The following is a 68,892-nucleotide window of genomic DNA, read 5'->3' as shown; positions in this document are numbered from 1 at the left end:
ACACCCCAGGGTGGGGCTGACACAGCCTGTGGATAGGCCTTGTCTCCGCCGCCCCTCCCAACCTGCAGTGGATCTGACCCTGAGGCCCAAGCAGGGCACAGCACCCACTGCACTGCCCAGGCCAACATCTAGGTCCTCTGTCACCCATGTCTAGGGAGTCCCATGCCTGATGCAGCCCCTGACAGAGGCCCACCAGTACCTAACAGCAGTGGGCATCACTGCCCCAGCCCACCACACAGTGAGCCCCAACAGCCGCAAAACACCTGTCACACATAGCAGCAGTTCCAAGACAAGAAGCAGAAACCAAGCCTCCCGCACGGAGCGCTCACTAGGAAGCAGGGGGCAGCAGTCCTCACCCAGCCCACAACAGACGGGCCAGCTGGATGGGTCCACGCCGAAGGCGGGGCCAGGCCCTGACCACAAGGGCAGGTCAGCTGCCTCTTTCCCTGAAGGAGGCAGCACACCCAACCCCTGTGCGTTGAAAGATCCCTGCGACACAGACAAGATGGATTAGATCAGGGGCAGATCCTTCCCTGGGCCTCGGCCTCGGCCCAGCCCACGCGCCTCACACCTCAGAGCCACCTCCAGCTCTGGACCAGCCACAGAAAGCACGGGGGCTGTCCTCAAGGGACCAAGTGCAAAGATCCAGCACCCACCTTCATCTCTACGCCCTGGCCTCTGCGTGCCAGCCCTCCCCCCACCACAAGCCTCTCCTTGAGAACAGTCAATACAAATTATTTCCCTGCTCTCTGGCTACAATCTACGGTCCTGCTCTCCCTCCATAAACACAGCTAAATTACCACAAAATACACCCAAAGAGATGACAGGCAAATTTCTCCCCGGCTCTATTTGCGTTGGCAGGGAATGGCATATAGACATTCTATCTTCCCCTTTCTCAAAGAAAAAAAAAAGAAGAAAATTACACACGTGAGTTAAGAAAAAAAGAGGCTGCCGGTGTGCGACTTACGGGAAGCAGTGTTTAGACAGACACAAACCCTGGCGTCCCAGGGGCCTGCGATGTGCCAGAGCCACAGCAGTCCCGAGCCTCCCTGCCCTGAACGCTGAGGCTCTGAGCCTCCACTGTAACCGCTACTGTAACCGCTACTTCAAGGTGCATCAACAAGGCAGAGAAAGCTGGGTGGGCAGGAGCTCCTGCAGGACCCCTTGGTTTTTATTAGGGTCTTCCCACAGACGGGCAGCCCTGGCGCAGCCCAGGACACACAGTGTGGCAAGGGACTGGGCCGAGGGCTGAGCACACCATGTGGCAAGGGAGGGGGGCTCCCCCAGGGCTCTGGGGCTGGGAGGGGTTGAGAGCTCTGAGCCACGCCCTTCCCTAGTATGATACACTGTCCTAGCTGGACAAGCTGCCTGTCACCCATGAGGAAGCAGCCTGTACTTTCCCAGTGCCAGGTGGCAACGTTGAAGAAAGACTGAGAGCCAGTCTCCCTCCACTGGGGAGGCGACACTGGGCAGGGGCACTCTCCTCCTGCCTGGGCCCATCATTTCCCCCAGGACCCGGGACAAGGCTCACCCACAGCATGCAGAGGGGCAGAGCCCTGAGGCTGGGCTGGAAGCTGGCTGAGCTACAGTTCCTGCCCCAGCTGTCCACGGAGCCTCTCGGTGGCTGCTCAGTGGCTGCTCAGTGGGTCCCCGTACCACCATCAGCAGAAAGTCAGGCCCATCTAGGTGAATGGCCAACTCCTCAAGCGAGTGTCCACAGTGCAGGTGGAACTCAGCAGGCAACACCAGGTGTGTCGCTCCAAGCCCAGGACCAGCCAATGCCCCACGTGGTGGATTCACAGCAGAAGGCCGGGATGTGAACCACGCCCACCCGACTCCCCAAGACAGCCCTGCCCACCACCTGGCCTCACCCAGTCACCTCTCAGCCAGGCTGCCCCGTCATGTTTACACAAACACACCACCACCAGCAAAGGGGAGACTTACAGCCAGGTGGATTATGCATTTACACCTGGACACCCCATTTTCCGCATCATATACTCCCTGCACCCACAATCTAAATCAGGAATCACACCAGCCTTGTTGGTCTGCACTACAAATTGACATCCCTCTGAAATGCTCGGTGGGGCAGGTGGGCTCCAGAGACAGTATGTTTCCAGAAAATTCTCCCCAAGAAGCACTACATCGTTACATTTTTGTGTGTGTGCTGGTCCTGGGGCTTGAAGTCAGGGCCTGGACACTACACTGCTCCTGAACTGTTTTGCTTAAGGCAGGTACTCTACCACTTGAACCATACCTCCACTTCAGGTTTTTGGGTGGTTAACTGGAGATAAGAGCCTCAAGGACTAGGGCTGGGAAGGTGGCTCAGTGGTAGAGCGCTTGCCTTGCATGCATGAGGCCCTGGGTTCAATTCCTCAGCACCACATAAGAAAAAAAGAAAAAAAGCCGGAAGTGGTGCTGTGGCTAGACTGGTAGAGCACTAGCCTTGAGCTGAAGAGCTGAGGGACAACACCCAGACCCAGAGTTCAGGCCCCATGACACGACCCAAAAAAAAAAAAAAAGAGCCTCAAAGACTTTTCCTGCCTGGGCTAGCTCTGAACAACAATCCTCTGATGTCAGCCTCCTGAGTAGCCAGGATTACCAGTACCAGCATAAGCCACCAGCACCCAGCTGAGCCCCCCATTATTCAAAATCTCCCAGGGGATGATGGATGGGGCGGAGGTGCTGCCTGCAGACAGGAGGCCCCGAGACCCAGACCTGAAGCGAGTGGCTACAAGGCCAAGTGGCCACCTGGGCCCCAGGGGCAGGGGCAAGCCCTCATGTCTCACCTGCACTCAGCCTCACCCCTAGAGAAAGAAGAGGCCCTGCAGACTCCAGGCAGCCCTGCCGGTCAGCCAGCAGCTGCAGCCAGGCCCCGCCCCCCACATCAGCTTCCTCCAGCACCAGCAACACACGCAGTAGAAAGGAGCAAGGCGCAAGGCGGGCAATGAATGGCTCCTTCACAGAACATCTCGGGGGGAGGGCAGTGGGGGGGGCACCACCTTGCTGCTGCAGAAGGCTAAACTGAGGCTCAGAGCGGTCACTGTCTTATGCATTTAAAGATGGAGTGCTTTACATATGACCAGGGTCATCTCTAGTCCCTACCCAGAAGAAGACAACACAACGCCAGGCTCAGATCTCCAGCCCTGGAAGCAGGAAGGCCGGGTCACATCCTCTAAGTGCTGTGTGGCTCCAGGAGGCGGGGCTTAGCCCTCAGCCTCCTCTCCTAGGCCAATGAATGGGGACAACACCTGCCTGCACCTCCCTGACAATCACTGGGTGAAGTGGTGCTCACCTGTAATCGCAGCACTGGGAAGGCTGAGGCAGGAGGACTGAGTCTGAGGCTAGCTTGGGATAGATAGTGAGGCCCTATCTCCAAATGAAAGAGGGAAAAAACAAATATAGCCAGGTGCTGGTGAACCATGCCTGTAATCTCAGCTACTCAGGAGATTAAAATCCAAACATCTCAGTTTGAAGCCAGTCCAGGCAGACCAAACCCACAGACTCTTATCTCTATCTGATTAACCAGCAAAAAGCCAGAAGTAGAGGTGGGACTTAAACAAGAACATGGGGCTCTGGGATCAAACACTCTCTCTCTCTCTCTCTCTCTCTCTCTCTCTCTCTCTCTCTCTCTCTCTCTCTCTCTCTCTCTCTCTCTCTGCTGGAAATGCTATGTATTTCCAGGGCAATCAAGGCACATAATGCTTGGGAGGGAGGCTGGTAGAGAGGAGGCTAGTGGAAGAAGGCGGGTGAAGGGAAGCTGGGGAGACGGGAAAGGCCCATGGAACATGCAATAGCTGGAATGCAAGCAGCCCACACCCAGTCACCTGCAGTGCCTCTGGTCTGGGGTCCCCCCTACTCACGCTGTCACTTTTCTACCTCAAGGCACTCCCTCTTGTGCAGTGAGCCCTGAGGGTGGAACAGAAAGCCATGGGGTACTACGGCACTGCCGTGGCAGAAAACAGGGCAGGCACCCCCACAGCCCTGCAGAGATCCCAAAGGACTTGGGGCTGACAGGCTTAGGATGGGGCTTCCCGCCCTGGAAAGGCCAGGGCAGAGGGGAGGGCTGGTGGAGGGAAAGGGGTCCCCCTCAATCTTTGAAAACCAAGGCTGCAAAAGAAAACAAGCAGCGGGAGGCCGGCTTCAAGTCTGCAGGGGCCAGGAGCTGCTCAGCTAAAACTTCCTTAATCCTTACGTAAACTCTATAAAGACTGAAAAGAACCCCAAAAGAAACACTTTCTAGCTTCTAACGGTGTCTGCTCTTGTGAACCCGGAAGCTGGTAGGCTCTGGAAACCTCACCCCAGGCGGCCACCACGCAAACCTGCCCTCTCCTCAGCCCCTGGGGTTTATGATTCTTGTTTATCGTTTGGACTCAGAGCCAAAGAGGGCGGCAGCGACAGGATGCCAGGCCATCAGAGGCTCCGGGAACACAGGGAGGGGGAGGGGTCCTGGGCTGGACTAAAGAGCCTGCCCGGGCACAGAGTGGGCAGTCCAGAAGGGAAGGGGACTCACTGGGGCCAAGCAAGGGGGGGGTTCCTCAGGCCAGTGCCCCCACAGGGTAGATGGTGCTTTGTCCCTCAGCCCCCAGCAGCCTCTGCTGCACCCTAAGTTCCTCTGCTGGGGAACACGGGATCCAGGGCCCCTTCTCGCAGGCCCGATGCTGGCTCAGCGGGGGTCCCCTCGGTCAGTCCTCAACCAGACCCTACCACCAGTTCTCATCAAGCCCCTTGTGAGGTTGAGGATACCCAGCCCCAGAGATACACCCAGTGCTGGTCCAACAAGCAGCCAAAAGGCATGCTTCAGGCCAGCCAAGGAACAGCAGAGCAGGACTCTAACCCAGGCGCGACAGAGCCCAGTGCAGCGCTGGCCTCCACCCAGGGACAGGGCTCCCCAGGGGTCTTCACAGGACAGCTCAGCCTGAGTGGGCAGCACCCAGGAAAGGCGCGGAAGTGACACAGGCATGGGAACACACACAGGATGTTGACAGGCGGGAAAGGGGCACAGGAGAGTTCCTTGTACAGACACAAAGGCAGGAGCCAAGAGCTGGGCTCCGAGACCAACGGTGAGGATCCCTCTCCCCAGCCAACCCCACAGCCAGCATCAGCTGAACCCCGCGGAAGCCACCTGTAGGCTGGCACCAAGTTTTATGGCCGAGCACCAAAGACACTTAGGTTGAGCACCTGTGGGTCATGCTTTATAATCCTAGCTACTACTGAGATATGAGGATCACAGTTCAAAGCCAGCCCAGGCAGGAAAGTCTGTGAGATGCTTTTCTCCAACTAACCAGCAAAAAAAGCTTCAAGTGGCGCTGTGGCTCAGATGGTAGAGCACCAGCCCTGAGAGTAAGATAAAGAGACAGCATCCAGGCCCGGAGTTCAAGCCCCAGCACACACAGACACTTTCCAGACACACGCAGCCCTCAAGAGAAAGCAAGAGGGGCCCCGTCACCTGGCCGGAGCCCCATCTTGATGGTGCTTCAGATCATGGCAATGGCTCCAGCCTCCTGTGGGCATGCTGGCTTTCTCCAGCCTCCCTTTCCCTGCCTCCCCCTCCGGTGGTCAGCAACATAGATCACTGTCTCCCTGGCGACTGTCCAGCTGCGGGTACGGCGCACAAAGGGGACAAGGAAGTGAAAGCCCTCCCGTGGGAGAGGGTGAGGTCACAGAGGTTCAGAGAGCCTAAGAGCCAGAGGCAGCCAGAGGTCTCGGGCCACGTCTGTTTGGGCTCCGGGCCGCCTCCCAGCCTCCCGCCAGCCCAGAGGCAGTGCCAAGGGCCTGGTCTGTGCTAGCAGAGCCAGAAAAATAAATAAATAAATGGAAGCCCTGAGGAGAGAGACCTGCCGGGCTGGCAACAGCCCCAGCCCCCACACAGCTGCGGGGCCTTAGCCGACCCCTCACCTCTCTTCCCTCATCCATTAATGGGGGCAGAGCTGCCCACCCCAGTGCCTGGCGGGGCCTCCAGACGCCAGGTGCCAGTGCTGGGTAGTGAGGAAAACACCCTCTACCCAGCAAAGGACCGAACAGCCCAGGCTCCAACCTCCAGGAGTCCCCGGCCACCACCCCTGGAGCTGTCTACCAACACGTCTCTGCAGCCAGGGCCATGGCACCCCTGCAAGACACTGAGGAAGCCCCCCCGACCCGGCGGGCCCAGAGCCACCTGGGATGACCCAGGCCAGGCCCCACTCAGCTGCGTTCACCATGAGGGCTGCCCGGTGTCTGCACATACCCGCCTCTCTGCTGTGGGACACAGGTCTCATGAACTATGCCCACAACCTGGGACAGGAGCCACAGCGGGGACCTCTGGGCCGCGGCACACACAAAGCCCTCTCCATCTCCTCGGCTACCGCAGGCTTCCAGTTCTCAAGGCCAGCTCAAGAACCACCGCGCCACAGGAACACCAGCCCCTCCGTGCTCGGGGCAGGCACACCCCTGGTCCATGCCAACAGCAGAGCGGGCATTCACCCACCTCCTGGCTACCCAGCCCCTGGGAGCCCCTGGCCAGGAGGTAGTGAAAACAAGGGCACGGATCTTCTCCCATGGGAGTGCTAACAGCCCGCGGGCTTGGCCCCCTGTCCTGGTTACTTCTCCTCTGCCACCTCAGACTCAGTGCTGCTGGATACCCAGGGCATGAGCCCGGGGTGTCCTCAGACCTGTGGGTGTGGCTTTACAGCACCCCATCTGAGCCGAACCCCACAGGGCACCAGGCATCCTGTCCCACACGCTGCAGCCAGCTGGCCGGTGGGAAGGGGAGGGGAGGGGAGAGGAAGGTGGCTGCCTGGTGGTCCTGCTCTGGATGCCACGGGAGAAAGCGACAAGCCAGGGCCATGTCCACCAGCCAGCAATGATGGCGGTGCCCTGGGCACAACATCCCCAGACAACTCGTCAAGGGCCCCGGGTGGCACACCACACCCCAGGGAGCCTGTCACCATCGGGCTCTGACGGCAGCTGAGTGGTTCCGTGGTTCCATGTGGCCTACCTCACACTCGGTGGGGCGGGCACTCACCGTTTCCAGGAGCCCGTCCCCTCACAGGGCTGCTCTGGACCACGGGGTGCAGGCTCCCCAAGCCAGGCTTTGTCGTCTAGGGGACCCAGCCAGGGACAAAGCCCAGCCGTCAGCCAGCTCAAGGCCATCCAGGCAGCACGCGGCGCTGCTGGCACAGGCCAGGCGCTTCCTGTCCAGCACTTCCTGTTGGACAGGCTTTCAGTACAAATGGAGACAACTGCTCTGGACGGTGGGCGAAGAACAGGACAGAGGATCAGGACTTATTCTCAGGGACTGGAGCTGGCAAGGAAAGGATCCCCAGGACAGGCCTCCAAACAGAAAGAGGAAGAGCACTGAGGGAGGAGGGGGCTGACTGTGGCATCAAAGGCCCAGGGCGAGCCAGCCAGCGAGCCAGCATGGCTGAAGCCCGAGCCCTGGATGCCTGGAGACACAGCAGGCAAGCCCTACACCAGGCAGGGGGAGCTTCGTGGTAGGGAGTGGCAAATGGAGGGCTGGAGGCTCAGCACAGAGGCCGGGCAGGAGGCTGGAGGCTGCAGGTGAGAGAAGGCCCACATGCTACCAGGGTGGAGTTGAAGAGTTTCGGTAGAAAACGTCTGGCCCCAAAGCCTAAGAATGTCATACCTAACTGTTTACAGAAAGCACCGGCTGCTCAGCTCTAGGAGAGAGACTGGGCGGACTGGGGGAGGGAAAGACAGGTGGACTGGAAGTGGTAGGGCCACAGCTAGAGGGCTGAGTCCAACATCTGCCTAAATCAGGCCCACCAAACTTGTCTAGCAGCTTCAGCACTGCCCCTGGGATGGACACACACACACACACACACACACACACACACACACACACACACACACACACACACACACACACACACACACACACACACACACACACACACACACACACACGGCTAGAAGGAACAAGCCAAGTGACAAATGCTTCCTTCCCACAAGTGTCCTCAAAGACGGGCATCACTGCCAGGCGCTGGTGGCTCCTGTCTAAATCCAAGCTACTCAGAGGCTGAGAGCTGAGGATCTTGGTTTGAAGCTAGCCAGGACAGAAAAGTTCATGAGACTTTTAACTCCAATTAACCACCAGAAAGTCAGAAGTGGAGCTGTAGACCAAGTGGAAGAATGCCAGCCTTGAGCAAAACTCAAAGGGACAATGACTAGACCCAAAGTTCAAGCCCCAGTATCAGCATAAAAAGAAGAGGAGGAGGAAGAGGAGGAAGAAGAGGAGGGAGGGAAGGAAGGAGGGAGGGAGGGAGGAAGGAAGGAAGAAAGGGAGGGAGGGAGGGAAAAATCAATCACACACAGTCCAGCAGGGGATAGCGGCTTCTGGAAGAAGGGGGGGGGATTCCTCTGGGGAATCCATGCCCCCAGCCCAGGGCTGAGGCTCAGCTTAAGGGCCCCCATTCCCTATTCTTTGAGCCCAACATCCCCGAGGCCCAGAGCAGGGGCAGGCCATGGCTTCACGAGCATTCTTCCCAGTTTCACCGTGAGCCACGCCAAAGCCAGATTTCCTCAATCAGGATATGGTACACAAACAATTCACGCTAGAGCCAGGCTGTGCCTGCCCTCCCTCCCTCAGCGGTCTCTGGTCTGTGGACCTTGAGCCTCGGCTCCACACAGCCCCGCACCGTCCCTCCCAGACAGGCCCCACTGCTGCTGCCTGCCCGAGCGTGGAAATGCCCACCACACAGAGCCACCGCCACTGCAATCAGCCCGCCACGCCCCCAAACAGGCCTTCTCAGCCATGCCATCACTGTCCACAGAGGAGAACGTTTTCCTTAGAGGGGGAGGAATTAAGAGTTTGAACGCAGGGCCTGGTGCTTGCCAAGCAGGTGCTCTACCATGGGAGCCATACCCTAGCCCATTTTGTTTTCACTTGTAAGTTTTCCATTTTCTCCCAGGCTTCCCTGAACCTCAATCTATTTATGCTTCTGGAGTAGCTAGGGTGGCAGGCATGCACACCACACCCAATTTTTTGGCATGGTTGTTTTAGTTTGGTTTTTTTGTGGGAGGGTTGTATATATGTGCTGGTCCTGGGGCTTGAACTCAGGGCCTGGGCACAGTCCCTGAGCTTTTGTGCTTAAGGCTAATGGCTCTACCACTTGAACTACTACTGGGTTTGGATGGTTAAGTAGAAGTTAAGAGTCTCAAACTTCCCAGACTGGTTTGAACTGTGATCGTCCGATCTCAGCCTCCAGAGTAGCTAGGATTACAGGTAGGAGCCACTGGCATCCAGCACACTGTGGTTTTCATTGGTTGAGATGGGGTCTCTTTCAAACACTTTGTGCAGACTGGCCTTGAATCCAATCTTCCCCCAGACACCATGGGCTGAGTTTCTAGAATTACAGATGCCAGCAGCCATGCCTGGCTTCCCACGTGGAATGTTAATCCCACAGGTGCACTCTTGACACATTTGTTCTGAGTGTGCACAGCTGTGTTTTACTGATAGAAAAATAACATTCTGGGCACCCCCCCCCAGGATGTTATTTTCACACACCCCTCAGGGCAGCCTGCTAAGGACACGCAGGTTAAATCAATCATTAAAACCAGCGCTGTCCTGGTGGGGAGGTGGTGCCTGCCTGTGGTCCCTGTGCTTGGGAGGCTCCTGCAGAAGTTCGTGCACACCTGTGCTCTCACACACACCTGTGAGCCCCAGGTCAGTACAGGAAGCCCCGGGAAGGAGAAGCAGGAGCCTTCCAACCTTCGCTTCTGAACACCCTTCTCTCTGTACGAAGGAAGCAGAGCTCACTGGAGAAACAGGTGATTCCCCAACTAGGACAAAGAAAACACAGAGAAGCCGAGCTGCCTGGTGTCAAAAATCAGCAATGCTCCCAGAGTGACTCAGAATATGCCAGAACGAAGGCCACCCACCTGGAACACTTCCCACTGTCCACCCTGAGACAATGCAGTGCCAATGTAAATAATGAAGGAAAGCGATCATAATGCAGCAATGAAGAGGAAACGGGACCCCAACTGAGGGAGGGGAGAAGGGAGGGAGAGGGAGGAGAGGAAGAAAAGGGAGAGGAATAGAGGGGGAAAGGGAGGGGGGAGAGAAGTGAGAGAGGGGGGGGAGAGAGAGAGGGGGGCGGGGGGAAACAGGAGAGAGGGGGAGAATGGGAGAAAATCTCCTTTTAAATCTGTACCTGCAAAGGGAAACTATGTGAGAGAAACCCACCAACCCCATCTCAACTCCATCTCAACCCCGCATTCAACTCCAGGTCCTGTCCCCTGCCCCAGCAGCCCGAATGGGAGGAGGAGGAGGGCGGGGAGCACACCTCCCCTCACAGATGGGTGCAATCACGGCCAGACAGCAGATGAACCCCAGTGGGAGGGGGTGCTGTGTACCACCTTCCAAAGCATGGTGGCCGGGAAAATCAGAGCAAAACTGTACACCCACACTGCATGAGGCCCTGGGAAGCGAGCGGGGCAGCTGAGGCTCCCAGGTTGCTGGAAGGTCCTGCCTGGCCTGGGGCTGTGGACACCGGGGGCAGACCACCGGCCCTGCTGCCAGCGGCTCCGGTGGCTGGGCTTAAAGCGGAGAGCGCCTTTGTTTGTAGGAAACAGCACAAAGCCAAAGTCTCCAAAAACACATTGCCCTAAGCCTTACCAGAAAAGAGCTTCCCCTTTTCTCTGAGAAGCAGCTTGCCTTTCTATGTTGCTGGGGCTCGCTCTTCCCGCATTACCTTCCTGGTTTTGTTGTTGTTCTGTTTCTTTTGTGTGTGCGCCGGTACCAGGGCTTGAACTCAGGGCCTGGGGCCTATCCCTTAGCATTTTTTGCTCAAAGCTAGTGCCCTACCACTTGAGCCACAGCTCAACTTTGGGCTATTTTTGCTGACTTTGCTGCCGGGGCTGGCTTCTAACTGCAATCCTCAGATCTCAGCCTCCTAAGTGTCTAGAATTACAGGCATGAGCCGCTGGTGCCCGAGACCCTCCTGCATGCACTTGGGAACTCTTTGGGTATCAAATGACTTTCTCAGTGAACATGTCACTCGCTCAAGGCTTCCAGCTGGCCCCTACCTGCCCCTCCTCAGGGAGCCAGGGCTCCGGTTAGTCCCTGAAGAAATAAAACAAACTTCCCGGCATCCCATGCAGAGGGTGGGGGAGGCACACTTGAAGAGCCCAGAGATAATGCAGCCCTGGCAGAAACAAGGGACTCACATCCCGAAGGACCCCAAAACACAATAGGGTAGGGAGCATCCTTCCTGCTCTCAATCTACCCAGGGCCTGGGATCCGAATGTCTGAAGACAGAAGGCAATCAGAAACCGGATGCCGGTGGCTCACGCCTGTAATCCTTGCTACTCAGGAGGCTGAGATCTGAGGATCACGGTTCAAAGTCAGCCTGGGCAAGTAAAGTAGGTGAGATTCTTATCTCCAATAAACCACTAGAAAACCAGAAGTGGCGCTGTGGCTCAAGCGGTAGAGCGCTCGCCTTGAGCTGAAGAGCTGAGGGACAGCGCCCAGGCCCAGAATTCAAGCCCCATGACCGAACAAAAAAAAAAAGGTGGCAATCAGAGGAGGCTTCTTGGAGGAGGCACCCCTACCCTAGCTCTGCTAGGGCCATCAAGGCTGGAAGGAGGTGGTGCTTCCCACAAGGGCACAGCACAGGATGGGCGTGAGGGAAAAGACACAGAGAAAGGGCCGAGAAAGGCAGCGAGCAGAGGGAATGATGCTGGGGCAGGGGCAAACCCTGGTGGCCTGTGTCCCCAGTCTTGTGCATACTGGGACCTCCCTGCAGACAGGCCACTGCTGTCCCAGCAAGGAGGTGGGGCCCTGGCAATGTGAGTGTGACAGAGCTGGGTGTCTTTTAGAGGGGCTGCAGCAGAGCAAACACACGGACTGTGTGCTGGCACGGCCCCCTTGGGGCTTCTCAACCACAGCTGCTTCCACTGCTCTGGGTCCCCGTCTTAGATCAGCCGACTGTGGCCATACTTAATTAGTTTAATTAAACCCAAGGTGGCTTCCGGGCATTTTTGGATAAAATAAAACAAAGTATATCCTGTCCGCTTCAGGAGAGTACAACCAAATGGGCAACTAGGACCTCCTGTGACCCACCATCTTTGGGTACCTGGCTCCCGAAAGAGCAGGTGCTTGATAAATGCACACCTACAGGATGTTACCATGACACCATGTGGTCTTCCGGAAGAGGACATCACAAAGGCCTGTGAGCGGATGCAAGACAACACACAACAGCTAGAGGGGGAGAGGATGGAGGGGGAGAAGGGGGAGCCTTCATCATTCTGGAGTCCCATGGAAGACAGGCACACCCCAAGAAAACAGATGCACCCATGCAAAGTTAAGAGAATGTGGCTCAAGCGTCCTTCAGCAAGTCAGCATGATAGTAAGGTGGAGCAGGGAGGTTTTTTGGTGTTGTTTTTTTTAATGCCAGTACTGGGGCTTGAACTCAGGTCCTCACACTCTTGCTTGCTTCTTCACTCAGGGCCAGTGCTCTACCACTTGAACCATAGCTCCATTTCTGGCTTTTTACTAGTTAACTGGAAATAAGAGTCTCAGAGACTTTTCTGCCAGGGGCTGGCTCAAATCAAACCTCCTTCCTCAGATCTCAGCCTCCTGAGTAGCCAGGATTACAGGTGTGACCCACAGTGCCCAGGACAGGGAGGTCTTTTGAAGCCATGTCCAGAGTTCCTATGCTGGTCTTGCCACTGGGTACTAGCTGGGTGACCCATGCCAGGTCACAGGAATGAACTCTGAACTCAACTGTCTCGTCTAGGAATCGGGAGTGACGAACTACTCGGGCTTGTGCCTAGCCCAAGACAGCATGAAAGAAAAGGGCCGTAGCCATTTTCCCTGTGATCTGGGACATCTCCCTCCCCTGTAAGAAATGTGGGGTGCCAACAGCAAAGAGCAGCACCCACAGAGGCGCTGACTGCCCTCCCTCAATCCTGTACAGCCAGCCCGGTCAGCAGCCGTGAGGACAGTGGCTTCTTTACTTGTGAATATAGATGTGGCCATTGGGCACACCACACCCTAACCTGAGGCAGGCAGGTTTGATGAGGGGGCAGGGAGGAGACCCTGTGACCAGCCTGCCCTCTAGGAAAGGACACCGACCCTTAGTCCCAGAGTAACACCAGACAGTGTGGAGATGATGCTCCCAAAATCCTTCACATTGAGCCAGATGCTGGTGGCCCACGCCTGTAATCCCAGCTACTCAGGAGGCTGAGATCCAAAGATCACACACAGAGCAGGACAGTCCATAAGATTCTTGCCTCCAAGAATTCTTTTTGCCAAGAGCAGACCATCAAAAAGCCAGAAGTGGAGCTGTAGCTCAAGTGGTAGAGCACCAACTTTGAGTGGAAAAAGCTAAGGGACAGTGGCCAGGTCCTGAGTTCAAGAGCCAGAATCAGTACAAATGAACAAAACCCACTAACGTTGGCTGAACACAGCAGTGTTCCTCAGCAACCTATTCTGCTCAACTCCATCCTCGGCCTCCATTCTGCTTAACCCTCTCACCCCATAGTATTCCCCAACACGGGGACCCTGAAAGCTACAGCCTGCCTGGGAGATAATGGTGTAATGGAGCTAGCATGTGGCCACAGGGGTTCACCCCCCCCAATTCTCCCTGACATCCAGCCCCTCCCCAAGCCCTCCAGGGGCCCAGGTGACTGCTCCCAGAGTCCAGACCAACTTCCAACACAGGGGCCAGGCCCAGCCTGCGGCAGGCCTCGGCCCCTCCCCCTCCCATCCTGCCCAAATCACGACTGCGCGCCCCAGGGAGGACCCGGCCACGCCCCAGCCCAGGCGGTGCCCCGCCCAGCCTCCCTGTCACTCAACCTGACCCACCCACCTCTGGGCCCCGGCCGGCCCCAGCCTGCCAGGCGGCCGAACCTGCCAGAATCCTGCCAGCCTCCACCCCACCCCCTGCGGTTCACAAAGCCCAGCTGCGCGGACAGCAGCCCTGCCTCCCCTCAGTTTCTCCAGCTGTAAAATGGGGTGAGCACTCCCCAGCCCCGTGGGGGGGGGTGCGTGAGGAGGACGGCAGGACCTGCCCAGGCCCTGTCCGCCGGCCGCCCCGCCCCGAGGGTCCCCCCCATGGGACCGCCGACCCGGAGGAAGCCACCCCCTCCTTTGTCGTCCACCCCGCGGTGGCCCCGCCGCAGCCGGGCGCTGGGACGTCAGGGCCCAAGCCCGCTCCCGGGGCCGGTTCCCCGGGGTCCAGTGGGGAGGGCGGGCGGGCGGGCCGGGCTGCCGCTGCTCCCGGAGGAGCGGGGACTCCGCGACCCCGGGGAGCTGGCCGCGAGCCCCCACGCCGCCCAACTCCGGCCAAGTTCCGACCGAGCGACCAAGAACAGCAGCCCGGCCGGCGGCGCGGACATTTTCCAGCCCGGCCCTGCGGCCACACGCGTGCCTCCGCCGCGACAAAGGCCACCCCGGAGCGCCCGACCGGGCTGGGGGGCAGCGCCGGGGGGCCCGGCCCGGGGGACCCCGCACCCCGCCCCGCCCCGCCCGGGGCCGGCCGCGGCGCTCGCCGGCTCCCCGCGGGCTCCGGCCGCCGGGCGCGAACCCCAAGACGCGGTGGCCGGGGCGGCGCGGCCGGCTGCCGGGGCGGCGGGAACCCTCGTGGGGCGGCGGGGCTGGAGGCGCGGCCCGGGACCTCTGGGCAACTTCGCGCCTTCGGGGGCCACTGCCGGCGGGAGAAGGTCGGCGGGCGCGCCCGGTCCTCTCCGCCGCCCCGCGTCCGCCCCGCCAGCCTCCGCCCGCACGCGGGCCCCGCGGGGCGAACCTCACCTGGGACATCTGCGGCCGGAAGTTGATGTCCTTGAGGTCCACGGAGCCCGGGGCCAGGTTGTGCAGCAGCTGGCACAGCAGCACGCCGTCGCGCAGCGCCTGCGCCAGGTCGAAGACCACGGCCGAGGGCCACACGACGCGGTGGTTGGGCGGCAGGACCTTGCAGTCGATGAGCCAGCGGCCGCACTGCCGCCACTGCTCCATGGCGCCCGCGCGCCCGCGCGCCCGGCCCGGCCCGGCTCGGTCAGGGCTGCGCCGGGGCCAAAGTGCGGCGGCCGCCGGGCATCCCGCCCGCCCGCCCGCGCGGGGCTCGGCGGCCGGGGCGGGGCTTCTGGCGGGCGGCCCCGGGTCCGCGCTGCGCCGCCGCGCGTCCGTCCTCCTCCTCCTCCTCTTCCTCCTCCTCCTCCTCGCGGGCCGCCGCTCCCGCCCACGTGCGGCGCCGGGGTCCCCCCTTCACACACACAAGTCCGCACGGGCCCCAGGCCGGGCTCCACGACGCCCGCCGCCGCAGCGCTCCCCGATCCGCCCCGCCGGGCGCCGCATTCTGCGCTCGGGGCGCCCCGCGGCGGCCGCCGCTCCGGCCCCGCCCGAGACAAAGACCCGGCGGGTCGCTCGCTCCGCGTGCCCCGCGCCTGGGCCACCCGCGCCGCCGCCGCTTTGTTCGCCCCGCCCGCGGGCTCGACGACGGTCGCCCGGCGTTCGGACTCCGCGGCTGGACTGCTCCGGAGCGCTGAGGGGGGGGGGCCGCAGGGGGCGCGGCCACGGGCGGGCGGGGGCGGTGGTGGGCGGAGGGCGTGGCCTGTCGCGGCGGGGGCGGTGCGTGGTGGGCGTGGTCTGCCTGTGATTGGTGGGCGTGGCCGGTCCGCCCCCGCCCGGCGCCGCCCAGACCCTAGCGCCGCCTACGCTTTCCCCACTTCCTGCCCCGCGAAAGTTGCGGAGGGCGGGGTTTGCGGCTCGGAGACACCTGGGTTTGGGGGCGCCCTCGCCCGCGAAGCGCCGGGGGCCCCCGTCCCGCGCAGCGCCCTCGCGTGGTCTTTCGGGAAAGCCAGGCGCAGGCGGGGCCCGTCCACGGTTTTCCGGCCCCCAAGCTGCCGGGTGGGGTAACGTGAGGCCGGGGCTCCCCGCTGTCGGTGCTCGCGGAGGGCAGAGCCGACGTGGGAGAAAGCGCGGGGGCCCAGGTCCCAGCCGGGGCCCAGGTCCCAGCCCGGCCTCCACATGACTTCGGGGAGGGGCCGGACGGCCGCGCGGTGCGGCGGGGGGGACTCAGGCGCTCCGCTGCGCGCGGCCCTGCAGCGTCCACTCCAGGACCGGGCGCTGTCACTCCGTCGCTTCGGCCGCAGCTGCACTTCCGGCTGCGGACCCGCGGCTCCGAGGCGCCGGGGTGACAGCGGGCTAACGGCGGCGGGAGTTAACGTCGGGCGCGCCTTTCCGGAGCCCCGCGTTCCGTCCCACGTGACGAGGACCCCTGGGCGCCCCCAGCCCCGCCGTGAGCCCCGCGCGGCCCGCGCCCTTGCAGCTCGCCGGTCAGGACGGCCCCCACCGTCCGGTCTCGCTGGGCCGGGCAGAGGTCAGAGTGCCAGCCCGACGGGGGCCCTGCGCCCCGGGGCTCGTGCCCTTGACCTTCCCCGCGGGGTCCTCTCCCGACAACAGTCCCTGCGCACGGCCCGCGTGCCCTTCCCCAGGCGTGGCGGGGGGAGAGGTCCAGAGGCACCCGCGCGCCGCCCGGCCCAGGACCCGTGAGCCCAGGACCGGTGAGCGCAGGACAGGAGAGCCCAGGACCAGTGAGCGCATGATCCGTGAGCGCATGTCTGGTGAGCCCAGGACCCGTGAGCCCAGGACCCGTGAGCCAGCAGCTCCTGCATAGCATAGGCTTCTGTCTGAGGAAATGGCCAGGGAGCTTTTGTGAGCAGGCAGAGGAAGGGAGCCGGCCTCCAGGAGAGGGCTGCGCTGTCCCAGAGAGGTGCAGTGGGGCGAGCGGACTCCGGTGGACCCCGCCAGCCTCTCCTCGGGCCTCTGCAGAGCCCCGCTCTCACCCTCTCTCCACACCAAGGGACTACCTTGAAGCGTGGGCTAGCATCACAGGGCAGCCCTTCACCTGAGATGCCCGCAGAGACTGCCGCATTCACTTGTGCATGTGTCTGTCTGTCTCTGTTCCCAGCAGGAAAGGGGCCTCTGTTCTCCCTGCCCTTGGCCTTCCTGCCTGGGCCGGGAACCAACCAAGACCAGAGCTGCAGCTGCGGGACGGAGGCTCCTGCTGCCAACGATGTAGACGCTCGTCTGCTGCCCCCTGGCGGCATGTAACCATCTGGCCACCCAACGACGGACACACACACACCCGAGGGACACACACACACCCTGGCCTTGCTGCTGGGTTGCATATGAGCCTGGGCCTCAAGCTCTGATGTGGACAGGAGGACATCATTGGCCACGTGTTTCTCTATCTATGGGAATCTCTACAGGCAAGACACAGGGAAATAAAGAAATGAAAACCTGGCAGAAACTCAGTTCCAAATGTCTGCTGTGGTGTGCACAAGGCCCAGGCTGCAGGGACTTAGAGCAGACATGGGGTGCCGCCAGGGGGCACATGAGGCCGAGTGCCATCCCCAGAACCACAGATAGAAAGGCAGGATGATGAGCCTTTTCCTCAGCTAAGGCCCCTTTGTGACCCCATCTCCAGAGCCCCCACCTCTAGGCAAGTAGCATAGGTTTTGGGGTGGCAGTACAAGGAACTATGAGCACACACCCCACCCCATTCTACGTGGTCAGAGTCCTCACTGCGGCAGAGCCCCAGGTTAGTTTCTAGACAGGAACACGTGTCCCTCTGCAGTGACGTGTCTCATACATGAACCACATGTGGAAGAACTCTGGATCTTGATTGTGTGTGTGCACACATGCACATCCCAGTACTGGGGTTTGAACTCAGGGCCTGAGCTCTGCCCCTTCACTTTGTCACTCAGGATTGGCACTTTACCACTTGAACCACAGCTCCATTTCCTGCTTTTTCCTGGTTCCTTGGAGATTCCAGGCATGATCCATGAGTACCCACTTAGGCTCTGGGAGCTTTCTAAACACATCAAACAACCAAAACTCCTTTCCCCCTAGACCCCCTCAGAACCACACAGCCGGAGAAGGCACACTCTGCCCACACCCCCCAGACAAACTGAGACTCTCGACTTCTCATCAAAACATACTTGAAGCCAGGAGCTGGTGACTCACACTTGTAATCCCAGCTACTCAGGAGGCTGAGACGTAAGGTTCAGATCTCAGTCTAAAGCCAGCCTAGGGAAGGAAAATCTATAAGACTCTTATTGCCAATTAAGCAGCAAAAACATCCAAGGGACAAAGAGTGAGCAAATGCAGCAGTGTACTCACTAGACACTATGTTGAAAATGAAGTATACAACATACGGATGGGGATGGAAGAGAAAAACGGGGAGGGGGGGAAATGAGTGAAGGGGTGACATTGTCCAAATAGAAACTTATTCTTTACCTGACTTATATAACTAAACTCTGTACATCGCCATTATAATAACATTTTTTAATGCTAGATACAGGTGCCAGTGGCTCACGCCTATAATCCTAGCTACTCAAGAGGCTGAGATATGAGGATCGTGGTTCAAAGCAAGACTAGGCAGAAAAGCCCCTGTGAGACTTATCTCCAATTAATCACTTAAAAACTGGAACTGGAACTGTGGCTCAAAGTGGTAGAGCGCTAACTTTAAGCAAAAGAACTCAGGGACAGCACCCAGGCTCTGAGTTCAAGCCCCACACTAACAGAAACACACACACACAGCGTCAGAAGTGGCTCAAGTAGTATACTGCCAGGCTTTTTTTTTTTTTGCAAATAATTGTGTTTAAGTGATTACATAGTTACACAAATTTCACAGTATTGTGGGATAGTGATGCTTAGTTAAAGTCACAAACACATTCTAACCTTTGTGGAGCAAATTGTCTATCGTGGTCTATAAAGTTTATGAGTTCTATGAGCTTTGACAATACAGTTCCTTCTTCCACATCGGATGATATGTACATTCCTTTCCTTTTTCATAGAGTCAGCTGTTCCCTCTTTCCATTGCTGCCATTGAGTTGCTTAGTTCATTTTGATCAATGTCCAGTGCAGCTGATGGGTCCCACTGTTGTATGGTTTTCCCTGATTCCCTCTAGTTCTATGTCCTAGTTTCCCTCTGGTGTGCAAATATATACCATTAGAATACCAGTCTTAAGGGGAAAAAAAACTAAGGAGAGTATCCTGGTTGTGAGTTCAAGCCCAGTACCAGCACACAAAACAGGGGAAGGATACCCTTGAGAGCCCCCACTCCTCACCCAACCCTCTACCACATCTTCCTACATCCCTCAACTGCTCCCTCCCTCTACCCATCCACTCCTTCCTCCACCGGTCCCTTCCACTTCCTTCTGTCCATCCTCAACCCATCATCCCTCTGTCCACCCAGCCATCTGACCCTCCTCTCCTCCCACATCTCCACCCATCCTTCAAACCATCCTACTGTCCATTTTGACACCCACGAGTCCTCCTTCCAGTCCTCCCCCAGCCCTGCCCTGCCCTGCCATCCACTCCACACTCACAGGAGGAAGTGAGTGGTCGACCCCTCCCAATATGACTGGGCGCAGGAAATCTGCTCACATCTAAACCACACCATTGCAGTCCACCATTAGAGCCATGGGCATGCCTCAGCTGGCACAATTCTCAGCAAGTTACAGGTGTGGAAAAAGACCATCTGGCCCAGTGTGGAGTCAGAAGATGAACAACTGGATAATTGCGTGTGGGGTTTGTGTGTGTGTATGTGTGTGAGTGTTCACACCGGTGTTGGGGCTTGAACTCAGGGTCTATCCCTTAGCTTTTTTGCCACAAGCTGGTACTACCACTTGAGTTTTACTTGCACTTCCAGCTTCTTGATGGTTAATTGAAGATGTTTTGATGCATTTCATATGGCTCTGAACTTCGATCCTGAGATCTCAGCCTCCTGAGTAGCTATGATTATAGGCATGAGCCACAGCAGGCTTTCTACACTGCATTTGGAAAGGTAAAATATACTTTTTTATTGCTAGTTTTTTTTTTGGGGGGGGGAGGAGTCCTGGGGCTTGAACTCAGCCTGAACATTATCTCTACTACTTAAGCCATACCTCTAACTTCCAGTTTTTGGCTGTTCCGTGGAGGTTTGCTGCCTGGGCTGGCTTCAACCCTTGATCCTCAGATCTCAGCCTCCTGAGTGGCTGGGATTACAGGCATAAGTGACAATGCCAGGCTACTCTACTTCCTTTTCATCACTAGTAATTAATTATGAGTGGATAGTAACATACTTGATTCATCCACTATTGGAAATACTACCATTCTAATGTGAAATCAACCAGAAGCCTTATTAAAGAGACATTCTGCACGCTCTTCTCATGTCTCAGGGTGTGGTGTGCATTTTACACTGACAACATTTTTCCTTCTGAACCATAAATTCCCATCAGAAGCATCTGAGCTATATTTAGCTTTCATAGAATTCAGTTGAAAAAGTAGATTCTCGTACCCAAGCTGTTTCAAATATACTTAAAAGTTTGCCAAAACTGGAATGCCGTGTTGACTTTTAAATGAATCAGACTGAGGGGAAGATCCCCAAGTCTGGTTCACCAAGGAGATACCTCCTCAGTTCAGACATCACCTCCTGAAGGAGCCATTTCCCAGCCTCCTTGGTCCCGATCCTGTGACATCTGCCAGGCCGTCTTCCCTGCACAAGTACACAGTACGCAGCATGAACTCCTGCCTCTGCCCTCCCACCTTCGCTCCCTGCAACCAACCTGTCCACACACCAATCCTCCACCCATGTACCTAGCCACCTACCCATCCACTCACCCATCCATCCACTACCCGTCTATCCCCTCACCCATTGTCCCTCCATCCACTCATCCACCCACCCATCCCTCTCTCCACTCACCCATCCATCCATCTACTCACCCATCCATCTACCCACACATCCATTCCCCCATCCATCACTCACGCATCTGCTACTCCATGCATCTACTCACCAACCACCTATCTGCCCCGCCCACCCACGGGTGAGCCATCACCACCCCCACTCACCCAGCTAGAAAATGCCTCCCAAGCACACATCCAGTATGAGGCGTAGGGAGATACGGGATGACGGGGAGGTGGGCCAGGATTGTCAGAGTCAGGAAGGAGCTATCAGGACAACATGGGCTACCAGCGCTGGCCTTGCATCTGAGTGGCCTGGGGAAATGAAAAAAGTAACTGCAGCTCCTACTCATTAGGGGTCCCAGCCCAAACCCCTCTGGAGGAGTGACTGAGTCAGGAAAAGCCCAAAGGCGTGGCCTTCTGAGAATTGGAACCCCTCTGGAGGACCCCTCCCCCAGAGGGGTGCCCCATGCACAGGCCTAGAGAGGCTCTAGGAGGAACAATGATGAGAAGAGCAGCCACCTCCCTCCCATCCAAGATGCAGGTGGGAGGTCCCACCCACACCTGTGCTGCGCAGTCCTCGTCACACCCACAGTGCACCCCCCACTGCCTGCCACGGAATCCAGGGGGAGAGGAGCACCCCCTGCCCCCCAACTCTCCTCCAGGCTAAGCCCAGGCTGCTGGCCCCAACGCCCAGGGACCCCATCTCCACCATCTGTCTAAGGAAGCAAACTTGCCCAGGCTACTGAGGGATGAGAACACATGGCTGACGGCAGGGGGCCCTGCAGGGGCATCCATGGCTACAGGCTTCTTTCAAGGCCAAGAGACATGATACCTGAGTGACCAGAGGTGCTGGGGGCTGCGGTGGCTCAGCCTCTGAGTGGCTGGAGGAAAGGGGACACCAGAACTGTGGAAATGGAAATGTGTGACCATGCGCCTGTGGGGGGGGGGAGAGGGGGGAGGCGGGGGAGGGAGGAGGGGGCAAGGTGCCTGCAGACTGGGAGGGAGCAAGACCGTCCATTTCTGCATCTGAGACAAATGCTTGCCATTTTAGATTTTAACCTTCCACATCTCCTTTTTCTTCTTTTTTTGTACCAATACTGGGGCTTGAACTCAGGGCTTCATGCTTTCACCACACTACCACTTTGGCCTTTTTGGTATTTAACTAGAGATAAGAGTCTCATGGACGCCGGGCGCTGGTGGCTCACGCCTGTAATCCTAGCTACTCAGGAGGCTGAGATCTGAGGATCGAGGTTCAAAGCCAGCCCGGGCAGGAAAGACCATGAGACTCCTATCTCCAATAAACCACCAGAAAACCGGAAGTGGCGCTGTAGCTCAAGTGGTAGAGTGCTCGCCTTGAGCTGAAGATCTGAGGGACAGCACCCAAGCCCAGAGTTCAAGCCCCACGACCGACAAAAAAAAAAAAAAAAAAAAAAAAAAAGAGTCTCATGGACTTCTCTGCCTGGGCTGGCTTCAAACTGTGATCCTTAGATCTCAGCCTCCTGAGGAGTTAGGTCTATGGACATGAGCCACCAATTCTTGACTCAATTGCTTTCTTTTTCCTTCCTTCCTTCCTTCCTTCCTTCCTTCCTTCCTTCCTTCCTTCCTTCCTTCCTTCCTTCCTTCCTTCTTTTTTGGTCGGTCATGGAGCCTGAATTGGCCTGGACACTGTCCCTCAGCTCTTGAGCTCAAGGTGAGAGCTCTACCACTTGAGCCACAGCAGCACTTCCTGTTTTCTGAGTAGTTTATTGGAGATAAGAGTCTCATGGCCAGGTGCCAGTGGCTCATGCCTGTCATCCTAGCTACTCAGGAGGCTAAGATCTGAGGATCATGGTTCAAAGCCAGCTGGGGCAGGAAAGTCCATGAGACTCTTATCTCCAATAAACCACTAGAAAACTGGAAGTGGCGCTGTGGCTCAAGTGGTAGAGCGCTCACCTTGAGCTGAAGAGCTGAGGGACAGTGCTCAGGCCCAGAGTTCAAGACCCACGACCGACAAAAAAAAAAAAAAAAAGCCTCACGGACTTTTCTTGCCGGGGCTGGCTTTGAACCGTGATCCTCAGATCTCAGCCTCCTGAGTAGCTAGGATAACAGGCGTGAGCCACCGGCACCTGGCTAATTTCTTTTTAAGACAGAATAATCTGTGTGTGTGTGTGTGTGTGTGTGTGTGTGTGTGCGCGCGCACTTACTCCATTCCGCACCCACTCACCCACTGACAGATGATTCCATTGCGTTTGCTTCTGAGCATTCTGACTAGCAGCGTGATGGACACGAGTGAGTGCTGGCTTTGAGGTAGTGCCAGTCTACACCTGCCGCCGCTGACCAGCGGGCGCCGCAACTGCAAGCAGCTCGGCCTGAGAAAAGGCGCCGGCAGCCCGGTGACCGCGGGCCCAGGGCCCAGGGCAGGTCCCGGGGCCTCGGGCCCCGGCCCCGCCCCTCCCGGCCCCGCCTCCTCTAGGCTCCGCCCCTCCTCCCGCCTCCGCCTCCTCTAGGCTCCGCCCATCCGGCTGCACCGCCTCCTCCGGCCCCGCCTCCTCTAGGCTCCGCCCCTCCTCCCGGCTCCGCCTCCTCTAGGCTCCGCCCCTCTTCCCGGCTCCGCCTCCTCTAGGCTCCGCCCCCGCCTCCGCTAGGCTCCGCCCCTCCTCCCGGCTCCGCCTCCTCTAGGCTCCGCCCCTCCTCCCGGCTCCTCCTCCATGGTTCCTTCTGTCTCCGCTTCTCCTCCTCCCTTGGCTCCTCCTCCTCCTCTCCGGCTCCTCCTCCTCCTCTCCGGCTCCTCCTCTCCCGCTCCTCCTCCTCCTCTCCGGCTCCTCCTCTCCCGCCCCTCCTCCTCCTCTCCGGCTCCTCCTCCTCCTCCCGACTCCTCTCCAGATCCTTCTCCCCGTTCCAACCCCGCCCCTCGTCCTCCCGGCCTCCTCCACCCGCTCCTCCTCTGAGTCAGTCCGGCCCCGCCCCTCAGGAGATCGACGATTCGAGTTACTCGGGCTCCGCTTGCCACGCCTGCGGCGCTGCCATGGAGACGAGGCCCTGCGGCCTCTGCGCCCCGCCGGCCCTGGCGCAACGCGCAGCCCAGGGCGGCCTCGAGGTCGTCGCGCGGTGAGCGGGGCGCGGGGCGGCGAGGGGGCCGCGCGGGAGGCGGGGCGCGGGGCGGCGAGGGGGCCGCGCGGGAGGCGGGGCGCGGGGCGGCGAGGGGGCCGCGCGGGAGGCGGGGCGCGGGGCGGCGAGGGGGCCGCGCGGGAGGCGGGGCGCGGGGCGGCGAAGGGGCCGCGCGGGAGGCGGGGCGCGGGGCGGCGAAGGGGCCGCGCGGGGCGCGGGGCGCGGGGCGGCGAGGGCGCCGCGCACCGGCCACTGCACGCGGGTGGAGGCGCCCGGGCCGCGCCCGCTTTCAACTGACGTCATTTTCGTCGCTCTTGGGCCCAGCGGTGTCTGATGCTGGAGCCGGGAGGCGCTGCGGGGTGAGTACCGGGCGTGGGGAGTGCCGGGCGCCGAGGGTGAGGACCCGGCACTGCGGCCCAGGCCCGCGGCGCGCCTGCGCCCCCCGGGGTGAGCCTTACCCTCCCAGCCGCCCTGACTCTTGCTTTACGTTCGGAGATTTGGGTCCCCCAAGTCCCCAGCACCCTCAGTCGATGGCTGGAAACCAGGGATCGTGTGCACACCTAACTGAGCCAGGCCGGGGCCGCGGTACCCCGGAGAACCTCTGACCCAAAGCGAGGTGCCCCTGCTGCCAGCCACCTGACTGCGGCTCTCTCCCCGCAGCCCAGTCCAGAAGCCTGGCCAGGAGGAAACTGCCCAGGGCTGGCCCAGATCCTCCATGTGTGGGGGGGCTGCTGTCCCGAGTGGACAGGTCAGCGCCAGGCTGCACACGGCTTCCTTCTGCTTCTGTCTGGACGCTGGGGACTCTCTTCAAGCTCGGAGAACCTGGCTGTCAATCACTGGACGCCTGACAGGCCTCCCAGCAGCAGCACGAGGGAGGCCCTGTCACCACCTCAGAGCCATGTCTTCCCAGGCCGCGGTCACAGCCCCACAGTGACTGGCTGGTGGGCTGAATAGCTCTGCAGGGGCTTCGGGAAGCTCCTAAGCATGTTTCTGTGCGGTCTGCCCCCCAGCCCTCCCGAGGACGCTGTCTGCATATGGTCTGTGGTCCCTTGCCCTCACTTCTGTCATTAAGTTCCGCAGGACGCCTTGCTGGAAAAATTGTCAATCATCAGTTAACATAGTCCAAGACAGCTGGCGACAGTAAGGGGGTGTGCAGGAAACCGGGTGGGGGGATGAGTGGCCGAGTCCCGCTGGCAGAGAAGGCCCTGTCGGAAGGCTTCGCCCGCCTGCGGTACAGGGACGCCTCACTGCTCATCTGGCAACAGCAGCAGCGGATGCTGGAATCGGTGCCTCCCGGGACGTACCTGAGCAGGAGCCGCAGCATGTGGTACTCCCAGTATGGAAACGAGGCCATCTTAGTCCGAGACAGAAACAAGCTTGAAGTTTCCAGGGACACGGGCCAGTCCAAGTTTTGCACAGTTATGTAATTCCAGCGTGGAAACCTGTGCCCGCATCAAGCCCGAGTTCCCTCCTTCAGCTTTCTGGCTTCTGCTCCCTGCTGGAGATCCAGAGCGAGGACTGAAGATGGAGGCGCCCCAGAGGGCTCTCGGGTCCTTCAACACCACACCAGCACAGTTGGCTCGCAGATTCCAGCTGGGGGTCCCTCTCTAGCTGTCACCCACACACTGCCCTCCTCCAGGTGTTGCCTGGCAGTGCCCGGGCCTAGCACAGCCCCCCAGCTCCTCTCATGCTTCCCAGCAAGAGCACCCTGCCCTACAGGAATCACCTTCCCAAGATGTTGCAAGGCGCTTCTGGTGAAGTCCTGCCTGGTTAAGAATACGTTGGATGTCCTTCACGTGTGACCTCAGATCCAGACGTGCAGGGCTGTGGGGGGTGAGAGAAGGGCATCTCAGCAGGTGCTCTGCCCAACCTGTGTTCCTCCCGTTACCTGTGCAGCCTGTACATATGCACTGCGTTCCACACCAGCCTCAAACACGGGGCTCACAAGCAAATGCTCTGTAAATGCCTTAGGGAAGCCCCTAGCTTTTAAGCTCCACGTGAGTTGCCCACAGTGATTGCAAAGTTCATCATCAGGTGTCTGAGAAGGGTCTCCAGTGGAAGGGAGAGCACACTAGCACCTCACTGAGGCTGTAGCTACTCCCACCCCCACCCCAGCCGCCCTGTGTTGTGGCCTATTTTCCTCAGCCTCTGCTGTACTTAGGACCGTGTGGACACACAGACGTCAACACAAACCTTCCTTTTCTAAATAAACATCCTTTAGGAGTCTTCCTTTTGTTTGCTGTCTTTATACACATCTTACCTGGCTTTCCTTTTTTTTTTTTCTTCCTTTTTGTCGGTGTAGGGCTTGAACACAGGGCCTGGGTGCTGTCCCTCAGCTCTTCAGCTCAAGGTGAGTGCTCTACCACTTGAGCCACAGCACCACTTCCTGTTCTCTGGTGGTTTAATGGAGATTAGAGTCTCACAGACTTTCCTGCCTGGGTTGGCTTTGAACCATGATCCTCAGGTCTCAGCCTCCTGAGTGGCTAAGAATACAGACATGAGCTACCAGCACCTGATTTTTTTTTTTAAATAACTGTAATTCTAATGATTACTAAAGAGTCCCAACACAGAACTAAGCAAAAGTAGAAGGAAAAAAAAAAAGAAAAAACTACTAAGCAAAAGCAAAGTGCTCTCTCCCTTAAGCCAGTCTGTCAGGTGTTGCTAGTATGCATAAAAACCATGTGGCTATGTGTGGCTGGTGGCTCACCCCATGATCCTAGCTACTCAGGAGGCTGAGATCTGAGGATCAAGGTTTCAAGCTAGTCTTACTTCCAAGTAACTATCAAAAGGCTGGAATGTATGGGTCAAATTTTAGAGTACCAGCTTTGTCTTGTGAGCATAAGGCCCTGAGTTCAAGGCCAGCACTGGCACAAAACAAAAACTCCACGTGTGATTGCAAGGATGTGACCTGTGCATCATTCTCAGCAACACAAAGTATGACCCTTTGTATTAGACCTCTGGGCAGCAGCCCCACCCACCTAACAGAAGCACAGTCCAGCTTTCAGCCACACACACAGCCATCTTGACCACATCTACTCACTGCATGTGTAAATTCTCCAGCAGACATGCTAGCAGTGGATCTACTGGATCATGCTGCATTGCCCAAATGCTGGGTCCAGTCCTTGTGACCTGTGGTCCCTGGCCTGCTGGCTGCCCCAGGCCATTCTGAAAGTCCGTATGTCACGGTTGGGCGGACACACAAGACTGGGGGACCTAAGCTAGCTGCCGAGTGCAATGCCTGCCTGCAGTGACTGGCCTTGCCTGGGGCCTGGCATCACTGGGGGATTGCCCCAAAGCCACTAAGTAGTTTGTATCAGCATCTTTTCAGTGTGTCCTGCTTAGCATGCAGTGAGCTGCGGCCATCCGCAGTGCCTGTGGGCCACTGCTCAGACCCCCGAGACTGTGAGTACAGCACTGCCACAGGCGTGGGACCCGGGGTGACAAGTCACTGGTGAGTGCTCACTTAGCTGGTCTCGTGGATATGGCTGGCAAACTGGCCAGTCCGTCACTTAGAGGACACTAAGCTGCTTAGGGGGCAGGAAGAGGCCATCTGGCAGAGGTGGACGGGTATGCTGTGGGGGATGGTCAGGGTGGACAGGGTCAGAGTTGGCAGGAGTGACAAGCTTTCACCTGACCTAGCCTGGGTGATGGACATGCCTTTAGGCTTGGACGAGGCCCGGCGGGAACCTGCTCCACAGCCCGGGACCGCAGCCATGGCCTCAGGTCCTTCTTCACTGAGCACTGGTTGCTTCTGGGGCCTGCTCATGACGCCGCCATGCTGTGGTTTCCATGTGGGCCGAATGGACGCCTGTCACAGAAATCACCTGTACAGATTGCAGTATGGCAGAGAGGAGAGAGGGGACAATGTTGGGGGCACAGCAGACCATGGGGTTGGGCCCCTGCAGAGGCCTCGGGCCACGGCCCAGCTCTGGGTACCACAGGCGGCCAGGACACACGCAGACAAAGCTGAGGGGCCCCGGCGTCACGGGATGCTAGGATAGCACACATGACCTTTTTTTTTTCCTTTTTATTATGAAAACAAAACAAATACCCCAGGAGAAGGGTCCATGATTACCAGAAACATCAAAGAGTACTTTCTACCGTTTTTACTCTGTGGTGTTGAGGCTGGCATTGCAAAAAACAAGCTAAAACTACTTACATTGGACTCATTTTCAGTAACTGACATTTACAGGAATCTACTAGAAACGGCACTAAAAAGCTTAAGAAAAGGTACGGTCAACTTGCATGCACATCATACAGAAAAGTAACATTTTAAATATAAAAACAAAAATCTTCCTGGAAGTGTTAGGCCGGCCGGCATTCGGAACAGCGATGTGGATATTTTTTTCCCAGATGACTGCAAACGGGATGACGGCTGCAGAAGGCAAACCAAGATGGACAAACGGAACACGCTGAGGCGAGGTCTCGGGACCCACCGACTCTGAAGCCGCCCTGGGCCCCCAGGGCACCGAGGTGGTCACACCTGACCCTGCCCTCCCCCTGGCTTAGGGAAGCCTGTGCAGAGCCACCCCGTGCGCGCCCGACAGCCTTTCCCATCAGGTGACGCACATAGCGGTTCCCCGCAGCCACGTGGGACCCCAGAGGCTGAGGGGCCACTGGCCCTCAACACAGAGGGGAAACAGCCTAAAGTCTGGACAGAAAGCCTTAAAAGGTTACAGCACCAATGAATGACAGCAGGAACCCCAGACCCTTCCCCGCCCCCGCCTGGCAGCCCCGGCATGAGGGAGGGGCCGGCACCTGTGACAGACACGGCGCCACGGGCCTGCTGGCGTGGTGAAGACCACTCAGGCTCCACCGGCAGTTCCTAAGGTCACAGTTCAAACGTTCTATTCAAGATCTGCTTAGAAAATACCTTTGAAAAACAAGGGTAATTTTAAAAAAATGGAACTTTAAAAAATCCATGTCTTTTTATTATAAACAAAACTGACTTAAAAGTTTACCCAACTGGCTGAACACGACCGGTGTCAGGCCGCCAGCGGTGGGCGCGCGGCAGCCTGCCGTCTCCTCTCGTCTGCATCCGCTCGGCTGCGTCTGAAGTGCTGCTGGTGTGGCTGTCGCAACACTGTCCCGGGCCGGGAGCTGTCCATGGGCCCGTCTCCCGCTGGCGGGAACTGTAGCGGGCCAGATACCTGGACACGCGTCCCACGTACACACCCAGCGGCCCTCACGGAAGCACACCCGCCCTGCCGCCTCTGGCTCACTGAAGATTCCTGAGCCACCCAGCCGCCTCCGCCCCTGGCAAGCACAGGCGCACAGAGAGCCCGCCCAGCTCGAGGCCGGCCTTGTGCTCCCGGCAGAAAGCTACCGTGCCCCGAGCGTGACCAGACAGACCCTGCACTCCAAAGCCTCAGCTTCTCAACAAAACCAAAACCCAACAGAAGCTTCGGTTAAACTCTGTATATTATTACTTTTTACAATAGAAAGTTAAAAATCAAGACTTCGGTTTACTATACATCGTTTCCTCTCCGATTACAAAGCTTACGTGATAGAACTGGGATTCCCTAAAGCCATTTCCAACAGTCCAAAGAGACCGCAAGTGGATACAGAAGAACTGAACAGACGACGTAAGACAACAGAATGTGCTGCAGCTGGAAGGAGTCTGCACTCCTAAATCTCCCAGTTTTATACACCCCCAAAAAAACACAAAAACCAAAGAAACCAAAATAGGCCAACCAACCCAGAGAGCCGCGGCCGCAGCCCAGGCTCCCTTCCAGCCCCACACGCCGCCCCCCCTTCTCTTAATGCACTTCTTCATGGTTTTGTCTTTTTTTTAAAAAATGACCAATGGTGTTAATAAATAAAGTATTTATATATACATGACTGGGAAGCGGCGCAGCGCGCGGCCGCACAGCGCGCAGGGGTGAGGACACCGGGCTTGCGTAGAAAATGGTTGAACTTACAAAAAAAGTCTCCTTTTTTTTTTAAATCGTTTTTTTTTCTTTTTCTTAAGTTGAGGTAAAAGTTTCAGTGTTTGGAAATCTGCACGCTGTGCACGCAGCTGCTCGTCTCTTCTCAGGAGGACCGCCGGAAACCGGCGCCCTGCCTCCCTCCCCGCGGTGCCCACCCCCACAGCGCAGCACGGCGGTCTGGAGCCCCTCAGCCCTCTGCTGAGAGGGCCGTGGGCGGCTCGGGTGCCCGGCGTCCGTCCTCAGCCTCCCCGGAGAGAGGTGGCCACATCAGGCAAAGGGCCAGATGCGCAGCGCCTCCTGGTGAGCGCTCACACACCGCCCCGCTGCAGAGAGCCTTGAAAAATTTCCAAGTAACAGACCCAGCGGGGCAGAGAAGAGGGGTTCTGCAAGGTCCCAGGTGGTGGGGCTCCCGTCTCCGAGCGACTCCCCGCAGGGCGCCCCTTCTCAGGTCTGACCTACGCACGCCACGCGCAGGAGGCTCTCTGCCCACTGAAGCACAGCTGGAAGAGATCTAACACTGACACTGAGCAAAAGGAAACCTGCACACCATGGAACAAGAGTAGTATATTAACCACAGAAGAGGACGCTGCGAGCTTGTCCGAGTCCAAGTTCACTCAGAGTCACTGCTGTCAGAGCTGGACCCGCTGGAGCTGCTGCTGGCTGACTCCGAGGAGCTGCTGCTGCTGAGCCTCGACGGCCCCCCCGATGGCGCCGAGCCCGATTTCTCTGCAGGGGACACGGGGAGGAAGGAAGGGGTCCTCACTGCCCGCTCTCCAGGGCACCGTGTCACATTAGCTGCATGCCACCCTCCTGTGCCAGGGTCCACCCGCTTCTCCACCCGGGGGGTTAGAAACACGCAGGGATGAGCCAACGTGGCTGGGGAGGCCACACTAACAACAATGCCTGCCAATCTCAACGGAGGCGGGCCCCGGGAGGTGGCCTGCAAAATGGTGCTCACAGCGGCCGCAGACTCCACGCTGGCCCTCCCGGAGCCCACACTGCCCCGAGACCCTCGGCACACCGGCCTGTGGTGCTAGCAGGCACCCGGTTCTGTGGGACCCTCATGCTAACCATCCTCTACACCCTGCTGCCCGCGGGGTCTCCACAGCCTGCTCCTAAGATAGCCAGGGAAAGAGCAAGCTGCCCTCCTTACAGCGAGGCCCCGTGCAACTCAGACCTCTGGCTTTCGCCCACAACCACCAGGGCACAGCCGGGGCACCGTCCATCACCGGTAAGGAAATGGAGGCTTGATGGGTGGCAGACTGGCCCGAGTGGGCCGGTGGGTGCCCAGAGCCTCCCAACCGCTGCCCTCTATGGCGGCCAGCACGGAGGTGGTGTGGGTGGCGGCCGCAGGCGGGCTCGCGACGAACCTTTCTTGGCCGGCTTCTTGCTGTTCAGCTGCCCGCTGACGTCCTGCAGCCGCTTCTCCAGCTCCTTCTTCTTCTCCTGAGCTAGCTCCTCCTTCGATTTGGCTGCCTGCTTCTTCCCGCTGGTGGCTAAGGAGGGACAGATGAGCGCTGAGACGCTCCTGGAGCCAGGGCCACCAGGCGGCCATGGGCAGCCCTAGGCACCGGTGCATACCCCAGCTCCTGCCCTCCAGCTGGTGCAGCCGCAGATGGCCTGGAACCACCACTGCCACATCTACTGAGCCCCGGCCACGTGCAGCCTCATCTTTAGCTTTGGCAAGAATTGGGGGGGGGGTGGACACACTGGAGGAAGCCCACCCACCAGTGGGTGCACAGAGACCACAGACACGGAATCCACGGTCCGGCCGTCCACCCACGGAAAAGAGGCCACCTGTTCCAGAGAGAACCCGGCACACATGAGCATCACACTGGCCCAGCCCTAATAGCGGGGGCTGGAAGGGGCTGCTCTGGCTCTGTCCTTCCCTCCTAGACTCTAGCACCTGAGGGATGACAAACAGGGCACCTGACTTGCTGAGTCAGGGTTCCGTCCTAGAAAGTTCTGGACACTGGACCCTGGCCAAAGGGGGCTCTCCTCTTTCCTGTGCTCTGGACAAAGGACCGAGAACCCTAACTGAGCCTCAGGAAGCCGTGCAGGTGGATGTGGTCCCAGGCCCACTCAGGGCCTGCCTTCTCCAGACAGGATTCACCCAAGAGCGCTCTACAGCCCCCCCCCCCGCCCCCCCGTGGGTGAGGTGAGGCGGGGCATGCTCAGTCACACATCCCACCCGAGCTGAGCACGGGTGTCTGCGGGCTGCAGGGGTGCAGGGGGGGGAGGCCACAGTGGCACTGTCCCGTCCCAGACAACTTACAGAAAGGCTTCCTTTGCTTTTTCTGTAAACAAGACTTGACGTATCTCTCCAGCTCTCGCAGCGTGGTGGGCTTCAGCGTCTCGAAGTCGATCTCGATCTCATCAGGGTTGGAGTCCCTGAGTGAGGGCTCCCGGGACTGGATGATGTGCACCACACGGCCCAGCTTCTCCCCCGGCAGCCGGTTGATGTCCAAGCTCAGCTGGCGCTTCTCGTCATAGCTCATGGGCAGGCCTTCCTCCTCCTCCTCCGAATCGTAGGACGCAGACGCCTGCTTGCCGCCTTTCTTCAGCTGTCTGAGGCCCGAGAGAGTAACGGCGTCAAGCCCCTGCGTCCCCACCCTGTAATACCCGCCTGGCTGCCTGGCTGCCCTTCTTCGGGCCCAGGCTCTCCTCCAGGTGGCCCGAGGTGGCAGGGCAAGCTTCCAAGTATGCCTGCGAGGGACAGGAAGACCCCGCTTCATAGCCAGACCTCTGCCTGGACAGGAAGATCCCCTATACAATCACAACCTCTGCTTGGACAGGAAGACCCTGCCCCACTCTCAGAACCTCTGCCTCCCCAGGAAGACCCCGCCTCACAATCAGAACCTCTGCCTCCCCAGGAAGACCCCGCCTCACAATCAGAACCTCTGCCTCCACAGGAAGACCCCGCCTCACAATCAGAACCTCTCCCGGTGAGGACCCCCTTCCTCCATTTCCCTCCACCCTGGCCAGACCGACCACTTCCCTCACTGAGGAAGGGGCGCAGTGACTCCCCGAGGCCCACCAGCCTCTGCGGGCTCCACTTGCCTCTTTTTCAGGGGTGCCAATCTGTCCTGATTTTAAAAAGTAAGGACATCTGCGGGCCCCAAGACTTCACACCCAGCCCCAGCCCCAGCCTCTGCCCACGGCAGTCGCGTCCTCCGAGAGGCAGAGAGAGGACCCATCTCTCCCGGCTGGCCCTGCTCTGCCACTCCTGGCTCCTCGGAGCAGGACACAGCCACCGCAGGAGCTAAGTTAGGTAGGCCCGATATGGAGGCTTGGGGGCCTGGGTTGGGAAAGGTCTCAGGCATGGAGGCAGAACAGTGCAAACCCCTCGATGCCCAGTATGGAGGGCAGCCTGCGGGCAGGAGAGGAGCGGATGACTCCCCAGCCTGGCCGGCTGCCCTAGTCTCCCCGGACCTCCCGCCCGGTGACCTGCCGCACTCGGGGCCCGGAGGGCGGGCGCCCACCTGCTGGCTGTGGTGGTGCTGTTGGCCTTCTTGACAGGAGCCTTCTTCTGCTGCGCCTGCTTGGCAGGGGGAGCTGCCTTGGCCTTCTTCTCCTCTTCAGACTTGGCCCTGTGCTTCTCCTTGTCCTTGTCCTTGTCCTTCTTCTTCTTCTCCTTCTCCTTCTTCTCTTTCTTCTTCTTTGGTTTGTTCACTGGGGCCTGAGACAGGGCAGCCAGCTGCTCATGCACGGCCTTCAGCTGGAAAAGAGCAAGGAGCTGAGCGGATCAGCAAGGTAGACCTCGCTGCGGGCACGGCAATGCCGGGGAGGCTCTGCCCGGCTACACCGCAGCCCACAAAGAAGACTGGGCTCTTATTTCATCTTGGATGGTACTGGGGTTTGAACTCAGGGCCGTGAACTTGTCAGACAGGTGCTCTACCACTTAAGCCATACGTCCAGCTCTGGGCTGGTCTCATTTGTGCCCGAGCTGGCTGGGCCAGATCCTTCTACGTGTGCTTCTGTGGCACTGGGGTGACAGATGCATGCCACAGTATCCAGCCGTTGGTTGAGATGAAGTCTTGTGAACGTGTTTAATTTTTTGGGGGGTCCAGACTGGCCTCAAACTATAATCCTCCTAATCTCTGCCTCCCAAATAGCTGGGGTGCCAGGCTTTTTGAAACAGGAGCTTACTTTATTCCCAAACTGGCCTGGACAGAAGTCTTCCTATCTGTGCATCCCTTTGTCACCAAGGGAGAAGCGCAGACCACTACATCTAGCCACTGGTTGAGTCTTGAAAACAACTGTTTTGCCAGTTCAGGATGGCTGTTAATCGTGACCACCTGATCCCCACCTCTCAACTATCTAGGATTACAGGTCTGAGCTGCCATGCCTGGCTGCCAAAAGATAATGTATTATACAGCAGGACTAAGATGTAGAGGGCTGGATGTAACTTGGTGGCACAGTGCTTGCCTAGCAAATACAACATCCTGAGTTTGATCCTTGGTACTCAACCTCTCCCCGACGCCCATCCCCCTCCCCCACCCCCAAAGGCAGTTAAAGACTACAGAGTAGAGTGGCTCAGTGCTGATTGTCATTCTCCCAGAGCCTGGCCACAGCTGGCAGGGTGCTAGGTATTTTATAGATGGCTCTGGGAAAGCTGGCTCACCAAGACAAGTGGTGGTGCTGAGCAGCTACGTCCAACCCCTGGCGGGCAGGGGAAGGACCACACCTGCTGTCTTCCCTGCCAGCCAGTGTGCAGCCCACCATCCCTCACCAGCGCTCCTCCCCAAGTCACCTTCCCCGCGCCGGCTCCCAGTAGAGCCACCCACCACCCACACGGTTCTCCGGCCTCCGCAGCTTGGCTCCCACGCTTGTCTGCTCTGCCACAACTCTCAAGACAGTGTGCACCGAGGCCTGGCTGCCAGACACTGGGGAAGCAATGTGCACACTCGGGCTGGGCACCAAGGGTGGCCCATGGAGCCTGCATGTGCCTTCCTGTCCTTTCTAGAGCAGGGCACACAGGCAGCCATGTCTCTGGGCATACGGGAGGGCCCCACCCAGAGGCAGCACCACGAAGGATGTCTGAGAAAGCAGAGAAAGCCACAGCAGGGGCAGCCTCGGGGGGGGGGGGGGGGGCAGCCTCGGGGGGCGCCGGGCCTGGCAGGAGCAAGACAGAGCCTCACCTGCTCTTGCAGCTCTGCCAACCGTGTGGCCCGCTCCTCCTCGGAATCCGAGCTGCCTGAGTCGGAAGAGCTCTCCTCGCTGCTGCGGCTGCTCTCCGTGCCCTTGCTCACCATGGGAGCCGTGGGCAGGGGCAGGGCAGGCGTCTCCACTGGTTCATCAGGCATCTTGGCAAACCTCATCTCAAACACATCCTGGGGAGGAACAGGGGCTGCCTGAGCACCTGGACACCCACAGGGCAGCCGCGTGCACCCGGCTCACGAGGTCGAGCTCTGCAGGAGCCCCGCTCTGACGGCCCCTGTGAGGGACGAGCCCCGCTCTCCCCAGGCAGCTCCCGAGTGCCATCTGGGAAGGGGGCCGGCCAGCCACCGTACCGCAATCCCACGCAGCCCTTGCGGCCTCCAGGACCAGGCTGCCCCCTGTGGACAAGTCCTGTACTCTAGTGGAGACAGCAAGAAGCCAGCCACCTGACCCCTTCCCCGCTTCGGTGCAGAGCAGGTTAACTCCAACACCTTGTCCTGCAGAGACAGCCTTGGAAAGCCCCTCACTGCCTCCTGTAGGACCTAGGCCCTCGAAATCCTCTCGGTGGAGGTTTCCCCTCCGCAAAGCAGACGGGGAAACGAGGGGTGCTGCCTTGGCCTGGCTCATCCACTCTTCTTGGGGCAGAGATGTGTGCAGAGGTACGCTGTGCCCTGAGCTAAGAAGTCAGCGCGCAGCCCAGAAGGCCTTTCTGAGCAGGGTGCTATGGTGTTGGGCCTTCCCCCCTCACCCCCCTCGCCAAGGCGTCCGGAGCAAAGACCCATCCGCATCTCACACAGGGCAGAACCAGGGCCTCTTGCTATCTGTGACCTGACTTGGCTACACTACTGGTTACACTGTTAGGTTCCAAGCACTGTGAGCCAGGTCTCAGCCTGATACCACCGGGGTCCTGGGGCTCCACAACTACTTGGGTACATCACACCAGGATTCATCTGAGCAAGAAACTAAGAACAACTCCCAGACTGTTTCGGGTCCTGGAAAGGCTACCCATAATTTTCTTTTCTTTTTTTTTTTTTGTCCAGTTGTGGGGCCTGAACTCCCGGCCTGGATGCTGTCCCTCAGCTCTTCAGCTCAAGACTAGCGTTCTACCACTTGAGCCACAGCACCACTTTCCAGCTTTTTTCTTTTTGCTTATGTGGTGCTGAGGAATCGAACCCAGGGCCTCATGCATGCAAGGCAAGTGCTCTACCACTGAGCCACCTTTCCAGTCCCCCGTAATTTTCATTTTGGCTCCAAAATGAAAGCCTTTTGATGACATAACCTTTTGATATGGTTGGGTGCCACAGAGGTTCAAAGCCAGCCCAGACAGAGAAGTCCACGGATGCTTATCTCCAATTATCCACCAAAAAAACACAAGTGGAGCTGTGGCTTACATGGTAGAGCACTAGCCTTGAACGAAAAAGCTGAGGGCCAGGGCCTAGGCCCTGAGTTCAGGCCCTAGCACTGGTGTGTGTGTATACCCTTGCACCCACAGAAAACATTGATCTTTACCAAAGCATACAACTTGCACAATCAATACAAAAGATCAGAATAGTTTCTGGTGTGGGACCCACAGGGAAACAGGTGTGCAGTTCCCAGATACTGGTAAGACCCACATGCATGTACAATACACACCTCCGTGCCAGGTCTGTGTGGCTGGCCACGAGGTGCCTGAGCTAATGAGGAAACCCCCGCACAATGTGTGTGCACGCTCTCGCCAGCCTGCCTTGCCTTGTCAGCAGAGAAGCTGGACCCTAAGCGGATCTAGTGTGGCCTCACCAGCCCCTGCCATCCCGCCCAGGGCACTCCAGCCCTGGGACAGGCCCACCTGTGGGGCCCAGGCAGGCGAGTACCATGGACTCCTGCCACCACTAAGGCCCTTGCCTGCTAGCCAGCCATCTTCCCACACCAGTCTGCAGCTCCCGGAGGCAGAGGCCAGCCTGTTCACCATCACTTCTTGGAACCAGGCTCTGGGCCTGCCATGCTTTCGCCACGACGCAGAGAAGATGGGTTGTGTGAGTGGTGTGCCCATCTTGTACCAGGGGCCTGGACACCCACGGAGCCAATCCCAGCTGCTAATCACATCACGTCCAGCCTCAGGTTACCTGGAGCTTCCTGGCCATGGCTACCACTTCATGGTCTGGAGGGTTGTACTTATAACAATTGGAGAACATTAACCGGATGTCAGCAGCAAAGCCCTGTGCATCTGGGTACTCGCGGCTGTCCATCTTTCTCTGTAACACACAAGCAAGAGGGCGTGAGCAGGCAGTACTCCCTGACACACCCACTGGAATGAACTCGGCACCCTCAGGATGCCCACCAGCCCACAGGTAGCAGACAGCCAGGATACCCTACTTTCCAACACCGAAGAAGTGCAAGCCAAGGGCAGAAGGGGCCGGCTCAACAGGAACCGTGGGGCTGGAGACGGCTCTTGGCTAGGATGAGATGTGCTAGTCCCTGCAGCCACCAGAGCCACTTTCTCGTGCGGAGTTTCCGGTTCCTCTTAGTGGGCCATCAGCAGGGACTCCAGAAGGAACATGGCATGCTGGGTAACTGCTTCTACAGCTCCACTATCACCTCTTCCCTGGGAAGAGTCCAATAGCTGTCAACCAGCTTGCTTCTCACAGAAAGCCCTCACTGCGTTGTCTTGGCCCCCTTCAGTGGTAGAGGGCAGCAGGGGGCCCAGGCCCTGATCCACAGGCCCTGCAGTAAGGCCTCAGGCCGCCGAGACTAATGCTGGGCAGGCTGAGTCCATGGTGGGGTCACATAGGCACACAGAGTAGGGCTGGGTAGCTTGGGGTGAGGGTGGACTGGGTCCTGGGGGCCAGCAGGAGTAGGGCTTCCGGGGGCGCCTGGAGGTGGCAGTAATCAGGACAAATGATAAGCTGCTTCTAATGGGGCAGAACCCTCTCAGCAGAGCCCAGTTGTCAAGGACATCAAGAGGAATACATGCAAGAGAGGTCTGCTGTAACTCTGTGGAACCCAGGGCTGGTGCCAGCGAAAGTGCCAATCCATAGGAGTCTAACCACAGTAGAAGGACCCAAACACCCAGGCTGCCTGTCTAGCTCCCTGTTCCTAACAGTAATGGCTGGCTGGCACATTACAGTCTGGAGGTTTCTTCATACTGGGGCTTTTGTTTTTGGTCTCATTTGGCTTGATCTCTGGGCCTGGGTGCTGTCCCTGAGCTCTCTTGCTCAAGGCTGGTGTTCTACCGCTTTGAGCCACAGTGCTACTTCTCATTTTCTGGAGGCTAATTGGAGTTGAGTCTCACAGACTATCCTTCCCTGGCTGGCTTCAAATGGTGATCCTCAGATCTCGGCCTCCTGAATAGCTAGGATTACAGGCATGAGCCACCAGTGCCCAGCTTGGGGCCTTTTTATTTTGGTCCGTCATGGGGCTTGAACTCTGGGCCTGGGCACTGTCCCTGAACTCTTCAGCTCAAAGCAAGTGCTCTACCACTCAAGCCACAGTGCTATTTCCAGCTTTCTGGTGGTTAATTTGGAACTGAGTGTCTCTTGGACTTTTCCTGGGCTGGCTTTGAACCGTGATCCTCAGATCTCAGCCTCCTGAGTAGCTATGATTACAGGCGTGAGCCACCGGCGCCTGGCTCTCCTGCTTTATATTTAAAAATCTCCAGGGGCTGGGAAGGTGGCTCAGTGGTAGAGCGCCCGGCTAGGGGCTAATTCTTATAGCCAATATCTACACGTGTCAGGGCAGAGACCTACCACCTGTTTTTTATTTAGTTAATTGGTTGTGATGCTTGATCTCAGGGCCTGGGCACTGTCCCTGAACTCTCTCACTCAAGCCTAGTGCTCCACAACTTTGAGCCACTTCCAGTTTTCTGGTGGTTCATTGGAGACCAGAATCTCACGGACGTTCCTGCCTGGGCTGGCTCTAAACTGTAATCATCTGCTCTCAGCCGCCTGAGTAGCTAGGGTTACAGGCGTGAGCCACTGGCACCTGGCTCTCCCGCTTTATATTTAAAAATCTCCAAGGGCTGGTAAGGTGGTTCAGTGGTAGAGCGCTTGCCTTGCATGCCTGAGGCCCTGGGTTCAATTCCTCAGCACCACATAAGCAAAAAGAAAAAAGCTAGAAGTGGCGCTGTGGCTCAAGTGGTAGAGCGCTAGCCTTGAGCTGAAGAGCTGAGGGACAGCGTCCAGGCCGGGAGTTCAGGCCCCACGACCGGACCAAAAAAAAAAGAAAAAAAAAATCTCCAGCACACCACCCACATCTGCCTTTACCTCACTGTCATGTTTCAGAAACTCAGGGCCCCTCGTGCCCCTCCCTGCTGAGCCCTGTGCATAATCGGATGTGGTGGGGCTGGTCCAGCTTGACCATGAGCAAGTCCTGGAGCACCCTGCTTCTCCCCACACCCTGAGGACACAAAAAGGCTGAAGAGAGCACGCCAAGGCTCGCAAGTGGGCTGCTCTCATGGAAACCAGATTCTGACCGGATGGACCTGACCTGAGCCCAAGGCCGGAGTTCCCGGCCACGCTTTGGAGCTCCAGGCCCGCACTGCAGTGGAGACGCACACACTAGGCCAGGCCAGCTACAGAAAGGCTTCTAGAAGTTTCTGGGCTCTCTCTTCCCAGGGTAGCCTTGCTGGATGCCCAGCTCCTCACTGTACCCAACTGAGCACTAGGCATGCCACCTGGGTGACCAGGCTGCTGGAGCCCAATAGGCTTCCCATTCTGCCTCAGCGCTGCTGGCAGACACCTGCACTGCGCAGGCCCATGCGGTTCCCATGCAGGGCCGTCTTTGCAGGCCCAGAGGTGGCATGCCTGGACAAGTGCTGGCCACTCCTGCAGGCCAACACAAGCCCCCTCCGGGAAAGCGGGGTGACCCAGCCCGGGATGGCCACTGCTTCCAGATGCTTCCTGCAGCAAAGCTGGACCCAGCCCGCTCTGTTTAAGACTTGCCTGACACTGACCTGGACGAATACAAACCTCTGAAGACCTGGTGTGGACACGGGGAGGTGTGGGTTCATGGTTCCACTGCTGTGCCTGCGTCTGCCCCTCTCCTTTCCGTCTGGCGGGATGTGGGCTCAGAGGCAGCCAGAAGCAGAGTCAGGCCCGCCCGTCCCTGCCTCCCACCTGCTCTTTGCTATGGGGCACCTTCTCCTGGGACTTGAGGAAGCAGTGTGCAGCTCTGCACCTTGTGTCAGCCACAACAGTGGTCATGGCTAAGAACCCCCGGGCTGGTGATTCAAAAGGGGGGCAAAACCACTGAATGAGGCCCAGCTGGGGTAAGCCAGGCCTAAGCTGCAGCCCCAGGGAGCCGAGGCAGGCCTTCCTGCCTGACCAGGCAGGGCAGCTGCTGGGCTCTGGGCAGCAGGAGCAGAGTTCCGAGTTGGGCAGGCCCAGCTCTCAAGGTGGCCGCTCACGCAGCACAGATCCAGCAGCAAGGCCACTCGGGGCCGTGACGTCTACGGCTCAGAAGGGCTGCTGCCTGCCACGTACTTTGACGGTGCTGAGGTCCATGGGGTGTTTGATGATGTCATGGTAGTCGTGCAGCTCCAGCGCCTCGGCGTCCACTGGCTTGTAGAAGGGCCAGGCGTAGGCCGCGTGCTTCTTGGACAGCATCTCCCTGAGGATGCTGTCACAGTGCCGCAGGTGCTCCGACAGCTTGCCCTTCTTGCCTGCGTGCTGGGGCACCTCTCCATCCTCCAGGTCCTTCTTTGGAGGCTTGATGGGGCGGCCCCCGCTCTCCCGTCGGACCACCACCTTGGCCTGCTTGGGCTCCGTCAGTGTCGGGGGGGACTCACTCCGGCTGGCGGTGATGGCCGACGTGGTGGGTGTGGTCGTGTCAGCTTTCCGCTTCACGCCCTTTTTCTGTGACAGCAAAGGAACCAGTGAATGCCAGAAATGAGGAGCGCATCCCACAGGAGCATCTGGCCACAGCTGAGCTTCTGGAGGACACAGTGCCTGCCAGGGTCCAGCGAGGGAGCGAGCGACCACATGCACGGTCCTGCTTCAGGGAAGAGAACACCAGGCTCAGAGGAGCCGGGCCACCAGCCTAAGGTGGGGACTGAGGACAACCTCTCTCTCCGTCTACCCTGAGGGCCTGGATGTCCAAGTGGGCACCCTGGGCACTGTGAGGCACTGTGCGCACCCCCCCCCGACACCTCGCAGGCACACCAGGCCAGGCAGGCCCTAGGGATGGACGAGATGGAGGACTCCCTGCATAAGAAGACCAGCAGCAAAGTGCCAGGGAAGGCCCTGAGCTGGCGCTTCGATGATGGACACAAGTCGAGCAGGACGAGGATGGAAGGAAGGAGGAAGGAAGGAAGGAAGGAAGGAAGGAAGGAAGGAAGGAAGGAAGGAGGGAAGGAAGAGCATTCCGGGCTAGACGGGAGGGGGCAGCCTGACCGAGCCGTGAAGCAGCCGCCGTGGGTTTGAGCTGAGGACTGCGGGGGCTGCTGGAGTGGGCGCAGCTGGGCTGTGCGGAAGGCACCAGGCGCTCCAGGGCCCTCCATGGAGTCCCTGGGCAGAGCAGCCCCAGCGGCACTCACATGGCCTCTGCCAACTGGGTGTGCGCTAATGTCAAGTCTATGGGGGTGTGGGTCTCTCCCCAAGCCTGCAAGGGCCTAGAGCACGCGGATGTCACCAGTGAGTCAGGAGCTGAGCTCAGTGAGCACCCTGAGACGCGCTCAGCTGGGGTGGACAGAGACGCTAACAGGAACCACGAGCTCCCAGGCTGGGGGACAGACAGCTGCCCCCACAGTCACTGCCCCAGCCAAGCTGCTGCCCTCAGGTTGGCAGGGGCACGAGCTGGCTACCACAGACACTTAACAGGCACCCACAGGATGCCAAGCACCAAGCACGAGCTGCAGAGGGCCTGAGGCGGGGAGGGGCGGGGCAGACTCATCGGGCCGTGGCAGACGGGACATGCTGTGCACTGTGGGAGGCCGGCTGGACAGGCACCGCCCAGAGTGCAGGCAGTGGAGGCCTGGGGAAGGGAGAGCAACGAGGTGGCATTTTACCTTGGGAGAGCCATTTAACCCCTGAGCGCCCGCTTCCTCATCTGTAAGAGGGGGAACTACTGCCTGCCCCAGAGGGTTGCTGTGAGGATCAAATTGAAGAAGATAACACGCGTGAGTGCCTGGCATGGGCTTTGCCCGACGCCAGGGACTCGCTAGCCCCGGAACTTACAGGAAGCCCTCACTCTGCGCTGGGCCTGAGTCAGGCCTGGCCAGGACGGGACAGTGCCCTGAGTGCAAAGCTCCCACAAGCAGGAACAGACGTGCAGGCCCTGAACCCACGGGCAGGTGGACGCCGGCCTCCGCTCTCCCCACTGCTCACCCATGCCTTCCCCACCCTGGCCAGTGGCCTGCAAAGGCCAAGGCTGCTAGGCCTGCGGATCTAGGAAGAGTTTGGCCTGGTCAGCACCAGCGGTGTGACCCCCAGCCTGAGCCTCGGTCTCCTGTCAGAAAGAATCTTTCTACACAGCCAGCATTCAGAAGAGGACAAGCTTCCTCACTCCCCCGCCCAATCCTGCCCTGGCCGCAGGAGTCCACGGGGCTTGGACCCCTGAGCCAACCTCGCCACATGGCCTCCGTGGCCTCAGGAACGCTCACCTTGACCACAGGCGGCGTGGGAGGGACCACGGGCACGATGGGTGTTGCGGGAGGAGGTGGTGCAGCGGCCGGGGGGACAGGGACGGACGTGACATTTGCAGTGATGGTCGGTACAGGGGTGGCAGCAATGGCGGGCGTCTGGGAGACGGTGGGGGGCATGTTCTGGAAGGGGGCTGCTGGAGAGACTGCGGACACGGCCGCCACTTGCTGCGTACCTTCAAGACAAAGACAGGGAGCTGAGCCCTGCTCAGTCAGTTCATACCGGATCCAGCTGTGAGGACCGTGACCCCCAGACTGAAGACACCCTGGGCCCTGCTCCTGGAATGTGGGAAATGTCCTCTAGCCAGAGACCCCTCCCTGAGAGAGAAGCCAAGCCAGTGCTGAGGCCAGCTCTGGCATTAAGAAACCTGGGACAACCAAGTGCTGATGTGTCACACCTGTAATCCCAGCTGCTGGGGTTGAGATGGGAGGATCACAGTTCAAAGTCAGCATAGGCAGAAAAGTCCATGAGAGTCTTATCTCCAATTACTCATCAATAAAGTCAGAAGTGTGAGAGAGCAAAGGAAGGGGTGACATTGTTCAAAAAGAAATGTACTCTTGGGCTGGTAATATGGCTTAGTAGTAGAGTGCTTGCTTAGCATGCATGAAGTATTCATCTGACTTATGGAAGTGTAACCTCTCTGTATATCACCTTTATAACACCAACAACAAAACAAAACAACAACAAAAAAAAAAAAAACAGAAGTCAGGCTGTGAATGTGGCTTACTGGTAGAGTGCTTGCCTAGCATGCATGAAGCCCTGGGTTCGATTCCTCATTACCTAAGCAGAAAAAACCAGAAGTGGCACTGTGGCTCAAGTGGTAGAACGGAGCCTTGAGCACAGAGAGGCTCAGGGACAGAGCTCAGGCCCTAAGTTCAAGGCCCAGGACCAGCCAAAAATAAAAATAAATAAATAAAATAAACCCTAAAACCAGAAGTGGAGCTGGGCGCCGGTAGCTCACACCTGTAATCCTAGCTACTCAGGAGGCTGAGATCTGAGGATCACGGTTCAAAGCCAGCTTGCAGCTGGAAAGTCCGAGAGACTCTTTATCTCCAATAAACCACTCAGAAAACTGGAAGTGGCACTGTAGCTCAAGTGGTAGAGTGCTAGCCTTGAGCTGAAGAGCTGAGGGACAGCGCCCGGGCCCAGAGTTCAAGCCCCACGACCGACAAACAAAACAAAAACAAAAACACAGAAGCAGAGCTTTGGCTCAAGTGGTAAAATTGCTTAGCCTTGAGCACAAAAGCTCAAGGAGAGGCCCTGAGCTTTAAGTCCTAGGACTGATGATCAGATCTCAGACTTCACTAGGAACTGGCTAGACAGCGGGGGCAAGGCCTTCCTTACACCCCACGTGCCACATGACGACCAGTTAACCACTTGGCCACACGTACCTCTAGTCTGTGTTCCCAGACCAGGTGGGGATTTCAGGCTCCCAGTACCAGTCTGGTCCTCTCATCAGTCACCATGAATATTTCAGGAGGGAAACACAGGACAGGGAACAGATACAACAGGGGCCACATCAACACCCACCCGGCCTCAGGTCAACCAAGACCTGGCACCCTCAAGCCCGTCATACCTACCCCAAACACAGCCTAGAGAGGCCAAGGGACTTGCTCCCACCACTGTGTGCCACAGTGGAAAATGCCCCATGCTGCTCACCTGTACTCTGGGCTCCTGCAGCCGGCTTCCGGCCTTTGCCTTTTGGAGCAGGGGGTAACAATTCCACTTCTTCTTGGGGCATCTGGGCCACTTTCTGCAGAAAGATTTTCTCTAAGGCCTGGGCCATTAGCACTATGTCATCTGTGGGCTGAAGACAGAGAGCCCCAGTCACTTGCTGGGAAGAAAGCTACATACTTGCAAAGGACATGGCGGGGTGTAGCTCAAGAAAATATTTACTGGGCTGGGAAGGTGGCTCAGTGGTAGAGCGCTTGCCTCCTATGCATGAGGCCCTGCATTAGATTCCTCAGCACCACATAAGCAGTAAAAGCCAGAAGTGGTGCTGTGGCTGAAATGATAGCGCGCTCGTCTTGAGCTGAAGAGCTGAGGGACATCGCCCCAGCCCAGAGTTCAAGCCCCACCACCAAAAAAAATTTTTTTTACTTAAAATTTGTTAAGAGAGGGGCTGGGAAGGTTACTCAGTGGTAGAGCGCTTGCCTTGCATGCATGAGGCCCTGGGTTCGATTCCTTAGCACCACATAAGCAAAAAGAAAAAAGCCGGAAGTGGCACTGTGGCTCAAGTGGTAGAGCACTAGCCTTGAGCTGAAATGCTGAGGGACAGCGCCCAGGCCCAGACTTCAGGCCCCATGATCGGACCCCCCCCCCAAAAAAAAAAAAAAATTTGTTAAGAGACTTGGCATGGAAGGATGAGTCCATTTCATTGTGGAAAATCTTGGAACATACAAAATTAAAAAGCAGCCTTTGGCTGGGCAGTGGTGGCTCACGCCTATAATCCTGGCTAATCAGGAGGCTGAGATCTGAGGATCATGGTTCAAAGCCAGCCTAGGCAGGAAAGTCAGAAAAAAGTCCATGAGATGCTTTTTTTTTGGTCGGTTGTGAGGCCTGAACTCTGGGCCTGGGCGCTGTCCCTCAGCATTTCAGCTAGCACTGTACCACTTGAGCCACAGCGCCACTTCTGGCTTTTTCGGCTTATGTGGTGCTAAGGAATCGAACCCAGGGCCTCATGCATGCAAGGCAAGCACTTTACCACTGAGCCACCTTCCCAGCCCCCTCCATGAGACTTTTATCTCCAATGAACTACCAGAAAAGTGAAAGTAACGCTATGGCTCAAGTGGTAGAGGGCTCCCGTTGAGCTGAAGAGCTGAGGGACAGCGCCCGCCTGAGTTCAAGACCCACAACCGAGCAAAAAACAAAACACAAAGCAGCCTTCATTCTGTCACTTTCGTTCACTCAAGTCACCACTTTTCAGACAAAATCCCGTTTGAGATAGGATCACATCTCAAAAACCCACGGGCCGTGTCAGCCTTCTTTACCATCTCATCTAAGCAAGGCCATCTGGGAAAGTGTGGACCACAAGCAGAGGCGGCTGCAAGACCAGGGTGTGTGTAATGTTCTTGGAGCCCCAGAGCTTCTGTGGAGTACCCCACCCATGGGGCACCACGGACCAGGCCACCCAGGAAACCAAGTTGCCCAGTTCCCTAATGGTTCCCACAGTGGCCACCAGGGCCACACACTCACCTTGTTATAAATGTAACAATTTGTAAACATGGTGTTGAAGTCCTGCATACATTCACTCGCACTCCAGTAATAATTATTCTCTAGTCTCTTCTTAATTGTCCCCATATCCATCGGGTTTTTTATTATTTTATGATAATCCTAGGAGAGAGTTTTTTTTCAGAGGTATTACTGACTGATGCAGTATAATTGCTTCCAAGCACAGCAATCAGGCATAGCTAGGTTCTCCAAGTCAGCTGTCACCTGAGCCTGGGGGCAGGGGGCGGGCACATGGTCTGGGTGCTCAGCTCCACACTCTCTTTTGGTCACAATTCTGGGGCTTGAACTCAGGACCTAAGCATGGTCCCTGGGCTTTGGTCCCTGGGCTTTCTCACTCAAGGCTAGCTAGCACTCTACCACTTAAGCTACAGCTTTACTTCCAGCTATTTGGTAGTTAATTGGAGAGAAGCAATTGGAGATGCTTTGTCTGGCATCGACCCTTAATCCTCAGATCTCTGCCTCCTGGGTAGCTAGGATGAGAGGCATGAACCACTGGCGCCTAGCTCAGTTCCAAACACTTGCCAAATTTTTCTCTCACCTCTGACACCGGGTGGACCCTTGAGACTGAGTCCACCATCTTCTAGGGATTTGAAACCCACAAAGAGGGAGGGATCAAACTGGGCCTAGAACTCTAGCCACCAAATGCTAGTCTACTTTCAACTCTTAAGGTTTTCTCTGTCAGGTTCAGATCAAAATTAAGTAGGCACTAGTTTCATACACACACGGCATCTGACTGCCAGTGGGCATGACGGGCAGGCTGATGCACAGCTCCTAGTTCCATGGAATAAAAACTTGGGTGGGCCTTTGCTTCCACCCTTTTTCCCTGCTTCTGGGGGGTATCGGGAGGGGCTACGGCTGTCACCCAACTTCACGGTGGGTGGGCAGCTGCCTTTGCCTAGGCGTGGGGCCCAGAGGGTGGGGGCACGGGGCAGCTCACGGGCAGGTTCAGCTTGATGGCGTCCACAGGCTGGTAGAAGGGCCAGGCGAACTGGTGCTTCCACAGAGTCTTCACCACCACGTTCTGCATGTACTGCAGCTGGTTGGTCTTGCGGCCTGGCTTGCTGGGGTTGGAGACCTCGGGTGGGGGTGGGTTCACAGGGCCCGGGGTGGCCGGGATCCCCGCAGGGGCAACCGCTGTGGTCGTGGACATCCTCTGGCAGCTTGCTTACTTGCCCTCACGGCAGTGGCTCAGCGAGGCCTTTGCATCTGCGGTGCTCCCTGAAGAGGCTTGGCATCCCATCTCTGGGCTGAACCAAACAGCAGCACCTTTAGGAGATGAAGAGGGCAGACGGCAACCGTCACGCTGCGCTCCCCCCCCTTCCTGCCTCCCCGCCTGCCCTGACGTGTGCTAAACCTGTCACAGAGCAGCCCCAACCTCTGCTCGCCTTGGCATGGGGTTGGAAGAGGGCTGGACAGTGGCTGAGCACGGCAGGCAGGGGCAGCCGGCTCCCAGGCTGGGTCGTGGGGTGTGGGACACAGAGCCAGTGGTGGAAGGCAAATGCACAGAGGACTTGGCTGCCCTTGGCTACTGCCCCCCAGGCCCTCACTTGTTGGTGCCAGCTTGCTCCTCCAGGACTTTCCACACTGTTCCTGGCTGTGGTGATGTTTTGTGGAACAATTCAAGTACAGCAAACTACCACAACTGGGGCGGGCCAGGCCAGCAGCAACCCAGAGGTTCGCAGACCTGCATCCGGCACGGGGAGCTGGGGCCTCTTGAGTGGCACACGGCGCCAGGTTCTAAAGTAACCAGGAGAACAAGCTGGGGTTTGTGATGGTGGCTGGCTGTGACATGCCTGGCCTCCAGCCAACCAGGATGGGGAGAGAGGGCCACTGTGACCAACAGGCTGTTGCCTGTGCACTCAGTGAACAAGAGACCCGTGCAGACACCACCAGACCTCGGCCTGGCTGCCAGGAACACTTACATACATAGCCATGGCAGCCCGGCAAACCCCAGCAAAGCCAGGACCACTGTGAAAGCAGGGACACTATGTGGCAGGAGTACTGTGCATGATAGAGGAGAACTGTGCAGTGGGAGTACTATGCAACAGGGATGTCGAGCAAGAGGGTGCCGAGCGGCAGGAGTACCAGGCGACCGGGACACTGTGCAATGGGATACTGTGTAGCTGAGTACTGTGCAGGCTACCGCTACATTCAAAGCAGGAAGCTGGGCAGCAGCATGTGCACTGTGATCCCATTTCTGCTCAGAGACCTGGAACTAACTGCACGCTACACACAGGGGCCATCTCGAGGGCAGCCAAGGACGGCACCTCATTGGTGGACGTCATCTGGGCTTTCCTGTGCTTGTATTTACAGTATTTGGGGGCGCAAGACAGCTTCCGGAGAGGCAGCGGCTGCTACTGGCCACTGTCTCTAGCCACACGTAAGACTGAAGCGTTTTGTGGGCTGGTTGCTACCCTGTGGGCCCTGTAATCTGAAGGTGTGGGCATATGTGCACCCCAGAAGTTGACCAATGCCCTAAGTCACGGGCTCTTCCAGAACCTCCAGAAAGCTGGATGTTAAAACACTTGTTAGCACCTGGTCTCTGGAGGTTTGCTTCTGCCCAGCTTAGCCCAGCCCAGCGCAGAAAGGGTCTCCAAACCCGTACGGCCAAGTCACAGCGGACAAGCACCCTGCCTGCCTCCCCACCTCAGTAGCACTCTTGTGCACCGGGGACCCCATGTGGACTGGACTGCAGCTCCCCAGGTGCCTGAAGTCTGCTTCTCCCCCTCCCCCACCCTCGCAGGCACCCCTTCCCACCCAGAGTGCAGGGCCCCCAGGGCAGCCAATAGCCATGGGGCCCGCCGCCTCCCCTCCAGGCCAAAGGCCACATGGACACCAGGAGGCTGTCATTCATGGGACCTCTTTCCAGTCCCAGCCCTGCCAGGCCAGCAATCCTGCCCAGCAGTACCTTCCTCGGCCACCCCCTCTCACAGGAACCCCAGGACAGCACAGCCCTGGACAGCGGCCCAGGTCCTGTTAACGTGCCCCATCAAATCTCTTTTGGGCCCCAAACCCTCCAGGGCTCCTCCTGACTCTACACTGCACACAGCCCCTAGGGGGGCCTGGGCCCCACCCTTCTTCAGGAGCTAGTGGATGGCTGACTTCCCCCCTGCCCAGGCCTCTTGGAACCTTCTAGAACTCCCCACTGGGACTCTGAGCAATCTTAGGCTGGAGTGGATGGTGAACTCAGCCCTGCCTTCTGCCAGCCCAAAGCCTGCCCCTCCGCTTCCCGCGGGCCATGCCACACAGCCCACTGTGACCAGGAGGGGAGGCCCTCCTGCGTGTGTCCCTCTGCCCTCCAGCACAGCGACCCTGCAAGGATCCAGGGACTCAGGGCTGAAACTGGTCAGAGGTGAGGACACTGGAGAAAGTCTAAGGCTGTAGACCAAGGTGCATGTGGGAGCAATGATGACCACAACCCTCCCCCACCCCGTAGAGGTCCCTTGCACCGCAGAACCACGACCCCCCCCAGTAGAGGCCCCTTACACCCAGAACCTCCACCTTGGAAGGCCCGGGCAGAGACCAGAAGTGGGGTGAGCGCTCAGGAGGCCCCTTCTCTGGTGGGAGAGCCGAGCTGCCCAGGGCCAGCAGGGAGGGCAGCAGAGAGCAGGAAGGTCTGAGGCAAGTATCTGCACAGCACCTCAGAGTGGAAGTCTGGGGAGCAGACGCCCCCACCGAAAGCCTGGCCTGACCTTGAGCCACAAGGCACCATAACCTGCAACCGACCAGAACAGCACAGAAAAAAAACAGGCAATGTGGGCACAAGATAGACAAGTCTTGGTGCCTTCACCGGGGAAGCTAAAGCAGATCACAGCACAAGACAAGGGTTTGCAGTGGAACCCTAACTCCACCCCTACAGTAGCCTCAGGTGACGGGAGGGGGGGGTGACAGGACACACAGGACATTCACTCCTTGCCAGCATGGTGCTTTCCTGGCAGGTGTGACCCTCCTGGTCTCCCCTACATGGAGAAAAACACCAGGTGGGGCTGGGAAGGTGGCTCAGTGGCAGAGTGCTTGTCTTACATGCCTGAGGCCTGGGTTCCATTCCTCAGCACCACATAAGCAGAAAAAGCTGGAAGTGGCGCTGTGTGTGGCTCAAGTGGTAAAGAGCGCTAGCCTTGAGCTGAAGAGCTGAGGAAAAGTGCCCAGGACCACAGTTCAGGCCCCACGACTGACAAAAAAAGAAAAAAGGAAAAAAGAAAGAAAAAGAAAAAGACCAGGCCCCGTGCAAGCCCCTCTCCTCGCCGACATGCGTGTGAGCCAGAGGGCTTGGACCCTCCCCAGTGCCCTCACCTCTGGCCATGCTGGGAGAGTGGGAAGACAGGGATGGGGCAGAGCTCAGGCCGAGAGCCTCGTGTCTCCCCAGTCCAGGCTCCTTGAACAGGGAACCGCAGAGTGAGAGGACCCCAGTAAGGTAATAAAGAGGATACAAGGGCAGCCCGGGAAAGAGCCAGCTGCAAGGTCCCTTCCAGAACCTTGGGGGAGGGGGGAGAGGGGTAAGGGGGCACTCAGACCAGCTATCAATCATCAACACTCAGGCCAAAGCAGAAAGCCAGGTATTCTTCAAGAGAAGATTCCCCTATGCCAGGCGCCAGTGGCTCATGCCTGTCAGCTACTCAGAAGGCTGAGATCTGAGGATCGCAGTTCAAGGCTAGCCTGGGCAGGAAAGTCCATGAGACTCTTATCTCTAGTGAACCACCAGAAAACCAGAAGTGGTGCTGTGGCTCCAGTGGTAGAGCGCTTGCCTTGAGCTGAAGAGCTGAGGGACAGTGCCCAGAGCCAGAGTTCAAGCTCCACGACTGACCCCCCCCCCCAGAGAGAGAGAGAGAGAGAGAGAGAGAGAGAGAGAGAGAGAGAGAGAGAGAGAGAGGTCCGGCCACAGACCTCCACCCGCAGGTCTGAAGTAGCATCTCAAACTGGCTCGTCTTCAGGGACAAGCAGGCAGAGTGAGGATGGCCTTCTGTGTGCTGCAAAGAACTGGGAAAACTCATCTCGCCTTCCAAGGTGCGGGGCAGTGGTCCTGAGGCCACCGGGCAGGGACAGGGGCAGGAGCCAGAGCCCTGAGGCCACCTCACTGAGGCCTCTGCACCCCTGGAAGGGGGTGTGTGGCCAGGACAGCCCCATTTGGTAGCCCTGGAAAGAGGCCTGCGGGCCTCAGGGGTGGGCTGGGGGGAGGGGCAAGGGGCTCACCAGGGCCATGGGCCTCTGGCCGTTTGCTGGAAATGCTCACTGAACACATGGAGAATGCTGACATCACCTTTTGCTCTGGGGATAGCTGTGCTGCAGGAAAGACCTTCACAAGTCCTGTGTTTCGGGTTCATAGTGCGCGTTCTAGGATCCGAGCAAGTCTGGAGTTTGTGGACATGGAGTGGAGGGGCAGAAGATGAGTATGTGGGTCAGACACGGGAGAGGGAAGCTGCCCTCGGAGGCCGGGCACCTGGGCTCTGCACTGCACTTTGCCACATGTCTCCACCTGAAATCCTCCTCACCTCCAGACCTGTGACACAAGACCAGATGATGGACCCTGGTGGAGTGGCCAGGACAGAGAGGGAGCAGCAGGGCGCCAGAGACCCCATCCTTTTCAAGTCCAAGCACAAGACACACATCTGCAGGTCATCAAGTCCCCTCAGCCCCCAGGGGTGCACGGTGGGGAGGGTCTGCTCCCTTGTCTGGAGCAGACATGGTTGCTGGTGGGGCTGAAAAGTTTCCTAACTCCAGGTGGCCCTCGAGCGGGACACCCTCCCATCCACCAGCTCACCCAGCCTTGCCCTCAGCAAACCAGGGCGGGAAGCCGAGTGCCTTGGGGACAGGCCTGGGGGCGACACGTGGATTGGCACTTGGCTGAGCCCTAGTTAAGTACAGCAGAGCAAGAATGGAGCCCATGTCCATGGCTGGGGTGGAAACGGAGCCCATAGTGCCCAGGTCTTCTACTCAGCAGCTGGCCTCCCAGCACACGCGAGTGAAACTCGGTGAAGGGGCAGCGGCCTTCAAGAGGGTATGAAACTACCCGGAAACTCAGACGCACCACAAGCCTGAACACGAGTGAAAGCCCAGGTCAGACGGTCTGGGAGACCCCGGAGCTGCACGGAGGGCAATGGGGAGGGGGGTGGCAGACTCATGCCCCAACACTGGGTGCAGTGACACGCCCCCAGCCAGTCACACCCCATCCTCACACCAGTTCTGGAGGGGCAACCCCGTGACAAACCACACTGGACAGAGGGCCTGTCCCTGCCAGAACTCCCACCTTGCAGCGTGGCCTTGGACAGGCCATCTCCACAAGCTCCAGGGCTCAGCCTGCCCCGCATCCCCCACAAAGCCTGTTGGAGCCCTGGGTAGCCGCAACCCAACGGCTGGTACTGAAGCCCAGCACCCAGCTTGGCGAAGAGCCAGCCCCGAAGTCCACTAAGACAGGGAGCCTCTCCACAGAGCAGGCCCCGGGCCAGATCCAGGCTGTGTGGGAATTTCAAGCCTGGTCTCCTGCTTTGGGAAGCATGGTACCTGGGGAGACAAAGCCCCCACTTTCAGCAGAAGCCAAGATGGAGGCCTGTCGGGGAACCCTAACTGCAGGTTGGGAAGGGACAGCAAGGGGCAGGGACACCACAAGGCATCCTGAGTGTCCATGGAAGGTGGTCCGGGCCCATCTGGGAGCAGCAGGACGCACAGCGGACAGCAAGGCAGGCTGGGCACAGGCAGGGAGACAGGGCTTCATGGGGCTCAGGCACCCCAGAGCCTAGGCCCCAAGCTAGCCTCTTTCCTTTCTTTTTTTTGAATGTGGTACTGAGGAATTGAACCCAGGGCCTCCCGCATGCTAGGCAAGCACTCTACTACTAAGCCACATTCCCAATTTTTTTTGGGGGGGAGAGGTATGTTTTGTCAGTCATTGGGGCTTGAACTCCGGGCCTGGGCACTGTCTCTGATCTCTCTCTCCCAAGGCTGGAGCTTTACCACTTTGAGCCACAACGCCACTTCCCTGTCTCTCGATCTGCTCAGATCCGCTGCCCCACCAGCCTCAAGACAGCTTTCCAAGAGACAGGCAGGGGCTGGCTCCCTTCATATCTCAAGGACTGAGTCAGCGGGGGTCTCCACACCCTCCTCTCCTCCTGCTGACAGGTCCTCCTTAGCTGGGGTATCTCCCCCACAGTCCCTGTGTCCCGGGTAGCTACACTGCTACACCCCACCCCTCCGTCTCACTGCCATGCTAGGGCAGGGCATCACATGCGCTCCCCCTTCTGGGCGGGTAAGGGGCGAGAAGAGGTACAAGACGCAGGAAGAGTGGGAGCCAAGCTTGTGCAGGGCCATCGGCTCCACACCCCACCCTCAGAATTCTCCCAGGGTGCCATGGGCTGTCAGCCTCAGCCCCAGAACCCAGTAGCTAAGAGCCCTGGCAGTGGCATTCGGAGCCCAGCCCTCCAGACCCTGGGAACTGGATTCCACTGTCAGAGCAGGCCTTAGTGACAGACAGAGCCACCTGCTTCCTTCTGTGAGACCAGGATGACCAAGGGCTGGGGGGGGAGGGGGCGCGAGACAGCTCTCTGCAGTCCCGGAGCAGGACAGACAGGCAGCCTGGGTGGGGCTCCTGGGCAGGCAGTGCCTGGCCTTTGCTGCAGGGGGCCCCCCAGCCAGCACCCCATGCACATTATGGTCAGATCACACCTGCCACCAACAGCTGCCTGGTCCCGCCTGGCAGGGGAGCCTTGGCGCTGGCCAGCTTACCCATCCCACACTGGTGCACAGACACTCAGAACAGCTGATTCTGTGGCCTCTGCTCTGCACGGCCTAAGGGTCTCTGCACTTCCCCAGGTTTTCCTCAGGCCTGCTCCTCCCACCCAGCAGCACAACACTCAGGGAGGCCAGTCCTCCCCAGCTCCGACCTCCACGGCAGGACAGTGAAGGATTCCCTGCCCCAGGCCCTGTGAGGGTCTAACCACCAAGGCAAGCAAACAGGAAGAGGGAGCATGTACAAGACTGAAGATACTGGTTCCTCGCCCCTGTCTTCCAAAGAGGACAGAGCAGGGCGCTGGAGAGCCAGGGCCCAGCCAGCTGTTTCGTTTCGATGGGAAGTTGAGCGTCCACGCTGTGGAAAGTGTCCTGGCACGGAAACGGGGGGAGGGGGGGGATGGTGAGGCTGAACCACATCTGAGGGGTGTCGAAGAGGGAGAGCCAATATATCCCTGAAAAGAAGCCGTGGGGGGGGGGGAGGCAAGCACAGGTACACACTTATGGGGGAGGTCCAGTCGAGCGACCTCACTGGTGACCCTGAGTGACCCTGTGAGCAGCTCTGGGTGGCAAGGCAGACTCAGCATCCTGCTGGGTCACCGCATCACTCTCTTCTTTGGCAAGCTGACAACCCAAGTGAAAACCAAGCTGCTCAGCCTGCTCACCTTCCCATTCGCCACTCCAGACAGGTGTCAGCCAAGATCGAGAGAAGCTGCCACCCTGACCAGCCATCTACCTAAAACTGTCTCACCCAGGGCCTGCCCTCCTCCTCCTCCTCCTGGCCCTGAGAAGCCAGTCCCTACCCACAGAGCAGAAGAGAGTGGGGCTGAGAAAGGCAAGGGGCTAAGCACAGCCGCAGGTACCCGGCAGGGCCAGGAGCCCAGGGTCACTCCTTGCCTTGTCCCGCTGTGCAGAGGTAGATGATGCTACTAGGACAGGCCTCGGGCATGGCCAGGAGAGACTGGGACAGAACTGAGAATCTGAGCACAGCATGGGCAGTGCCTTCCCTAGATCCAACCCTCCACACCTGACCCTGTACAGGGCTGGCCCTGGCAAGAACCTGGTGGACATCCTGGGTCTTTGCTTGGTGGTGCCAGCGGTCAGTGGGCAGCTGGTCACCCCACTCCACCCCTAGACCCAGATCACCGGGCCACACTTCTCCACCCCTTGAGGGCAGCAGCTACTGTGACCACATCTGAGTCAGTACCATATGCAGAAAAGCACAGCCCCAAAGCTCAGGATGCCCCCCAGGGCCCCCGACACCTCAGCACAGGGGCACGCAGGGTCCCTACACCCCAGACTCCAGGCTGGACAGTCTCCTTCTCTACAGTCCACTCAGCATGGCCTGCAGAAATGCCAGGACACTGGTCAGGAAACCCAACTTCAAACCCAACTTCCACACCTGACCAGGCCACTTGTGCCTGTGACACTGCCCAACACTTAGCAAAGACTCTGCAGGACCCCAGGCCTGACAGGGAAAAGTGCGCCCCCAAGCCAAGGCTCTTGCAGCCACACAGAAGAGGCCCACGAAGAACTGACCCCTCCCAAGATGGCCACAAGTGCTAAAACCACGAGGCCCTGGCCACACACACACACACACACACACACACACACACACACACACACACACACACACACACACACAGAGAATTGTGTGCACAAAGGTCCACAGGAACTGGGTCTACACTCACCGGGAGAAACCCTGAGCCACCACCCAAAAGGGTTTGCCACCCAAAGTAGGACTGCCAGGCACCTGAGATGGCTGGGCACCCCAGTGGGTAGCAGTAGCCACAAGGTAGAGGCAGGCAGCCCCTGGCACAACACCCCGACACCCAGCCACTTAATCTCTTCTGCAGAGCCGTGGGTGGGAGAGACCCAAGTTGTCAGGACTTACAAGCTCCAAGCTTCTCCCTCTGGGGAGAGTGCTCTCTGCCACTAATGAACAGTAAGGAAAGGCCTCGGCCAGATTTCTGCTTCTTGGCAAGGCAGCTGGGATCTGCCCGCACCCTGCCAACTGTTTCTGAATAGGTGAGGCCCGATGAGTGGCTGCGGGCAAGTTCTTCCAGCTGCAGCAAGGTGGGGGCCACGAGCTCCCGACATGCCCCTAGCACCGCAGATTTCCCCACCCAACAATGAGACACCTCACTGCTACAGTCTTGTACCAACCATTCCACTTGGTGGCCCTGAGCTACCATCCCCCACCCCAGGCTGTGCCACTGTAAACCAGGAAGTGGACAGGGCGACCCTGTGAGGCCCCGGCGGACAGGACCCCTGGCAAAGGCAAAGGCAGGCCTGGCCCCTCCCTTCGCACTCAGCCAGCTTTCACTTTCTGGGAAGACCGCCTGGGGGGGGGGGTGTTTACAAACCCCTCCACTATTCAAAGCTCTTTTCCCAAGCAGGCTACAGCCCCAAGGAAGAAAAGCAATTACTTTACTTTCTTAAAGCAAAACAAAAACCAGACTTGGGCTAACTATCCAAGTTGGGAAAACTTTTCGGATCCTCCTCCCCGGACTTGCAGTGTGGGGCTAGGACTGGATCTCCAAGGCAGCTGGGACGGTTCCCAGCACGGGCACTGAGCCCTGAGGTCCCCAGCAAGGTCAGAAAGAAGAGCTTCCCCACAACCTCCCGTGCCTTATCTCTCCTGGTCAGTAACCACCCGCACACCAGGCACACCAGGCCGGAGCTGGAGGAGGACAAACAAGGACCTTTATTTGCAAATAGAGGCTCCAACTTAGGGCCTTTGCTGGGGCTGTGGAAAGGCAGTCTGAAAGGCTCCCAAAACACCGCCAAGCCTCCTGGATGTTTCAGGATCTCCCCAGGGGCACCCCCATTGATCCAGAATGAATCTCCATTTTAAAGAGCTCGAGGTCTGCAACGCCACAGGCAAGAAAGAAAACGAAGCGGCTCACTGGGGAAGGGGAGAGGGAAGAGGTGGGCCGCGGTCGGAGTCCGGTGATTCTTCGCTAACGACGTGGGCCCAGCGATGCACCCCCACCCCACCAACTTCTGCAGACAATGACCAAGTTTAAGGTGAGGAGCAAAAACGCCAGCTCCGCACTTGCGAGCGGTGAGGTCACAACTAAAATCCAGGACGGCAGACACGGGACTCACAATAGACAAGGTGGGTCTCCACGGAACCCCCGACCCCGAGGGCGAAGGAGGTGCCCACGGCCTCCAGGGCGGCCCTGCCCGCGTCACAGCCACCGGTGGGGACGGGGTCGGGGTGGAGAGCTGGTTCCCCAAGCCCCCAGCTTTATCCACGCGCCCAGGACCACGTAACAGGACGGTCTGGGCTGCGCACTCCTCCCCGGGCCGCACTGGCACCGCGCAACCGGGCCGGTGCCCACCCCAGAGGGAAGGAGGGAACCCGGAGGGAGCCCCCCCTCCCCGCGCCAACTCCACCTCGCCGGGGTTAAGCGCTCTTCGGGTTGATTTCAAAACGGGAACTGGGTCTCCTCCTGGCCTGGCTGCAGTAATAATCCAGCAGCTCACCGGGGCGCAAAGTCGGCTCCAGGGCCGTAAGTCTGGAGGCGGCCGCCGCCGCCGCCGCCCCTGCCGGGGGAGCCCGCGCGGCGTGCCCGGGCCCGGCCCTGCCACCCCGCCAGGGCCGCGACGATCCCAGGCGGGCGCGGGGAGAGCGGCGCCGGAGCGCACGGCTGCGGCCCGGGCACGCCGCGCGCACCTCCCCCGCCGCGTCCTCCCGGGCTGTCCCCTTCCGAAGATGGCGGGCAAAGGAAAGGGGGAAAAAAATCCCTTCCGTCAGGGAGGGCGTGTGGAGGCCGAGCTGGCGCGGGGCGCGCGGATCGTGCCAAGTCCGGGCTGCGCGCCCCAGCCGAGGCGACGCCCCCGAGCCCCGGCCGAGGCGGCCGGGACGGCGCGGGCGCGGGGCGGAGGGAGGCCGAGCCCGCGCCGCCCCCCGCCGCCGCCGCGACCCCGGGCGGCCGCCGCGCTTTGTTGCACCGCGGCCGCGCACAAAGGCGGCGGGCGGGCGAGCGGCGGCGGCCCCGGGCGCCCGGCTCCCCGACCGTGCCGAGGGGCTGCACGGGGGCGCCCGCGGCCGCCGCCCCCCCCGGCCCGGCCCGGCCCGCCGCCGCCGCCGCCGCCGCCGCCCACCGCCCGCGCGCGCGAAGAAGCGAGAGAAAGGCGTACTTGGCCTCGGCGGCTCCGGCGCCGTCCCCTCCCGGCCCGCGCGGCCGGCTCCTCTTTGGCTCGCCGGCCCCGGCAGCATAATAGACGCGCCGGAGCGGAGCAGGGCTCATGCGCTGCGCCGCGGCGCCTGGCGGGAGTCGTAGTCCGCGCCGGGGCCGCCCAGGGGAGGCCGAGGCGCGCGCGGACTACATGTCCCGGCCCCGCCGGCGCCGCGCCCCGCCCCGCGCGCCCCCGGCCGCCCGCCCCGCCGACCCGGCCGCGAGCGGGCCCGGCCCGGGGGTGGCGCGCGGGGCGGGAGGGGGGGGAAGGCGCGGGGGGAGGCGGGGCGCACCCCCGCCCCTGCCCCAAGGAGAGCCCCCGGCGGCCGCCCCTCGCGCGCGACCCGGCGCCGCGCTCTCCTCCGCGCAGGCGGGACGCGCGTGCCGCGGCTGGCGACTTTCCAGGCGCTTGGGGAGGCGCGGAAAAAAAGGCGGGAGCGCAGGCACGATCCGCACCCGGGGACCCGCGAGTTCGCGGGAGCCGCCCTCGAACCCCGGCCGCACGCGAGTCGGGCGGCGCGCACCTGCCCGCAGTCCGTGTTTGTAAACAAACCGCGCGCCTAATTAGCCGGGCGGGGGCGCGCGCGGGGCGGGCCTGCGGGGCGGAGCCGGGCCTCGCCCCTCCCTCGCCCGCCGCCCCGGGCGGGCTGGGCGGCGCGAAGCCCGGCGCGGGCGCTCCAAGCCCCAGCGCGGGCCAGGCGCGCGGGGCGTCCTTCGCCGGGTCCGGGCCGCCCCGGTGCCCGGTGGGACGGGCCCGGGACACTTCGGGCCCTGACGACCAACACCCCCCTCCCCCCGCTGCTGCTCTGGCTTTTGAAAGTGGACCCAGCTTGGGATCTCGTTTGGGGTGAAGACAACTGGGGTGCATCCGTGAAGTCCGTCCGTATCCGGCTTCGTAACGAGCGGGTCCGCGCTGTGTTCGTTAGACCCCGATAAAAACGTCCCAGACCGAGCTAGCTTCGCCTCCGTGCCCGCCGAACCCGCCCCCTGCAAGCCTCGACTTCCCAGGCCCCCCGGTGGCGCCGGGGCTCGGCCTCCCGCGGGAAGGAGCCCCGGGGAGCGAGTGTCAGTGCCGGTCACACCGCCCCCTGCTTCCACACACACCCGTCCGGGAGCAGGTGTTTTGAGCCCCGCTGACCGGTGGGGAGACTGAGGTTCAAGGAGGTGAAGGGCCGTCAAGGTTCTGGGGTTTTGCTGGAAAAGCAAAAACTTCTGCAGGCCTTCCTTGCTGCTGCTCCTCCTGAAAAGGCGCTGGCTAGAAAGAGCCTTGATTTTGAGTGTGCAAGACATAGGCCCGGAGACAGCTGGGGCAGCAGAGTGTGGACCCGAACAAGGATCCCCCAACTGGAACTCCCACGCACGAGGGTCCTCACGGAGGAGGAGCCACTAAGAGGCCCCTCCCTGCCCCGTGGCGGTGGGTGTCTCGTCCTGAGCACTGGCCTTGCGGACAGGCCCTCTCACCCTTCCCAGACCCCATCAAGCCGAGCCTCTCATCACACTCAGGAGGCCGGGATCTGAAGATTGAAGTCAGCCTGAGCAGAAAAGTGCACAGGACTTTCTATCTCTGGTTAGCCAACATAAAAGTGGGAGCGGAGGTGTGGCTCAAGTAGTAGAACGCCAGCTATGAATGGGAAAAGCAGAGAGAGAGAGAGTGTGTGTGTCCCTGAGTTCAAGCCCTGGTAGCAGACCCTATCACATTCATCCCAAAGTTAAATTGGAAAGCCCATGAGGTGGTCTTAGGGACTGGGCACTGTCCAGGGCTGCCAAGCAAATGACCAAAAACATGTGGGGGGGGGAGGATGGAAAGGGATGGGAAGGGGAAACAAAGGAGGAGGCTACAATGCTTGATAAGAAATGTACTCATTATCTTGCCAGTGTAATTGTAACCCTCTGTACCGAATTTTCACAATTAAAATTTTTTTTTAAAAGACAAAACAAAACAAAAAAAAACCATGTCCCAGTGCCATCCCTGAGCCTTCCACTGATGCCACGTGACCCCTCAGGGCATAGCAGGGGCCTGGCTCTCCCCTCCCACTGCTGCCTACCCTAACCACGTGTGGCCCAGAGGGCTGGTGGAGTGGCTTTTTCCTGAAGCTAGTGAAGTTTCTGGAAGGTAAATCTGTAAGTGGGTGTGGAAGAACCTGCGTGTCACAGCCCTGTGCTGCCTGTTTCTAGCACCAGTGCAGGGCTCACCCCTCTGCGGTGGCCGTGGGGGGACGGGGGGTCCTGGGTGCCCCCAGTCCTCCTAGCCTGCCACTCTTTCCTTCCCCCTCTCCAGTTCTGAGTTTCACCATCACTCAGGTTGGGCCTCTGGGGGCCCAGCTTGTGGAAGCCACAAGTGAAGACACCTAATCTCTCCAGCCCGGCTTCCTTCTCTGTCAAAGGGGTATAAAAATAGGCCCTAACCCTCCAGCTCCGGGAAGCATGGATGGGGCCCTGAGAAGGCATGCCATGGGCATGGGCATTAGCAGCACCTACCTACCCTCCCTTCCCCGCCACCTCCTCCCCCATCACACACTGCTACCTGCATTTTCTGTTCCCTGGCTGGTGTGCTGAAGGTCTCCTTCAAGTGAGATGCTTTGGAGAAAGCAGGGTTCTGTCCACAGCCATTTCCCCGGCCTGCCAAAGCATGGAGCCCCTTGTAGCCTCCACCCCCAGACCTGAATACAGCCACTTGGATCACCCCTTCTCTTCTCTAGGAGGGCTTAGAGGCAGATTCCAGCCAGCCCAGGCCCAGGATATCAATTGGGGCCTCCTCCAGGTCGCAGGCGGTGTCGCTGCGGCACAGGATGGTTATGTTACAGCATTATAGTTTATACGCCCTTCTCTTCAAAGTTCAGGCATCCTAAGTCTTTCCTGGAGAAGCTGATCAGCTCTCAGCTCAACTTAACAAAAAAAAAAAAAAAAAAAGGAAAGTAAAACCAAAAGGAAATTCTTTTTGTCTCTACCACATAAAGCCTGGAGAACTCTGGAACAGTTTCTACTTATATAATAATGTATAGACAGCTGGCTGTGCACCAGGCACTGTCATTTCACTTAATCCTGGAGCAATTTTCTGTGGTTGGGATTACCATGCCCAAATTGCAGTGACCACAGAGCCACAGTGGGGCACTGCCAGCCTGAGGCATGGTGTGTGCCCAGATGTGGGTTCTCATGTCATCTGCAACAGGCATCCTGGGAGCCAGGCCTAGCCGTTTCCTGGTGGAAGCAGCCATTTCTGTCCTACTGTTGTAATCAGCTCCCTTAGAAAGGGAATGAGGGAGCGGACCAGGAAGTGGGCCTTCTTGCCTGGCTGCTCTTTCTGCACCCCCAAATACAGGGCTATTTGGACAACTGCAAGAGTGAAGTCCTTAAAAGCACCAAAATGAGCCAGGCACCAGTGACTCACGCCTGTAATCCTAGCTATTTAGAGGCCTGAGATGGGAGGATTATGGTTCAAAGTCAGCCCAGGCAGGAAAGTCTGTGAGGCTCAGCTCTTATTTCTAGTTAACCACCAAAGAGCTGGAAGTAGAAGCAGAGGTGTGGTTCAAACGGTAGAGTACCAGCCTTGAGTGGAACAACTCAAGAACCCAGGCTATGAGTGTAAACCTCAGTACGCGCACGTTCGTGCACACACACACACACACACACACACACAGCACACAACACAAAGCTAAAAGGTCTCAAGTATTGCACCAGTGCCTCACATTTATAATCTTAGCTACTCAAGAGGCTGAGATCTGAGGATCATGGTTCAAAGCCAGCATGGGCAAGTAAGTCCATGAGCCTCTTACCACCGATTAACTTCTCAAAAACCAGAAGTGGGGCTGTGGCTCAGGGTAGCAGAGCACTAGCTTTGAGCAAATAAACTCAGGGACAGCACCCAGGTCCTGGATTCAAGCTGACCAAAAAGAAGGAAGGCCTCAGATATAAGCTGGGGGCTGTGGTGGAGGCAGGGGGTAGCAGGGCAGCTTTGAGAATGTGGCTGCAGAAACACAGAGTCAGGGGGAAGGAACACAGGCAGTACCCCCACCTCAGACTCAAGCTCCACCTGTGTAAAGTGGGGGGCCCTGAAGACGGGGAGGCGGAAGGACTCAGGCATGAGCTAGTGCCTGCATACATTTGTTCCCCCCAGAGGTCTTGCTGACAACACAGTACCACATGTGTGCACCACTTGTCACTGCCCTTCAACAAGAGAGACAAAATCCATGTGTCCTGGAGCTGAGGCACTGGGGACAACAGCCCTGAGCCAACAGGGCCAAGAAGTAGCTGATAGAACTTGGTGCTAGGGAGAAAAGACAGGGAGGGAAAGGAGTCAGGGTCCGGAATCACACAGTCAGTACCATGAAGTATGGGTTCTCATCTTGTTGTGGGTCATTTTCATTTGTTTTGTTTTTTTTTTGTCTGTCATGGGGTTTGAACTCAGGGCCTGGATACTGTCCCCAAGCTTTCTCGCTCAAGGCTAGTGTTCTACCACTTTGAGCCACAGCGCCACTTCTTGTTTCTGAGTGATAAGAGTCTTATGGACTTTCTTGTCCAGGTTAGCTTTGAACTGTGATCCAGCCTCCTGAGTACCTAGGAATTCAGGTGTGAACCACCAGTGCCCGGCCCTTAGAGTTCTTCTTATCACTGGTATTTTCCCTTTCGCCTGTGGCAAACAAATATTGCTAGGTGAGTTTCTAAAGAAGTAATCACATTGAGCCGGAAGCTGGTGGCTCACATCTATTCTATTACTTAGGAGCCTGAAATTTTAGGATCCCATTTTGAAGCCAGTCAGGGCAGGAAAGTCCATGAGACTCTAATCTCCAATTAACCACCAGAAAACCAGAAGTGGTGCTGTGGCTACAAGTGGTAGAGCACTAACTTTAAGGAGAAAAGCTTAGGGATAGCACCCAGGCTCAGAGTTCAAGCCCCACAACAACAACACCAAAAAAGAAATAGTCATTGTAGTGCCTGGTGCCAGTGGCTCATGCCTGTAGTTCTAGCTACTCAGGAGGTTGAGATCTGAGGATCAAAGTTCAAAGCCAACCCAAACAGCAAAGTCCAAGAGACTTTTATCTTCAATTAACAACCAAAAAGGTAGAAGTAGGGAGCTGGGAAGGTGGCTCAGTGGTAGAGTGCTTGCCTTGCATGCATGAGGCCCTGGTTCAATTCCTCAGCACCACATAAGCAGAAAAAGCTGGGAGTGGCGCTGTGGCTCAAGTGGTAGAGCGCTAGCCTTGAGCTGAAGAGCTGAGGGACAGCGCCCAGGCCCAGAGTTCAGGCCCCACGACCGGACCCCCCAAAAACAAAACAAAACAAAAAAAGGTAGAAGTAGCGGTGTGGCTCAAATAGTAGAGTGGTGATCTTGAGCAAAAAAAAGGCTAAGGGACAGCATCTATGCTCTGAGTTCAAGCCCCAGTATTGGCATGAATTTAAAAAAAAAGACAAAAGAATGAAAAGAAAGAAGTAATTATTGTGGTGTAATCTAGACAGCTAGCTTTGGAAGTGTTTTTGTTCTCTGGGTCTCCTGGGATCCTTGCTCAAATTCCAGGTGCCCGTGGCATTCCCGGGGCCCTGGTGGTTTGACAGGTGGTGACACCAGCCCACCTGGCCTCTTCCAGCCATGGGAAAGCTGTGTGTTCATGGTGTCCTGTGAAACCATGATCCTGCTTGCATCCCTGGCCACAGAGAAGGAACTCCAAGACCATAAAATAAGGGCTTTAAGGGGCTGGGAAGATGGCTTAGTGGTAGAGTGCTTGCCGCATGCATAATGACCTGAGTTCCATTCCTCAGCGCCACATAAGCAGAAAAAGCCAGAAGGTGCGCTGTGGTTCATGTAGTAGAACACTAGCCTTGAGTTGAAGAGCTGAGGGACAGTGCCCAGGCCCAGAGTTCAAGCTCCACTACTGACAAAAAAAAAGGGGGGGACTTCAAAAATGACATAAAAACCTGGGTGCTAGTGGCTCACACCTATAATCCCAGCTACTCAGAAAGTTGAGATCTGAAGATCGTGGTTCAAAGCTAGCCCAGGTAAGAAAGTCTGTGAGATTGTCCAATTAACCACCAGAAAACCAGAAGTGGCTCTGTGGCTCAAGTGGTAGAGGGTTCTCGTTGAGCTGAAGAGCTGAGAGATAGTGCCCAGGTCCAGAGTTCAAGCCCCATGACCGAAAAAAAAAAAAAAAAAAAAGACATAAAAAGCACTAGTGGTTCACACCTATAATCCTAACTACTCAGGAAGCTGAGAGCTGAAGATCGTGGTTCAAAGCCAGCTCAGATAAGAAAGTCTGTGAGACTCTTCAATACCACCAGAAAACCAGAAGTGGTGGTGTGGCTCAAAGTGGTAGAGGGCTATCTTTGAGCAAAAGTGCTCAGGTACAGCACTCAGGCCCTGAGTTCAAACCCCACAACCAAAAAAAAGAAAAAAAAAAAAAAGACGTGAAAATTAATAATTAAGCCAGGAACTGGTATCTCATGACTGTAAGCCTAGCCACTCAGGAGGCTGAGAACTGAGGACAGTAGTTCAAAGTCAGATGGTCAAGGAAGTCCAGGAGACTAATTAATCACCCCCTCCCCCCAAAAAGCCAGAAGTAGAGCTGTGGCTCAGATGGTAGGGCACTAGCCTTGAGCATAAAAGCTCAAGGATAACACCTAGGCCTTGAATTCAAGCCTCAGGTCTGGCACAAAAGAAAAAATAATAATTGTTCTTTCAATTGCTTTCAAAAACTACCAATGTTTTGGATGTCTTGAAAATAAATTGTAGAGTATCTAGAAATAAAAATACAGCCTATATACCCTACATAGACTATAAACTTCAGGAAAGGATTAAATGTGAACTTAGACAAAGCTAAGGAGAGAATTAATTCCATGAAAGATAGATCTGAGGAAATCCACCAAAATGAAGCACAGATAAGCAGAGAAGGAAAATACAAAATAACAGAAAACTCAGCTCAAAAACAGGTTATACCTTCCCTCCCTCCCAACCTTCTTTCCTTCCTTCCTTCTTTCCTTCTTTCTTTTTTGCCTGTGCTGGGGTTTGAACTCTGGCCTGGACACCTGGGTTTTTGGGCTCAAGGTTCTACCACTTGAGCCACAGCTCCACTTCGAGCATTTTTGGTGCTTTATTGAAGGTAAAGAGTTTCACTGACTTTCCTGCCCAGGCTGGCTTTGAACTGTCAACCCTTTGAGTAGCTAGGATTACAGATGTGAGCCACCAGTACTTAGCTTCCTCTCTCTCTAATAGGAAGTTGGAGAGGGCCTATGATATTATGTGGTTTTATCTAGCTCATAGGCCCTTATCCATTACTTTTTCATTCTCTTTTCATGCTGCTCCTCAGATTACATAATCTCAGTTGGTTTCCCTCTCTTTTTAAGTTTTATTTATTTACGGTGTGTATTTGTGTGAGCATGGGTATATAGTGATGCTGGGTACTGGGGCATGATCTCAGGGCTGTACCAAAGCTCTTTTGCTCAATCCCTGCATTCTATTGTTTGAACCACAGCTCCACTTCTGGCTTTTTGTTGGCTAATTGGATATAAAAGTCTCATAGACCTTCCTTCCCAGGATGGCTTCAGATTTTAGCCCCTGAATAGCTTGAATGACTTGTGTGAGCACTAGGACCCAGCACTGATTTCTCTTTATAAGCCTACTGATTCTGCTTAGAAACCAACTGAACCTCACAGATACATGGATAATACCCAAGCTCAAATTGACTCTTCCTGCTTTATTTTTGGTTGTGGGGCTTGAACACTGGGCCTGGGCGCTGTCACTCAGCTCTTCAGCTCAAGGCAAGTGCTCTACCACTTGAGCCACAGCACCACTTCCAGTTTTTCTGGTAGTTAATTGGAGATAAGAGTCTCAGGGGCTCTCCTGCCCAGGCTGGCTTTGAACCCTGATCCTCAGATCTCAGCTTCCTGAGTAGCTAGAATTTATCCATTCTCTATTTTATTTATCTCTAATCTATTGTTTCAGAACCACAGCAGTACACACCTATTTTTTCCAAGCGTATTAGAACATTCTTCAAGAACTCTGTGTTACACCACCAAACAAGACTCAATCATTTTAAAAGTTTAAAATCCTACAAAAGAAAAGTCTCCTCCGGCCAAAATGGAATAAAGCTAAAGATGAGCAAAAGAAATAAAGTTGGAAACTGTACAACCAGTTGAAAATGAGTTAACACATTCTTCAACAGCTAACAGGTCAAAGAAGAAATCACAAGAGGAAATTGGTGGGGGGCGGGGGAATTTGAGGAATGAGAACAAAAACAATGCACCCCCTCATATGAGGTAAGCTGAATGCAGTGGTCAGAGAGAATGAGTGCTGTCAATACTTATGTCCAAAAAAAAAAAAAAAAAAAATTGCCAGACACTGGTAGCTCACGGCTGTCATCCTACCAACTCTACTCAGGGAGTTGAGGGCTGAGAATCACAGTGTGAAGCCAGCCTGGGCAGGAAAATCAGTGAAATTCTTATCTCCAATTAACCACCAAAAAGCTGCAAGTATAACTGTGACTGAAACAGTAGAGCATCAGCCTTGAGTAAAAAGTTGAGGGCCAGGGTCCAGGCCCTAAGTTCAAGCCCAGTACTGGTGCCCAAATGCGTGGACACACACACACACACACACACACACACACACACACACACACACACACACACGCACGCACGCACGCACGCACACACACAAATTTTAAAAAGATAAAAGAAGCCAAGCACAAGTGGCTCACATCTGTAATCCTACTACTCAGGAGGCTGAGAGCTGAGGATTGTGGTTCAAACAAGTCTGGGCAGGAAAGTCTGTGAGACTCTTATTTTCAGTGAACCAACACAAAACAGGAAGTAGCACTGTGGCTGAAAGTGGTAGAGCACTAGCCTTGAACACAAAAGTTCAACGAGAGCACCCAAGCCTTGAGTTCAAGCCTTCTGACCACCACCAACAACAACAATAAAAGAAAGAAGTAGAAGCACAGCAGCTGCCACCCACGGCGAGTGGCTTGTGCCAGCTCCATGCTGGGGGGCTGAGTTCAGGCCCCAGGACTGGCACATACACATAATGAGACTGGGCTGGGAAGGTGGCTCAGTGGAGAGTACTTGCCTCGCATGTATGAGGCCCTGGGTTTGATTCCTCAGTACCATATAAGCAGAAAAAGCCAGAAGTGGTGCTGTGGCTCAAGTGGTAGAGCAGCTAGCTTTGAGCTGAAGAGCTCAGAGATAGTGCCCAGGCCCAGAGTTCAGGCCCCACGACCAACCACAAAAAACAAAAAATACCCACATACATAAGGAGACTGTCTCTGTCTCTGTCTCTGTCTCTGTCTCTGTCTCTCTCTCTGTCTCTCTCTCTCACACACACACACACACACACACACACACACACAAGAAGATGAGCACCAGTATTTACCCCTATAATAGTAGCTCAGAAGGATGAAATCTGAGGATTGTGGTTCAAAGCAAAGCCAGGCAGGAAAGTCTGTGAGACTTTTTTTTTTTTTTTTTTTTGGCGGTTGTGGGGCTTGAACTCTGGGCCTGGGTGCTGTCCCTCAGCTCTTCAGCTCAAGGAGAGCGCTCTACCACTTGAGCTACAGCGCCACTTCCGGTTTTCTGGTGGTTTATTGGAGATAGGAGTCTCATGGTCTCTCCTGCCCGGGCTGGCTTTGAACCGCAATCCTCAGATCTCAGCCTCCTGAGTAGCTAGGATTACAGGCGTGAGCCACCGGCGCCCGGCGTCTGTGAGACTTTTATCTCCAATTAACCACCAGAAAACTGGAGGTGAAGTTGTGGCGCAAAGAAGTAGAACACTAGGCTTGAGCAAAAGAGGTCAGGGAGAGTACCCAGGCCCTGAATTTAAGCCTCACAACTGACAAAAAGAAAAAGAAAAGAAATTAGTAAAAGAGCTTAGCACTGGTGGCTCACACCTGTAATCCTAGCTACTCAGGAGGCTGAGATCTGAGGATCAGGGTTTAAAGCCAGCCCTAGCAGGAAAGTCAGTGAGACTCTTACCTCCAATTAACTACCAGAAAAACTGGAAGTGGTGCTGTGGTTCAAGTGGCAAAGCACTTGCCTTGAGCCAAAGAGCTGAGGGACAGTGCCCCGGCCCAGAGGTCAAGCCCCATGACTGACAAAAAAAAAGAAAAAGAAGAAAGAAAAGCATTTTATACATCATCAAATGAGAAAATCTAGATGAAACAGAGAAAGTCCTAGGAACATACAAACTGCCAAAAGTGACTGTCAAAGAAAGACAAAGTCTAAAAAAATATATAGTGAGAGATTGAATCAGTAATAAAAAATAGTAAAACCAATAAAAACTTCCAACAAAATAAAGCTCAGGACCAGATGGCTCACATGGGAATTGAACCAAATGTCTAAAGACTTTACACTAATCCTTCGCAGTCTCTCCCCAAATAAACACTTCTTTTTTATTTATTCATTTTTTTTTGGTTGGTCGTGGGGCTTGAACTCTGGGCTTGGGTGCTGTCCCTCAGCTCTTCAGCTCAAGGTGAGTGCTCTACCACTTGAGCCACAGTGCCACTTCTGGTTTTCTAGTGGTTTATTGGAGATGAGAGTCTCACTGAGTTTCCTGCCCGGGCTGGCTTTGAGCCAAGATCCTCAGATCTCAGCCTCCTGAATAGCTAGGATGACAGGTGTGAGCCACCAGTGCCTGGCTTAAACACTTCTTGATCTTTCAATTGGGCAGATCTATGTTATCCTGATACAAAACGAGATAAAGTATCAGTGGAAAATAAGCCAGACCAATATTCCCTTTAAACACAGGTGCAGAAGACTTCAACTAAATGTCAGCAAAACAAATCTTACCAATTTATCAAAATGATTATACATCCTGACAAAGTGGGATTGGCCCTGAATGAAAAGGTGACTTCCCAAAGGAAATCAACCACTTTCATACTCCATAATAAAAGACAGATGGTTCCCAGGTACTGGTGGCTCATGCCTATAATCCTAGCTACTCAGGAGGCTGAGATCTGGAAATCAAGGTTCAAAGCCAGTCCAGGCAGCAAAGTTCATGAGACTTTTATCTCCAATTAACCACTACAAAGGCATAGTAGAACTATGGCTTAAGTGGTAGAGTACTGCAGTTGAGAATAAAAGCTCAAGGACAATGCCCAGACTCTGAGTTCAAGCCCCAGGACCAGCATAAGCACACACACACACACACACACACACACACACACACACACACACACACACACACACACACACGCACACTCATTCACACAAATGATTAAATAAAGTCAGGAGCATGAGCTCTAATCTGGTATGACTTAGTTGTTTGTTTTTTGCCAGTCCTGAGGCTTACAGTCAGGCCTGGGCACTGTCCCTGAGCTTCTTTT

At 57.4% G+C, this 68,892-nt stretch overlaps 3 protein-coding genes across 10 annotated transcripts in view; 1 reads left to right on the top strand and 2 right to left on the bottom strand.

The window, feature by feature from the left end:
* The window catches only part of Vav2 (vav guanine nucleotide exchange factor 2), a 149,995-nt gene extending 134,447 nt beyond the window's left edge, over positions 1 to 15,548 (bottom strand). The window contains exon 1 of one of the 5 annotated variants that reach the window (XM_070014988.1): positions 14,750 to 15,548. In XM_070014988.1, coding sequence (XP_069871089.1) covers positions 14,750 to 14,953 — 204 coding nt within the window. In that variant the 5' untranslated portion in view covers positions 14,954 to 15,548. The remainder of the gene's footprint in view (positions 1 to 14,749) is intronic. The other 4 variants (XM_070014992.1, XM_070014987.1, XM_070014989.1 and 1 more) reach the window with 4 other exon arrangements.
* Positions 15,549 to 23,655: 8,107 nt separating this feature from the next.
* On the top strand, positions 23,656 to 25,981 carry Brd3os (BRD3 opposite strand). Its single transcript, XM_070014986.1, has 2 exons — positions 23,656 to 23,755; positions 24,416 to 25,981. Exon 2 carries the CDS (start codon positions 24,928 to 24,930, stop codon positions 25,180 to 25,182), a length of 255 nt encoding a protein of 84 aa, XP_069871087.1. The 5' UTR covers positions 23,656 to 23,755; positions 24,416 to 24,927; the 3' UTR covers positions 25,183 to 25,981.
* A 4,255-nt stretch (positions 25,982 to 30,236) lies between these two features.
* Positions 30,237 to 57,638, bottom strand: Brd3 (bromodomain containing 3). Of its 4 annotated transcripts, none has more exons than XM_070014981.1 (13): positions 57,555 to 57,570; positions 47,237 to 47,426; positions 46,627 to 46,955; positions 45,654 to 45,791; positions 44,118 to 44,265; positions 42,419 to 42,633; positions 40,302 to 40,673; positions 36,948 to 37,076; positions 34,827 to 35,018; positions 33,168 to 33,403; positions 31,961 to 32,253; positions 31,056 to 31,181; positions 30,237 to 30,411 (listed from the first exon to the last, which is right to left on the bottom strand). In XM_070014981.1, the coding sequence occupies exons 3-13, from the start codon at positions 46,837 to 46,839 to the stop codon at positions 30,296 to 30,298; spliced, it is 2,178 nt and encodes a 725-aa protein (XP_069871082.1). In that variant the 5' UTR covers positions 46,840 to 46,955; positions 47,237 to 47,426; positions 57,555 to 57,570; the 3' UTR covers positions 30,237 to 30,295. The 4 variants fall into 4 exon arrangements, with proteins under 4 accessions (XP_069871082.1, XP_069871083.1, XP_069871081.1 ...); XM_070014982.1 differs by lacking the exon at positions 57,555 to 57,570 and adding an exon at positions 56,808 to 56,859; XM_070014980.1 differs by lacking the exon at positions 47,237 to 47,426 and having other exon boundaries at positions 57,555 to 57,638.
* Between the last annotated feature and the right edge of the window lie 11,254 nt (positions 57,639 to 68,892).

The sequence above is a fragment of the Dipodomys merriami genome, unplaced genomic scaffold, assembly GCF_024711535.1.
Source record: "Dipodomys merriami isolate MVZ:Mamm:240054 unplaced genomic scaffold, mDipMer1.0.p SCAF_11, whole genome shotgun sequence".
Taxonomy (NCBI): Eukaryota; Metazoa; Chordata; class Mammalia; order Rodentia; family Heteromyidae; genus Dipodomys; species Dipodomys merriami.
The sequence above is the reverse complement of the archived record's forward strand: the minus strand, read 5'-3'. Positions and strand labels throughout refer to the sequence as shown.

Excerpts from the sequence above, each read along its gene's own strand:
- Brd3 (XM_070014980.1), bottom strand. The coding sequence starts at position 46,839 with ATGTCCACGACCACAGCGGTTGCCCCTGCGGGGATCCCGGCCACCCCG. Across the intron at positions 42,634-44,117 it reads TGCAGGAGCCCAGAGTACAG|GTACGCAGCAAGTGGCGGCC; the intron begins GTGAGCAGCATG and ends TTTGTCTTGAAG. Across the intron at positions 30,412-31,055 it reads CAAGAAGCCGGCCAAGAAAG|AGAAATCGGGCTCGGCGCCA; the intron begins GTTCGTCGCGAG and ends TGTCCCCTGCAG.
- Brd3os (XM_070014986.1), top strand. The coding sequence starts at position 24,928 with ATGAGTGGCCGAGTCCCGCTGGCAGAGAAGGCCCTGTCGGAAGGCTTC.